Consider the following 72089-nt stretch of genomic DNA (forward strand, 5'->3'; position numbering starts at 1 on the left):
AGGTTCAGTCTGAACACAGGTCCGGACCAAACATTGGCTCTTTGGACATTCAGACAAATACTCAAAAATGTACCTGCTATTGTATATAACAGTGTTGCCTTATGAGTTAATGTGAAATCTCCATCAATAGTTGTAAAATATTGTAATTAGGAATATATTTCATTTAACTTGTATCTATGCAGGCCAGAACATATTAATCTTCCCATATATCTCTGAGAAGACCAGACAAGTCGGTGCCCAGGATTTTGTGTAACAAACAATGGGATTCCAACCTGATTGTTTTACACATACTCACATCAAAGGATCCCATGCTGGGATATGCAATGAAGGGAGGCCAACCCATGATCAATACTTAAATTCCTGGGAAAATTCAAGTCAATCTCCTGCTCAGAATCATCACACAGATTTGCATTAAAGGAGGCTGACTTACGCAAAGTATAGGGATTGGAGATGTAGCCAATTCTTAACCAGCAATAGGGAAGCTCACCAATCAGAGCCACGCTATGCCAACCAATGAGACATCAGCCTGTATTGATATACACAGACTAGACGGGAAAGATCTTTCTCTTTATGGGAGAGCAGACATCAAAATGGAACTTTGGTGAAACGGGTAATTATGGGCAAGGTTTGCCCTTTACTTGTAACTAAATATATTTGTAGATTCATGTTTTAAGGAATATACTCTGTATTCCTTCATGTAATTCTCTTATTTTTACCTAATATTTTCTTCCTTGGTGTAGACTATAGATAGATGGTTGTGTATTAGACTTTCAACTACTTACCAATAAATGTTGTTATTGTGTTAAAGCTTTCACTCATGGTCAAATAACTCTCATTTAACCTGCATCATATCTTTGAAATATTAAATCTTAAATATAATAAACGGGTAACAACAGCTTCCCGGTGAGAATGGCTGTTAAGGATGCCAGCGTGCTGCCTTCATCCTAAACCATACCAAGTGACTCCAATATATGGGGGTACCTTGCCAGGGGTGTCCCTTTGCAATGTTGATGAGGACAAGGGCTTCTTCCCCACAACCATAGCCCAGTAAATGTGGGGGTCTGTGGGTATCAGAATCTGGAATCCACCAATTACTAATAAGAGGGCACCCAGATACTAGTGGGTTAAAAATAACCCTTCTCATCCACAAAAAAACAAATAGTGGAAAAAAGAATGCAAAACACAGTGGAAACACATTGTGAGACTTTTTTTATTAAAGGGCTTGTTAAAACCTTTGTTTGTGTTTTTCACTGTGTTGATCCTTTTTGAATCATTAGGAGTCTTTTGTTCTCCCTACTTATTCAGGTGAAAGTGGCCAGTGACAGGGTGCTCATTATTTGTTAAAAGGGGCTTCCGGATTCTGATAAGCCCCTCCCACCCAAATAAAAGCACAAAGACCCCACAGAAACTCCCTCCTCTGTGTCCTTTTTTATTTCTAAAAAGAAGCCGGTGATGATATGCCATTTGCCAACAATTTAAAACGCTTTTTAAAGTGATCGTTGTGAAATGAAAATAAAGTTCCTGATCACTGCCAGCACACAGTAAAATAATAAAAGTGTAATCCTACCAGAAACTAATGTTGAGTTCAGGCCGAACATTTGCCTGTTCAACTGTTCGCCGAAACACCCAAATTTGCAGGGTGTTTGCTGGTTGTTCATCCCACCAAACAACCTACAATGCATTGCGTGCTGCACATAAGCTTCCCCTGCATGTAAGCACATAAGCGGGTTGTTAAGGCATGTGGCATCAGCTGTCAATGGGTTTCCCGGCTGACAGCTGATTAGAAAAAAAAAAAGTACAGGTTAAAAAAATAAAACAGCTAGATTCCATCAGGCCACATGCCCTCAACAAGGGTTTCTTCCCAACAACCCTGGGCTGTGGTTGTCGGGGCCTGCAGATGGGGGGTTTATCAGAGTCTGAAAGCCCCCTTTCAAGGATTCAAGGAGGCACCCGAATCCTGGCCATTTCCTATGTGAATGGGACAAAAAAAAAACAGGAGACAAGTTTTTGACAAATCCTTCATTAAAAAATAAAAAAAAATGTCTATCAATGTAAATCTATTGTTAATCATGCTGCTCGAAAAAAAAATGCACCACCTTCTAGGATGGTCACCCACTGAATGCCTCCTACACACTTTGGCAGTTCTTATAAAGGTAAGGGCCCTGTGTAAAATCACAAACCGGTGCATGCTGGGCTGGTGATATCACAAAGGGGTGGGTCATCAGTTGATGTTGCCAGGTGGCCCTGCCCTTAACTAAATAAGAACTGTCAAAGTGCAGAGGAGGCATTAAGCAGACGGCCATCATAGAAGGCGCCACATTTTTTTTTCGGGTTGGCAGGTGGCATGATTGATGAAGGATTTACATTAACTGCTTGCCGACGGCTGGCTGTCAAATGACGGCCAGGTGGCGTGGCTCTTGTGGCGGGAGGCCTTCATATGACATCCTCCCATTTAACCAGGGAATGTGCACGATCGTGCACGTGCATTCCTTTTCCTTCAGTGGCGGTGTGTCACGGAGACACCATTTGCCACCGAGGGGGGTGAACAGCCATTGGGTATGGCTGTTTACCACGTGATCGGCTGTGATCACAGATGGTTACACCCCCACTGGGTGCGGTGCGTGCACGTCAGTGGTGGTGTGTTCCCGGGAACACTGCTCATCACTGACGCTGGTAAACAGCCATTGGCCGGCTGTTTACCCATGTGATCAGCTGTGATCGTTTCACAGCCGATCACTAAATGTAAACAAACCACGGTAACGAGATGTTACCGAGTTCTCCTCCTCACACACCGATCGTGTGTGAGGAGGAGATTGCAGTAACATCTCGTTACCGCTTACAGTGCACACCAATCACTCTGATTTCCCCCCCAATAAAGAGGACCTGTCACCACCCATCATAGTACCTGTCACTCACAGGCCATCAGAATACCTGTCACAGTCCATCCGAGTACCCAAGTACCCGTCACAGTCCATCTGAGTACCGAGTACTTGTCACTAGTGATGGCCGAACGTTTCGCCCGGCGGCCGTTTCGCAGCGAATTTCGGCTGTTCGCCGTCCGCCCGATCGGCGGACTATTGCCGCCGTTCGCCTGGCGGACTTCCGTGTTTTCTGTGTAAAAGAACTTTGACCTATGATGACACATCCATCATGGGGTACAGGACAGCCAATTGAGACATTACAGCACATGGACACTTGGATATTCCCCCTAACTTACAAATACACCCGATCCGGCGGCCATTTTACATTCTTTCTTCTGTCACTATAGGGAGAGATTGCTGTGTGGAGCAGGGACAGATTGCAGTGACCCAAATCGCTAGCTATTTGGTATACAAAAGTTCTTTTCAGGACTGGTATAGGTGTTAGGTGTAGTTCAGGATATAGGTTTGAGGCAGTGCTGTGCTAGTGAGTGATTGTTGCAGCAGCCTGTTGCAGCAGCCTGAGTGTCTTTTGTCAGTTTAGAGAAAGGGACAGGACGGTGTGTGCTGCAGAGACAGTCAGTTTAGTCATTAGCTGTTACTATCAGGTCCACAAAAGTGCTATTCCAGTTATTGTTCCAGCAGCCTCTGTTTTGTCAGTTTATATAGGGACAGGCAGGTAGCTGTGTGTGAGGCAGTGAGGGTCAGTTTAATCAGTAGCTGTTACTATATTAGGTCCACAAAGGTTCTTTTCAGGGCTGGTATCAGTGGTATGGAAATAGGCTTGTACACCTATAATATTCTTTCTTCCAAATATAGAAAGAATATTATACTTGACTGCTGCCCTTCTGCTGCAGTCTGCTAATCAGTCACAACCTACTTGTTCCACAAAGGTCCTTATAAGGACTGGTAAGGTCTAGGGTGCTACAGTACATGGGGTTGAGTGAGGTATAGTCTGCTATTCTATAAGGACTGGTATAGGTCCACAATACATAGGGTTGAGGTGCACTACTGCTGACCGCTGCCCTATACTGCAGCAGTCCTTCATCAGCATAGGGACTGACGTACAGTCTGCTAATCAGTCCCACACAACCTACTTGTTCCACAAAGGTCCTTATAAGGACTGGTAACCTGCTGTAGGGTGCTACAATACATAGGGTTGAGTGAGGTACAGTCTGCTATTCCGTAAGGACTGGTATAGGTCCACAATACATAGGGTTGAGGTGCACTACTGCTGACCGCTGCCCTATACTGCAGCAGTCCTTCATCAGTATAGGGACTGACGTACAGTCTGCTAATCAGTCACACACAACCTACTTGTTCCACAAAGGACCTTATAAGGACTGGTAACCTGCTGTAGGGTGCTACAGTACATAGGGTTGAGTGAGGTAGAGTCTGCCATTCTATAAGGACTGGGATAGGTCCACAATACATAGGGTTGAGGTGCACTACTGCTGACCGCTGCTCTATACTGCAGCAGTCCTTCATCAGTATAGGGACTGACGTACAGTCTGCTAATCAGTCACGCACAACCTACTTGTTCCACAAAGGTTCTTATAAGGACTGGTAAGGTATAGGGTACTACAGTACATAGGGTTGATTGAGGTACAGTCTGCTATTCTTTAAGGACTGGTATAAGTCCACAATACATAGGGTTGAGGTGCACTACTGCTGACCGCTGCCCTATACTGCAGCAGTCCTTCATCAGTATAGGGACTGACGTACAGTCTGCTAATCAGTCACGCACAACCTACTTGTTCCACAAAGGTTCTTATAAGGACTGGTAAGGTATAGGGTACTACAGTACATAGGGTTGAGTGAGGTACAGTCTGCTATTCTGTAAGGACTGGTATAGGTCCACAATACATAGGGTTGAGGTGCACTACTGCTGACCGCTGCCCTATACTGCAGCAGTCCTTCATCAGTATAGGGACTGACATGCAGTCTGCTAATCAGTCACACACAACCTACTTGTTCCACAAAGGTCCTTATAAGGACTGGTAAGGTATAGGGTACTACAGTACATAGGGTTGAGTGAGGTGCAGTCTGCTATTCTGTAAGGACTGGTATAGGTCCACAATACATAGGGTTGAGGTGCACTACTGCTGACCGCTGCCCTATACTGCAGCAGTCCTTTATCAGTATAGGGACTGACGTACAGTCTGCTAATCAGTCACACACAACCTACTTGTTCTACAAAGGTCCTTATAAGGACTGGTAAGGTATAGGGTACTACAGTACATAGGGTTGAGTGAGGTACAGTCTGCTATTCTATAAGGACTGGTATAGGTCCACAATACATAGGGTTGAGGTGCACTACTGCTGACCGCTGCCCTATACTGCAGCAGTCCTTCATCAGTATAGGGACTGAGATTTTTGTCACAGGGTCATTTAAAAAATGACAGGCAGAGGAAGAGGCAGGCCCTTCCGCAGGGGTGGTAGGGGTAGGGCAGGAGCAACAGGCTTGAGCCAAAGTGGGAAGTTGCAGAAGGTGCGTTAAATTACTTCAAAGGACGCAGCAGACTTGGTTGAGTGGCTCACTCAGCCTTACTCTTCTGCACCCTCCTCATCCTCTCGATCTGCACCCTCTTCTTCACTCTCTGCTATGTGCACCCCCAAAGACACTACCACCAACAACACCACCACCACCACATACCTTCCGCTTGAGTCACAGGAATTATTTTCCGATCCATATCAAGACATTTCTGATGCGCAGCCACTCTTGGTATTGGATCAGGAAGAGGAGGTAGCAACAACCGCCACTCAGCAGTCTGACGACAGTACCCAGATCAGCCCAAGGAGGAGGTTGGTCCCCGGTGTTGCTGCCTACTCCAAGATCTCTACTTATAATGGTGGGGAAGGTGACGTCGATGATGACGTGTCTAGTGATGTCACATGGGTGCCCACAAGAGAGGAAGAGGAGGGGAGTTCAGAGGGAGATATGGACCAGCAGATAGGGAGGAGAAGCAGGAATAACTTACATTGCACAGGAGGGACAAAGCAGACTGCAAATGTATCAGGAGCGAGTCATCGACCATGTACGGTCACATCTGGTGCTCCCAGGACACCGGCACATGGCTCCGCAGTGTGGGCTTTTTTAACGTGTCCGCTGCTGACAATAGCGTTGCTATCTGCAATCTTTGCAGTCAACGCATTAGTCGCGGTAAGCCCAACACTCACCTAGGGATGACCGCCTTAAGAAGGCACATGAGCAGCCATCACCGAGCCCAGTGGGAGCAACGTAACACACAAAGCCACACTCCAGGCTATCACCGTCCAGCCTCATCTTCTACTTCTCCTTCTCCTCTCTCCTCACAATTGTCCTCCACTCCACCTTCCATCACGCCAAGCTCACGTTTTTCTGCAAAAAGGCAGGCTTCCGTGGGCCTAATGTTCGAGCGTAAAAAAATGATGACGCCGCATAACCCTCTTGCCCAACGGTTGACGGCTGGCTTGTCAGAACTGATAGCCCGCCAACTACTGCCATATAAACTGGCGTACTCAGAGGCCTTTTGAAAATTTGTGGCCATTGGAACACCACAATGGAAGGTCCCAGGAAGGAAGTATTTCTCACAGAAGGGCATCCCAGAGCTATATGGCCATGTTCAGCGGCAAGTGAATGTATCTCTGGCACACAGTGTCGGTGCCAAGATACATCTGACCACAGACACGTGGTCTAGCAAACACGGGCAGGGAATGTATATCACTTTTACTGCCCACTGGGTGAACCTTCTGACGGCCATCAAGCATGTAACCCGTGGCACCCGTGTAGATTTGGTTTTACCGCCACGGATTGCATGCAGGCCTGGCTCTTCTTCTCCTCCTCCTCCTCCTACTCCATCCTCCTCCCTCTCCTCCTCGGCTGACTCCTCCTTTTCCGCTGCTAGCGTCTCTTCTGCTGCGCCGCCCAAGCTCCCCAGAACCTATTCGACATGCCAGGTGAGACGTTGCCATGCCGTGCTGCGTCTGTTGTGCCTGGAAGCCAAGAGCCACACTGGCCAGGCACTCCTTTCAGCTTTGCGTTCACAGGCAGATCAGTGACTAACACCGCTCAATTTGACAGTTGGTAAAGTGGTGTGTGACAACGGTGCCAATCTGCTTAGCGCATTGAAACAGGGCAAGATCACGCACGTGCCATGCATGGCACACGTCTTAAACTTGGTCGTGCAGCAATTCATTGTCAAATACCCTGGGGTCCAGGACATCTTGCGGCAGGCAAGGAAAATCTCGGCCAATTTCAGAAGATCTTACACGGCCATGGCTCGCCTTGCTGACATTCAGTGGCGACACAATCTGCCGGTCAGACGTCTTATTTGCGATTGCCCGACGCAATGGAACTCAACCTTCTATATGCTGCTCCAGCAGAAATGTGCAGTTAACGTCTACCTGTATGAACTCTGCGGCAGAACAGGTTCTGGGGAGCTGGGGTTTTTTTCACCGCGCCAGTGGCTGCTCATGCGCGACGCATGCAGACTTCTGCGGCCATTTGAGGAGATCACCAAACTGGTCAGTCGCAAGCCATGGCGCCATCAGTGACATGGTACCTTATGCCTTCTTTATGGAGCGTGCATTGCGGCGTGTCATTGATCAAGCTGTGGAGGAGCAGGAGCGGGAAGATGAGGAAGTCGCAATGCTGGATGAATTCCCAGGGGGGCTACTCTATCTGAGACAAGTCAACAACAGGAGTCTGAAGATGAGTCAGAGGAGGACGGTTCCGGGGCGGATGAGGAGGAGCAAGAAGAGCATGCTTCAAACCTTTCTGGGACCCCTGTTGTTGTGCGTGGATGGGGAGAGGAGAATGTAGAGGACGACATTATCCTGGATGATGAGCAGAAGCCAGGCCACCACACCGCTTCCAGTTTAGTGCAAATGGGGGCCTTCATGCTCCAGTGTTTTAATAGGGACCCCCGTATAAAAAGCATAAGGGTCAAGGACCAGTACTGGTTGGCAACGTACTTAGACCCCCGGTACAAACACAAAATGGTGGAAATGCTATCGCCGTTACAGAGGGCTGTCAGAATGCAGCACTTCCAGGCCTTGCTGCGAGAAATGCTGCATTCTGCTTTTGCGTGCGCTGGCAGAGGAGCAATTCTCACTCCCACTTCCCACAGGAGTTGTGAGTACCAATCCAACAGCGCCTGCAAGAAGAGGCCGGTTTGAAGATGTGTTGGTGACTTCGGATATGAGGTCATTCTTTCAGCCGACCCATCAACAGGTGTCATCCGGATCCAGCATCAGGGAACGCCTAGACCACCAGGTGTCTGACTACATCGGGTTAACGGCCAATGTGGACGCTCTGAGGAGTGATGAACCCCTGGACTACTGGGTGGGCAGGCTTGACCTCTGGCCAGAGCTTGCCCAATTTGCAATCGAACTGTTGGCTTGCCCCTCGTCCATTGTCGTGTCAGAAATGACGTTCAGCGCAGCAGGCGGGATCGTGACCGATAAGCGTACTCGCCTAGCTCACGACAGTGTTAACTACCTCACATTTCTAAAAATGAATGAGGCATGGATCTCGGAGGAAATCAACACATGTGACCAGTAGACCATGTATATGTCTATAAACAATTTTTTAAATAGAGCACACAGACCTTCTTTCTTCATTTGGCTCACTTGTCCAAAAAAAGCACACCATACTATATGCCCGTACCCTCCTGTTTGAAGAGGTTGAGCGGTGTCATATTTCTACTGGGGCTGCTTATTATGAGGGGCTCCCACCATCCCTGTGCTGTGCTGACTTCCTCCTGGGGCTGCTTATTATGAGGGGCTCCCACCATCCCTGTGCTGTGCTGACTTCCTCCTGGGGCTGTACCTCTGCTGTGCATATGAGGGACTCCCACCATCCCTGTGCTATGCTTATTATGAGGGGCTCCCACCATCCCTGTGCTGTGCTGACTTCCTCCTGGGGCTGCTTATTATGAGGGGCTCCCACCATCCCTGTGCTATGCTGACATCCTCCTGGGGCTGCTTAATATGAGGGGCTCCCACCATCCCTGTGCTGTGCTGACTTCTTCCTGGGGCTGTACCTCTGCTGTGCATATTTTGAGGGGCTCCCACCATCCCTGCGCTATGCTCATTATGAGGGGCTCCCACCATCCCTGTGCTATGCTCATTATGAGGGGCTCCCACCATCCCTGTGCTATGCTCATTATGATGGGCTCCCACCATCCCTGTGCTATGCTGGCTTCCTCCTGGGGCTGCTTACGGTGCTGGTGTCAGTGCTGTATATCACGGTGCTGATGTCAGTACTCTCTATCACGGTGCTGCTGTCAGTGCTGTATATCACGGTGCTGGCGTTAGTGCTTTATGTCACACTGCTGATGTCAGTGCTCTCTATCACGGTGCTGGTGTCAGATGACTCTATCACAGTGCAGGTGTCATTGCTGTATGTCACGCTGCTGATGTCAGTGCTCTCTATCACGGTGCTGCTGTCAGTGCTGTATATCACTGTGCTGGTGTTAGTGCTTTATGTCACGCTGCTGATGTCAGTGCTCTCTATCACGGTGCTGGTGTCAGATCACTCTATCACGGTGCAGGTGTCATTGCTGTATGTCACGCTGCTGATGTCAGTGCTCTCTATCATGGTGCTGTTGTCAGATCACTCTATCACGGTGCAGGTGTCATTGCTGTATGTCACGCTGCTGATGTCAGTGCTCTCTATCACGGTGCTGGTGTCAGATGACTCTATCACGGTGCAGGTGTCATTGCTGTATGTCACACTGCTGGTGATCATCTCCTGCACCCTCTTCTTTGCCTACCCTGGTCCCTGACCTTCCCTCTCCTCCATTGCCTTCATGCGCTCCACAGTCCTGAATTGTCACAACAATTTCCCATATAAAAAAAGAATGCTTGTAGTTGTCGATCCCAGATTCACCTCATACATGTGTTATGTTATTGGCCATGTGGTGGGACTATGTTTGCACAGCTATTAATTATTTTGTGGCTGCAAATTTGACCTGTTGGTTTACAAAGTTCGCCTCCCATTGAAGTCAATGGGGCCCGCCACGAACGTTCCGGTTCCCGAACTATCGGCCGCGTTCGCGGTCCGCGTTCGTGAAACGTCCCGTCGGAAGTTCATCCATCACTACTTGTCACAGCCCATCATAGTACTTGAGTACCTGTTAAACCCCATCAGAGTACCTGAGTACCTGTCACAGCCCATCAGAGTACCCGAGTACCTGTCACAGCCCATCAGAGTACCCGAGCACCTTTCACAGTCCATCAGAGTACCCGAGTACCTGTCACAGTCCATCTGAGTACCCGATTACCTGTTACAGTCCATATGAGTACCCGAGCACCTGTCCCAGTGCATCAGAGTACCCAAATACCTGTCACAGCCCATCAGAGTACCCTAGTACCTGTCACAGTCCATCTGAGTACCCGAGTACCTGTCCCAGTCCATCTGAGTACCTGAGTACCTGTCAGTTCATCTGAGTACCTGAGTACCTGTCACAGTCCATATGAGTACCTGAGTACCTATCAGAGTTAATCTGAGTACCCGAGTACCTGTCACAGTCCATATGAGTACCTGAGTACCTATCACCCCCTTCAGAGTACCCGAATACCAGTCACCAGGCCATCAGAGAACCTGTCACCAGGCCATCAGAGTACCCGAGTACCTGTCAACAGCCCATCAGAGTACCCGAGTACCTATCTGCAGCCCATCAGAGTACCCGAGTACCTATTTGCAGCCCATGCCTCATAGAATATACGTTGGGGTGTTTGCTTTCCAAAATGGGCTCATTTTGTGCGTAATTTCACTGTCCTGGTGGTCCAGGACCTTCAAAATTGTGATGGGTAGGAATGAAATGAGATGTGTCATTTGTGCTCCTAGAATGCCTGAAGGTACTATTTCAATGTTCGACCTCTCTATGTGACCAGGCTGTGTAAAAGTCCTACACATGTGGTATTGCCATACTCTGGAGGAGTAGCAGAATGTGGTTTGGGGTGTAATTTTTGCTATACACATGCTATGTGTTAGAAATATCTTATAAATTTACAACTTTGTGTAAAAAAAAATGCGTTTTCATTTTTTTCCACATTTTCCAAAGACTTCTGGAAAAAAATGAACCGTTAAAAAGACTCATTCTGCTTCATAGATTATACATTGGGGTGTTTCCAATTCCAAACAATTTCATTGTCCTGGTACTTCAGGGCCTTCAAAAGTGTAATAGGTGTCATTTTTGCTCATAGAACGTCTGAAGGTGCCACTTCAATGTTGGTGCTCTGTATGTGGCCAGGCTGTGTAAAAGTCTCACACATGTGATATCACCATACTCAAGAAGAGTAGCAGAATGTATTTTGGGGTGTAATTTGTTGTATGCATATGCTGTGTGTGAGAAATAACCTGATAATATGACAATTTTGCAAAAAAAACTAAAAAAATCAAAAAAATCTTCATTTTGCAAAGAATTGTGGGAAAAAATGACAACTTAAAAAAACTCACCGTGCTACCTACTTAATACCGTGGAATGTCTACCTTTCTAAAAAGGGGTCATTTGGGGGGTATTTGTATTTTCCTGACTTGTTAGTGTCTCAAGAAATGAGATACACCTGATGTACTGAAGGCCTGATCAGATGTGATCAATTTTCAGTAATTGGCACCATGGTTTGTAGACTCTATAACTTTCACAAAGACCAAATAATATACACTAATGTGGGTTATTTTTACCAAAGATATGTAGCAGCAAAATTTTATGACAGAAACAAAGAAAAATGCATTTTTTTCACAAAATTAAAGTTTTTTTTATTTATAGCACAAAAAATAAAAAACCCACTAGTGATTAAATACCACTAAAAGAAAGCTCTTTTTGTGTGGAAAAAAAGGTCGCAAGTTTAATATGTGTACAGTGTTGCATGACTGAGTAATTGTCATTCAAACTGTGAGAGCACTGAAAGCTGAAAATTGGTCTGGTCAGGAAGGGGGTGTAAGTGCATTGTATTGAGGTGGTTAAGGGACACTGTTTTTTTATTTTTTAATAAAGGATTTGCCAAACACTGTCTTTTGTTTTTATTTTTTTGTGTGTCTGTTTACACTTTTTTGGTGAACTACCCATTCACATGGGGGGTGGGATTTGGGGCCCCTTTGTTAAAGGGGGCTTCCAGATTCCAAAAATCCCCTCGCCTGCATATCCTCACAACAACAATCCAGGGTTGTTGGGAAGAGACCCTTGTCCCCATCAACATGGGAACAAGGTGCTTTGTGGTGGGGGGGCAGAGCCCTCCCTGCCCCATAGCACCCTCAAGTTGAGGGCATGTGGCCTTGTATGGTTTAGGAGGGGGTGCCACATGCTTACCCCCCCCCCCCCTTTCCTGACCTGCAGGCTGCATGCCTGGATAAGGGTCTAGTATGGATTTCGGAGGGACCCAACGCCATTTTAAAAAAAATGGCATTGGGTTTCCCTTAAAAGCCATACCAGACCCGAAGGGCCAGGTATGGACTGGGGGAACCCCACAACTTTTTTTCTTACATTTTTTTTATAGCCAGGTTCCAGCAACCGGAAGCCATTTTGAATGTGATTTGACAGGTTTTTCTTTTTCTTTTTTTGCTGTAGCATGTTCTATGCATGCTACAGATGTGCCACTTTACCAAGCTAAAAGGACCCCCAGACACTATATTTAAAGGAATTTTTGACAATTATACAGTGATCAGTGCTATTAAAATGCACTGATTATAAATATCTCTGGCAGGGAAGGGGTTAACACTAGGGGGCGATCAAGGGGTTAGCTGTGTTCTCTATGTTTGTTTTAACTGTAGGAGGATGGGACTGTCTAGGAGGTGAGAGATATCAGTGTTTACCCCCCTAAAAGAACCGGGATTTGTGTGTTTACACACACAGATGCTGGTTCTTGCTCTGTCATGAGCAATCGCGGGAATCGGCAGTCATCGCTCCTGCCAGGCAATCTAAACGGCACATGGCGTGCGCGTACCCTTAGTCGCCAAAAGGTGAAGCAACGTAAGTTAACGTAATTTCCCCCAGCCATGCCATTCTGCCAACGTTAAACTGCAGCGGCTGGTCGGCAAGCGGTTAAGCATCATTAAAAGCCTGGGACTATCATCAGACTTACAGATGTCCACATTAATACATATTGTAAGCTATTTGACTGTTATAGGTGAACACAATGGTGTGGACTTGGTGTAAATAGCAGAGCCTGCTGTGACGTCATCACACCACCGGATGTTTTCATGCAGCCATTTTGCAGACCGGCCAGAGTATTTTTATTAATGCTATTTCAATTCATGCTAAATGTGATTGTTACTCTTTTTAACCACTTCAGCCCCTGAGCATTTGGCTGGCCAAAGACCAGAGCACTTTTTTGTGATTCGGCATTGCGTTGATTTAACTGACAATTGTGCAGTCATGCGACATGGCTCCAGAACAAATTTGCTGACCTTTTTTTCCCCATAAATAGATCTTTCTTTTAAAAACCAAAAATAACAAGTTGTACCAGCGCTCTACCTCCCCCTTGCTGTGCTTAAGGGTCCGCTGCAATCCCAGATCTTTCTTTTGGTGGTATTTGATAATCTCTGTGGTTTTTATTTTTTGTGCTATATCCAAAAAAAGAGCGACAGTTTTGAAAAAAACGCATTATTTTTTACTTTTTGCTATAATAAATATCCCCAAAACATATAAAAAAAACATGTTTTTCCTCAGTTTAGGCCGATACATATTCTTCTACATATTTTTGGTAAAGAAAATCACAATAAGCATTTATTGATTGGTTTGCGCAAAAGTTATTGCGTCTACAATTTAGGGGATAGTTTTATGGCATTTATATTAATATTTTTTTTACTAGAAATGGCGGTGCTCAGTGATTTTTATCATGACTGTGACATTATAGCGGACACATTGGACGCTTTTGGCACTATTTTGGGACCATTCACATTTATAAAGCGATCAGTGCGATTAAAAATGCATTGATTACTGTGAAAATGTGACTGGCGGTGAAGGGGTTAACCACTAGGTGGCGCTGCAGGGGTTAAGTGTGTCCTAGGGAGTTATTCTAACTGTGGGGGGGAGGGGCTGTGTGTGACACATCACTGATCACCACTCCTGATTACAGGGAGCTGTGATCAGTGTCAGTGTCACTATGCAGAATGGGGAAATGCTTGTTTAGATCAGCATTTCCCCGTTCTTCCTCTCCGTGAGACGATCGCGGGATCAGGAACATGTTACATAGGGATGAGCTGAACACCCCCCGGTCCGGTTCACACCAGAACATCCAAACATGCAAAAAAGTTTGTTCGAATACCCAAACACCGTTAAAGTCTATAGGACACAAACTTGAAAAATCAAAAGTGCTCATTTTAAAGGCTTATATGCAAGTTATTGTCATAAAAATTGTTTGGGGACCTGGGTCCTGCCCCAGGGGACATGTATCAATGCCAAAAAAAGTTTTAAAAACTGCAGTTTTTCTCGGGAGCAGTGATTTTAAGAATGCTTAAAGTGAAACAATAAAAATGAAATATTCATTTAAATATTGTGCCTTGGGGTGTCTATAGTATGCCTGTAAAGTGGCATAGTTTTCCCGGGTTTAGAAAAGTACCATAGCAAAATGACATTTCTAAAGGAAAAAAGGTCATTTAAAACTGCTTGCGGCTCTAATGTATTGGCTGGTCCCGATGAACAGAAGTATATATAGTATATGGCCTGCCCTATATACGTTGCATAAAATTGGGCCTTAGGTGTTGGTGGTGCCAGAACACTGTAACCCCTCACAGTTACTCTTGTTGAGCGCAGGAACAGGCCCTTCTGTTAAATATTATTTCAAAAATTGTAATTACATGCCCCTGTTAAACAGGGGCAGAATTATTGGGCCTTAGGCAGTGGTGGTAGTGCCACAACACTGTAAGCCCTCACAGTTATGCTTGTTGGGCACAGGAACGGGCCCTGCTATTAAATATTATATCAAGAATTGCTAAACAGGGGCAGAAAAATTGGGCCTTTGGTGGTGGTGGTGGTGGTAGTGGCGGTGGTGCCACAATGCTGTAAGCCCTCACAGTTACTCTTGGTGGGTGCAGGAATGGCCCTTCTGTTAAATATTTGATAAAAAAATGTAATTACATGACTCTGTTAACCACTTCAATACAGGGCACTTTCGCCCCCTTCCTTCCCAGCCCAATTTTCAGCTTTCATCGCTCTAGCGCTTTCAGTGACAATTGCGCGGTCATGCTACACTGTACCCAAATTAAATTTTTATCATTTTGTTCGCACAAATAGAGCTTTATTTTGGTGGTATTTATTCACGACTCCGTTTTTTATTTTTTGCGATATAAGCGCAAAAAAAGCGGAAATTTGGAAAAAAAACAATATTTTCTTTTTTCTATTTTAAAAGAAATCCAATAAAATCAAATTTTGTCAAAACTTTAAGCCAAAATGTATTCTGCTACATGTTTTTGGTAAAAAAAATTCCGTTAGTGTATAATAATTGGTTTGTGTGATCACGGACATATGTACGCAAATGATCATGTACATATGTGTGCAGATAATCATTGGGACATGTAAATTTTGGTGGAACATATGTGGGGGACATGTTTTTATTATTAGGGACATGTGTTTTTATTATTTGGGGACATGTATATTTTGGGGACATGTGTGTTTTGGGGACATATGTGGGGACTGTGTTTATACTGTGTGGTGTGTTGTGTGTTTACACTAGACTGGTGATCAGTGAGTAAAAAGCTGTAAAAAACAGCTCATACTCACTGATCATCAGCCGGCTGCAGCGATCTGCTCTCCTCTCCTCAGCGATGACTTCTGTGTGAGGAGAGGAGGAGCCGATTTCCTAGCAACCGGCTGTTTGTTTACATCACATGACCGCCGTGATTGGACACGGCCGTCATGTGATCAGGAGGGCCAATCACAGAGCCCTCCTGCCGATCTGAGATGCGCGGTGTCCGGGTGGCACGAGCACATCGGGATCGCGCCCCGCTGCGCAGGCACGCTAGCGATCCCGCTCCTTCTGAAGGACGTTCCTGAATGTCCTATCAGAAGTAGATGGCTCCCACCCGGCCAATGCACATATATGGCCGGGTGGGAGCCGTCTACTTCTGATAGGACGTTCAGGAACGTCCTTCAGAAGGAGCGGGATCGCGTGCGTGCCTGCGCAGCGGCGCGATCCCGATGTGCTCGTGCCACCCGGACACCGCGCATCTCAGATCGGCAGGAGGGCTCTGTGATTGGCCCTCCTGATCACATGACGGCCGTGTCCAATCACGGCGGTCATGTGATGTAAACAAACAGTGCTTAAATAATTTAGGTTCTCTGACAAACGGACCAGCTAAGATTGACTGTCTTCTGAAATGATTCAGTGTGTGTGTCTCTCTCTGCTAGCAATTGTAAGTAAGTTGGCTGTACGTGTGTACTTAGTTCTAGCTATTTTACTGCTCCTCCTCTTTGGTTACAATCAGCCAATAACATTCATCATCATCATTATTTTTATTTTACTTCCCCCACCCAATTCCAGCAGCAATCTTTTCTCTCTCTGTCGAATCTTTTCTCTCTCTGTCAAATCTTTTCTCTCTGTCAAATCTTTTCTTTCTATGTGGAATCTTTTCTCCGTGTCAAATCTTTTCTCTGTATGTCAAATCTTTTCTCTCTATATAGAATAATCCTGGACTAATAGAGTTAAGGTTAAGCACATTCGACCACAGGTTAGATAGACACAGATTGTTATTGTCAGTGTCACGTTGAATCTCCTATCTATATCAAACTGTTGTCACAACGAAAACAAAATTAAAGCATTTATTTATGTTGGATCTTTTGTTTTTTGGATTCTGCACTTTTGTTATCGTTTGTTAAACCGATAACGAAAATACCTGAAATTCGGACGAAAATGCATTCAAATGAAAACTAATGCACATATCTACTCAGCATAGGCAGTCTTCAAGGGATTCCACATCAATAGAAAAACCAATCAGTTACATCAGCATCAGGTGCTTGATAGCTGCTGCTGATCCAAGACTGATTCATTTTTATGAATGTGATCCTAACAATGGAGTCTGTGGACAGGCTCACTCTATGAACTATTACAAACCCTCCAGCAGCGCTGAATGTGCATTCAGAAAGAACGCTGGATGCAGGACAAGCCACTAGCTCAATTGCATATCCAGCAAGTTCTGGCCAGTGGTCCATCCTCAAGACCCAGTAACCCAGTGGATGGTCTGTTGGAAAGGTCTCCAAGTCTGCTCTTGCCCCAAGATATTCATGCACCGTGTAATGCAGACACTGGCGATGGTTGATTGAACCGATCAGACCTTGGCACTGAAGACTGAAAATTTGTCTAAAGACATCGGTCAGCCGGCCACCTTCTCCACCGCTCTTTCTCTGACTGAATGAAGCCTCAGCAACATGTTGTCCAGCGTCAGGAAATTGTAACCTCCCAGGGTCCGGAAATGCATTGCACAAACCTTTCTTCATGGCCTCCTGAAGACGTTTCAACCTTTGCTCGTTCTGCGAAGGTAGAATGAGTTCTGCAACCTTACCCTTGTAGCGTGGATCAAGAGGGTTGCCAGAAAGTAATGATCCCTCTCCTTGATACCACGAATCCTAGGGTCCTTTCACAGGCTTTGCAGAATCAGGGAGGCCATGCAGCATAAGTTTGCAGACACATTTAATTGTGAATCCTCTGGGTCACTGAGGATGACGTTGTCAGGGACTACCTCCTCCCAACCACGAACAACTCCTTGGGTTTCTGGGGACTTAAAACCATCCCTTGAAGACTGCTGTGAGTGTCATCCTCTACATCCAAGGAGGACTGGGGGTTGGGACTTTAAATGAAGCAGGCAGGTCTAAAAAGTTTAAATTTATTGGACGTCAGTGATAAGTTACATGAGGGTAATCATGAGTACACCAAGAAAACCAATATATTTTGTTCAAAGGATAAACATACAGCAATGACAATTAACCATTAATGATAAAAATCACATATTACAGGTGATCATTAAGTAAATAAAACATATAGTTGGCAAAAAAACATGGCATATAATAGCTCTATGCATTTTGTGGATTCATCCACTCTTCAGGAGCATGCACATGGAAAACTGAATGCTGTAGTACAATAGTAACAAGAATATCTGTAAGGTCTGGCCCTGTCACGGAAGGAGATTAAAATAAAGTAATTAGAGGTAATCTTGCCTAGGATAAACTTCTCAAAAGTACTTACATTGTCTGTGTCTATGCAGTAGCAATGTGCCAACATGGATCAGAAAACCCCTAGGGGTATCATCCTCTACATCCACGCTGACACAATCCTCCTCCTCTTCTTCTTCCTGTGTGTTTGATGGGCCCACAGGAATGCTATCTGGATAAAAGGGGCCTTGAGATGTAAGGAAGTCCTCCTCTTTCTCCTGCTGTTCTGCCTCAAGTGCCCTGTCCATTATTCCACGAAGTGTGTGCTCCAACAGGAAGACAATAGGGACAGTCTCACTGATGCATGCATTGTCGCTGCTCACCATCCTCGTGGCTGCCTCAAATGGTGACAGGACAGTGCATGCAGCCTTGATCAGTAGCCACTGGCGTGGCAAAAAAAGCCAAGCTGCCCTGACACGGTCATGGTGCCATACTCACACAGGTACTCATTGATGGCCCTCTGCTGCTACTGCAGCTGCTGCAGCATTGCAAACATTGAGTTCCACCTGGTGGGCATGTCACAAATGAGGCGGTTGGTGGGCAGGTGGCATTCCCTTTGAATGTCAGCCAGCCGAGCACTGGCATTGTATGACCAGCAAAAATTACCACAGACTTTTCTGGCCTGCCTCAGCAGATCCTGTAAGCCTGCGTACCTGCTCGAGAACCACTGCACCACCAAATTCAGGATGTGTGCCAAACATGGGATATGGGTCAAGTGTCCCTGTTAGAGAGCGGAAAGAAGGTTAGTGCCATTGTCACATACAAGCATTCCTGGGTAAAGCTGGCGTGACACCAACTACCTCTGTGCTTGCCCCTGCAGAGCTGACAGAATCTCTGTCCCGTGAAAAGAAATGGTGTTTTGGAACCTGCCACTGAGGTACAGCACATTCCATAAATTCACGAAAGGGGGCAGAGTCTACCAGCTGAAAAGGCAGTAGTTGCAGTGCTAACAATTTGGGCAAGCTAGCATTCAGACAATGAGCATGTGGATGGCTGGGACCACATTTCTTTTTATGGTTTAGCAACTGGGGTAGGAAAATTTTCCTGCTTAAATCAGATGGAGGTGTACTGATAGCAGATTGGCTGCAAGTATTTGGGACACCTATTGCTATAGCTTTGTTGCTCTCAGTGCAGGTTTTTGAGAGGACTGGAGGTATAGTGGGGTTGGAGATCCCAGATGAGGAGCATGGAGAAGTCTGTCTTTTTCTTTGATGTGGGTCTTTCAAGTGCTGTTGCCAACGGACTGCATGGGAGGTCATCATATGTCTGGTCAAGCATGTGGTGCCCAAGCGGCTGCTGTCCTGGCCATGCTTCAGACATAGGTTGCAAACAGCAACAGTGCGATCTGCTGCTGCGCACATTTTCAAAATCAGCTGGGAGTCAGCAGCGCCCTGCACCTGTGGAGCTCTGTGGTGTGATGCAGTAGGGTGGCTGCCCTTAAGCTGCCCCCCTACAGGACATCCTGCCTCATTGGAGTTGTGCCTCCTCCTCTCTTCTATCAGGCACCCAAGTAGAGTCAATGACCTCATTATCCCTCTCCCTCCTCATCACTAGAGAAAACTTGAAAGTATGCTGTGGCTGGGGGAACATGACTGCCAGTTTCTTGTCCTTCTTGGGCACCCCCTCTCTCTAGGCTCATGTTACTATCTTCCTAAACCTGGGAATCAACATCAGATCTTTCCAATCACTGTGCATCCGCCATCAGCATGTACCCAACACTATGGTCAAAGATTTCGGGGGACTCCGCTGTGCATGATGGTGGGGTACTGAAAGGATGAATGAATGACTTGTATAGTGCTACCTATATGAACTGAATCACTTAGGGTGCTTTTCTTGCCACCGGTGTCCATCTCCAGCTATTTATGCGGTCCTTTAACCTGTAGAGTCCTAACACACTTACAACATTGACATACACATACACATATTACGGCCAATTCTTTTTTTTTTTAGACAGGGTCTAATTAACCTACCAGCATGTCTTTGGAGTGTGGGAGGAAACTGGAGTACGCGGAGGAAACCCACGCAGGTACAGGGAGAACATGCAAACTCCAGGCAGTTAGTGTCATGGTTGGGATTTGAACCAGCAACCCTATTGCTGCTAGGTGAAAGTGCTTACCACTACACTACTGTGCTGCCCTTACTCCTTGACCAAGGAGCCAGTGGAATAGGCCACTTTGTCAGCTGCATTGGAAGGCAAACTATCCACCCCGGCAACTCTTCTGCATGCTCTGGCTCAATAACACGACCAGCAGCAGAAAAAAGGACAAGCGTGCCCCACGGCCACCTGCAGAGGATGCACCATGTCCATGACCAGTACTGTTGACTGTAGACACAGAGCCTGCTTGCCCTCTTTTAGTGGCCTCTGAGCATCTGCCTCTCTTTGGTGGCCTTCCGAAAATGATGTATATTTTGTTTTGCAACACCACACTGCACTGTATTGTGTACTGTGTACACCACCAGAAAAGTAGAAGCAACTGCACTATGGCTGAACTGTATTGTGTACTGTGTACACCACCAGAAGTATAGTAGCAACTGCACTACGGCTGGACTGTATTGTGTAATGTGTACACCACCAGAAAAGTATCAGCAACTGCACTATGGCTGCATCCCCATGAAGAAGTCACATGACGTAACGCGTAGGGATTGGCCAGAGGACGAACCGGAAGTAGAGTAAGGCGGGAGGAAGTTGTCATTATACCCTCTTCCTGATTGTGCTTGTTTTTGCAATTAAAATGTGAGAGTCTTTACTGCTTTTTAATAAATCTACCTGCCGTTTTTTAAACTACTACACTATGGAAGTCTCCTGTTTCTCTCTCTCCCCCTCCTCTCTCTTATTTTGAGCCATACACTGTGAAATAGAAGTGAAGATCCATTTCACCTGTTCTGGAAGCTGGGACTGGCCCTCTAGTGGCGGAATTGTATCATTGCATCCCTCCTTTGGATTTCCTGATGGCTATTATTTATTATTTATGAATGAAATAAGAGAATCCTGGAGTTTGTTTGATTTGCTTATTCACTTCGTTTAAAGGTGAGAGTTCTGGGAGCCTTGAGTAGCGGACATTTTATTATTGTTCTATCATTAAACCTTTTTTCCATTTTTTTATATATTTTTTATATATTTTTATGCGTGCTGTTTTTTGGACTATATTTTTTTTCACGGCATTGTATGTATGCACATATTTATATTATTTTGAATTTGTGTATTTTATTTGAGTGGCACGATTTGCGCAGGACCCACCCCTTTATATTTCTTACCACTACACTACTGTGCTGCCCTTACTCCTTGACCAAGGAGCCAGTGGAATAGGCCACTTTGTCAGCTGCATTGGAAGGCAAACTATCCACCCCGGCAACTCTTCTGCATGCTCTGGCTCAATAACACGACCAGCAGCAGAAAAAAGGACAAGCGTGCCCCACGGCCACCTGCAGAGGATGCACCATGTCCATGACCAGTACTGTTGACTGTAGACACAGAGCCTGCTTGCCCTCTTTTAGTGGCCTCTGAGCATCTGCCTCTCTTTGGTGGCCTTCCGAAAATGATGTATATTTTGTTTTGCAACACCACACTGCACTGTATTGTGTACTGTGTACACCACCAGAAAAGTAGAAGCAACTGCACTATGGCTGAACTGTATTGTGTACTGTGTACACCACCAGAAGTATAGTAGCAACTGCACTACGGCTGGACTGTATTGTGTAATGTGTACACCACCAGAAAAGTATCAGCAACTGCACTATGGCTGCACTGTATTGTGTACGGTGTACACCACCAGAAAAGTAGTGGCAACTGCACTATGGTTGCACTGTATTGTGTAATGTGTGGCTCTACCAGTCGGAGGGGGGGGGGGGGTCTGTGCTGATAACCAGCACATTGATTATCAGCACAGCCCCCATCAGATGTGCCCATCAGCTGCCAATCAGTACGCATCAGCTGCCAGTCTGTGCCCCATCAAGAACGCATGTCAGTGCCAGAAGTGACAATCGGTGCCCATAACAGTGCCTATATATGTGCCAATCAGTGCCCCATCATTAACGCCTGTCAGTGCCCTTTAGATGCCAATCAGTAATGCCTGTCAGTAGCTCCTCATCAGTGCTGCCTATCCAGTGCCACCTATCAGTGTCCATCAGTGCCGCCTATCAGTGCCCATCAGTTGTGCATATCAGTGTAGCCTATCAGTGCCCATAAGTGCTGCATATCAGTGCCCAAAAATTCCACATATCAGTGCCTATCATTGCCAGTTTATTAGTGCCCATTAGTGCTGTCTCATCAGTGCCCATTATTGCGGCCTCATCAGTGCCCGTCAGTGAAGGAGAAAACCAAAATTTATAACAGAAACAAAGAAAAACATTTTTTAGTTTTTTTTTAGCAAAAAATAAAAAACCCCAGTGGTGATCAAATACCACCAAAAGAAAGCTCTATTTGCGGGAAGAAAATCATAAAAATTTAGTTTGGGTACAGTGTTGTATGTCTGCGCAATTGTCATTCAAAATGTGACAGTGCTGAAAGCTGCAAATTGTCCTGGGCAGGAAGGGGCGAAAGTGGCCTGTATTGAAGTGCTTTAAAAAAAAAAAATCTGATCACTTTTATTGCTGTCACAAGGAATGCTATATGCTGTATGCTTTATTGCTGTCACAAATCCCTTGTGACAGTAATAGGCAGTGACAGGCACTCTTTATGGAGAGATCAGGGGTCTAAAAGACCCAAAATCCCTCCTTTGCACCTAAAAATATTCCAAGTGGCGATTATGAATACAGTCATTTTTTTTTTAAATCTGTGCCATTAGCAGCCGAATAAACTGGAAGTGACGTTGTGACATCGCTTCTGGGATTTTACATTGGAGACCCGATTGGAGCCGAATCCGGCTTCATATGGGTCTCAGCCTAGCCGGCGGACACATCAGCTGGTGGCTCGGGTCTTCCTGGTGGGATGGGAGACCCAGAAAGAGTGGTGGAATGCATCAGGGGGGCACATCCCTCCCACTCCTTTAGGATAACAGTTGAGCGGCTTTTAGCCCGATCAGTTGTTATCACTAAAGAGCCAACCGCCTACTCTAAAAAACGGTTCTGGGGTGCATCATCCCGGTTTAACCCATACATGCCATGAACGCAAATTTGCATACGGTCGGCATGAAGGGGTTAATAATGCTTTGATGTGAAATTTTATTTAAAATATAATTTTATTTTCTTAATAGCATTTTTAAAGTCCTTGTTCCTATATGTGTATATAACTGGATTAAGCAGTGGAGTCATCACAGTGTAAGAGAGAGAGAGGACCTTGCTTAGAATATCTAGTTGTCCATTTGTTGGAAACAGATACACAATGATTAAAGAGCCATAGAAAATGCACACTGTGGTCAGGTGGGAGCTGCAGGTCCTGAAGGCTTTCTGTCTTCCCCTTATTGATTTAATTTTGAGGATGGTTAAAACAATATAGATATATGATATAACAATTATTACAAAAGGAATTATGACACAGAAAAAAACAATTACAATAGCCTGAATTTGAATCCATGAAGTATCAGAGCAGGAAAGCTCAAGTATAGGTTGAAAGTCACAGAAGAAGTGATCAATGATGTTTGGTCCACAATAGTATAGACTACCCAAAGATATGGAATCAAGCAACATAATTTTGAATCCCAATAACCAAACTATGATCACTGATTTTATGCAAAATGCTTGGTTTATTGTACAGTTGTAATGCAAGGGTTTGCAGATGGCCAAATACCGGTCATAGGACATCACAGTCAGGAGAAAACACTCTGAGACCTCGGCATTTGCAAATAAGGAGAACTGGATGATACATCCAGCAAGAGATATGGTACATCCATCATGTAATATGATATAAAGGAGGTTGGGAAGAATATCTGTGGTAAGAATTATGTCAAACAATGAGAGTTGGGTGATGAAGAAGTACATGGGAGACTGAAGTGTTGTATTCAGAAGAAATAAAACCATGATGAAAAGATTCCCAGAAAAAGTAGCACAGAATATGAAGAACAGTGCCACAAAAAATGGAATTTTGATTCCTTTAAGATCTGGAAATCCTGTTAGTATAAAATATGTTACATTACTTTGATAGACCACCTGATAAGGGAATAGGAAGCTACATAGTTATTTAAATTTAAACCTATCCGTCCATCATACATAGCAGCCAAGTTGTTTAATTTGTCGAAGTGCTAGACAGAACTAAAAAAATGTCACTTTCCATTCATCCAACCAAGATTCCATATTGCCAGGAAAATTTTAGAGTAAGTTACTATGCAGTAGGAGTATTGTATATGTGACAGACCTAGCCAGGACAGAGACTTTTGGAGGGCACTGAATGCTAGCCTCTTGCCGAGCGATCATGGGCCCTGGCATTTGGGGGAACTGTGCTCTTTGTGAGCTGTATGCCTGGGGACCTTTGAGATGGTGTTACTTTGGATTCAGGGCCATATACCCCCAACAGACACAGACTCTGGGAACCCTGTATATGCCATATTACAAACAGTGACTGATTCATACTGTTGGGACACATACTGTTAGATGCTAATGTCATCAACTCCAGCCACTTGTCTGTTGTCTTCTATAATGTAAATGAGTCTAGTCTGGCTTGCCACAGCTTCTAAGAGTCTTTCACCTATTGTTGTTTGTTCTAATTAACTATTGCTATTGTATGAAGGAGTTCTGTGTTGATTGATGATAATGTTGATTGTGTCTTCTGAGCTAAAAGACGGCAAGTGTGTCCTAAAGGTCATGTCTCTTAGTCATCTAGGCTGTCTAAACGATTAAATAATTAGCTCATGTTAATTCTGTTTCTGGTTACAGGTGTATTGTTAGAGTAATGTGAGCAGGAGGGAGAACCCTCTCTTCTACTGTATATAACACTGTATCCTGGTTGTAATAAAAGAGTCTGATTCCTGTTTGACCCTCCGTTCATAGCCTCGTCTCGTACTTAGGAGGAAGAATTATTCATATTGGTTTCTTGTTTGGCTGATTGGAATGTTCGGTAGCTGCCATTGTGTTCAGAAATGGAATGTCAAAAATGGCTTTAACCCCTTTCATACTTGAGGTGTTGTTACACTATAATAGTAGGAGTAATGCCCTGTACACACGGTAGGAAATTCCGATGGAAAAAGTCTGATCGGATTATGTTGTCAGAAAATCTGATCGTGTGTGGGCTCTATCAGACTTTTTCTGACAGATTTTCCGACACACAAAGTTTGAGAGCAGGATCTAAAATTTTCCGACAACAAAATCCAATTGCATAAATTCCAATCGTGTGTAGACAATTCCAACGGACAAAGTGCCACGCATGCTCAGAATAAACTAAGAGACTAAAGCTATTGGCTACTGGCCTGTTTATAGCCCCGACGTACATGTTTGATGTCACCTCATTCAGAACAATCGGATTTTCCGACAACTTTGTGCGACCGTGTGTATGCAACACAAGTTTCGGACAAAATCCGTCAGAAAAAATCTGACTGATTTTGTGGTCGGAATGTCCGACCGTGTGTACAGGGCATAAGAGTTCTGTATAATTCTGTGATATTAATAAAAATGGTAGCAATACTCTCCAGCACAACCTTTCTCAACCAGAGTTCCATGGAACCCATGGGTTCTTCCAGAGTTTGTTAGGGGTTACTTGAGCAACGAACAATTTCTTCCTCTCTGATATGCTACCACTGCCACCAATGATAACAAAATGAGGGCATTCTTTCCACTGACCACTAGTGTACGGTATAAGGTGAAGACTTTTTCTCTTACAATAAATGTGAGGGAGCATGCATTTTGTAAGGGAGCACTGCAATTGTTTTCTTGTCTGCATTTCCTTTTTGGCCATCATTAATATTTGGTTTAATTTTATTGTCATTACTATTATTATCATTAACAATTTTGTCAAATACATCAGCCCAAGGTGTCTTAATCTTTTATTTATTGTTATATCTACAGCTTAATGTTTATACTAAGGTCTCTTGAGCTGTAGTTATAATAGTTATTAAAAGGCCCTGGCAAATGGGCTTGTGTAGTCTCGTGTTTTTTTGGTGTTTTTTTGTGTATTCGGTACCAGTATAGAGGCATTGTGACCCCTCCTTCTGCACTTTGTGCAATTTCATTATGTTCTATACTAAGTTATTGTACATTTGATAAACTTTCAATAAAAATTTATTGAACCAGAAGGGACTCCCTGAGACCTGAAAATTATTTAAATAATTCCTCAAGGACCCAAGGTACCATTGGCCCCAGCTGTCCAAAAAAAAATGCTGCAGTGGAGGCACGCCTCTCACTGCAGTGTTATAGAAGGGGGCATGTGTCCAAAAGGCATACTCCCTTCTAGCCGAGCCCTCTTAACTACAAGGAAAAAACATGGGTTTATAGATATAAGATTTAGTTAAGAGAATGAGAATCTTCTGCTGCTTAAAAGGTACTGTTTTAATCAAGCTAAATTATATATTATTATTCTATATATTATAAACATAATAATTTATTATTATTATAATAATTTATTATTTATCTATTTACTGTGAAATGACTGATTTAAAGTTATAATGTTAAACTTCAGTAATTTGTCCATTAAGCCACCTGCTTGAGTTTTTGAAAATATAGTAAATTACCTTAAAAACAATATATAATCATTATTTGTATATTACTTACATATGGTAATTCTGACACTTCTCTCCTACATGTAAAAAATAATGATTTTTTTGCTAGAAAATTACTCACAACCCCCAAACATTATATATATATATTGTTTTACCAGATGCCCTAGGGCAGTGATGGAGAACCTTGGCACCCCCAGATGTTTTAGAACTACATTTCCCATGATGCTCAACTAAACTGCAGAGTGCATGAGCATCATGGGAAATGTAGTTCCAAAACATCTGGGATGCCAAGGTTCGCCATCACTGCCCTAGGTGATAAAATGGTGGTTGTTGCAACTTTTTATGTTACACTGTATTTTTCTACCCCCTTTTTTCTTGGAAAGAAACTGTTTCATGAATAAAAAAAAATTAAAAACACTAAAGTTAGCCTGATTTTTTGTATACTATGAAAAATGATGTTATGCTGAGATACCTAACGTGCCACACTTTAAAATTGTGCATTCTTGTAGAATGGTGACAAACTTCATTACTTAAAAATCTCCATAGGCGACACTTTCATTTTTTTCACTGGTTACCAGTTTAGAGGTCTAATTTTTGCTTTCACTCTAACGATTGCAGTGTATATAACCTGTGTGTATCTACAGTAGCTCCGATACTAGCCAGTGCCTCACCAACCACTGACCTCACCACATGTCCCTGCTGCCTCATCTCTTCTGTTACTGGGATCTTGACTCTCTCATCTACCCCAGCCCTAACCATTCTAAATTTAGGCAGTGAAAACTTCACTCCCAACTATTGTTCGATAGTTGCTCACATACTACTGGCCTCTAAGTCAGTTATAAACAGACACCGGAGGATAGACTTAGCACCTAATCTGACCCAGTTAGTGGCCTTTATTAAAATTACTGTGAAAATTTTTCATCTCTCTGATCAGGACTCAAAAAGTTTGACTACATGTGGAAACCATGGATATCATGGGTTAACTCCTAAACGCCAGTTTATTTTCCCTGTTCATATTTTGTTTGTTCATATTCCTGGATACTCTTTCATAGACCTTTGCGGCTGTGTAATGCATACCAGACATTTATCTGTATCTGTTGTACACTTATATTATTATATTCTGTTTTTATACCTTGTCTATCTGTTTTCTTGTTTGTGAAAACTCCAATAAATTTTTTTTGGAAAAAAACAACAAAAAAAAAAAAACTTTGATGTACCAGTAATATGGTGTCAACCCTGCCTATTTTATGTCTTATTAATTACAAACAATTCAAACATGTTCTCTTGTGTTTCCTCACCCCTCATCTTCATAACCCATCATTGTGCACAGCAAAGAGCGCAGACATTTTTATGCTTTTTTGATAAAATCAACCTTTATTTTTGCACTTTTAAAACAAGTATAGCAAAACTCTTTCAATGGTACATTTAGCAGTCCAAAAGGGAGAAAATAAGAAAAGTTAATTGATATGGTTTACATACACTTCAACTTCTGTATATCTATGCTCAACTGTATTGTTGCAAATGTAGTAATGCGGCCACAATCATCTTATGTAAAAGGAAGTACTCCTTATACTTGTACAGTTCTTATCTAAGTGGAAACACAAAACAGAAAATCTACTCTATATCTTGCCATCAGCTGTACATTTTCACTCATCTCCAAGCAATTGTTACATACTGTACCTCAATTCCATGTGTGTTGTTAGTGATGATGTCTGGATGTAATAATTTACTTTTAAAATCCCCGGCAAACATGGCCAGATCCACCAAAATAATTTCAATGAGAAGAATACACCACTGAGATTGTTAGACTGTTATTTCATTAATCTGAAGTCATTTTATATACTTGCTGCTCTGTTTTCCCCATTGCTAATTAAGCCATAGAGAAATCTTTCAGGAATATTTTTTTTTCACAATAGATTTCTCCTGATACAAACAATTTATTAAACTAAGATGTTGCCACTTAAGGACAATGCCCGGTAGGAAATACTCCCTAAAAAGCTTTAAAAAAGTTTTTAAAGCATATCTTCAACAGGCTGCACATCTCTCTCTACTGCTCCCCCTGCCAAATGCTTTCAATTCCTGGCTGTCAAAATGACAGTTGGAATTTGCTATGCATCTCAAGTACATAACATATAGATGGTCTGCAAGTAAATACAATGTATCAGTTGTGAGATGTGACCTTGATCTGCATGTGACATCAGTTAAGACATCAAATTATTGATAAGAAATAGCAAACATCTGAAAAATAAGAGGAAAAAAGTAGAGAAGAGAGGAAGGAGTAAATTCAAGCTCATTGTAGTTGAGTAAGGATTATTAAGAGTTTAAATAGAAAGATTAGATTAGATAGATTCAGGACCTCGTTCAGATAGGAAGCTACCAACAACTCGAATCCCCATTTTGTGGGGGATTGAGTTGTATAGAGCCTCCACATCTATTGCAATGAGCCAAGCCCCCTCCGGGATGGATAAGCCATCTAGTGAGCGCAGAAGATCTACTGTGTCCTGAATATAGTAACTTAGGGAGTTTACATGTGGCCTTAGATATTCATCAATTAATTGACTGGCTGGTTCAGTTAAACAGCCATTACTCGATATTATAGGATGCCCAGGTGGAAACTGCCCGTTCTTATGTATCTTAGGTAAGGCATACAAAGTTGGCAATCTTGGGGTTTTTACAGACAGGAATCCACATTAGATTGTCAAAAAAGGCTTGGATAATCAAAGTATGGTATTTAGTTTCAGCATATTGGACTTGAGCAAATGGAATAGGTCGATACCAATGCCGACTCTTCAGACTGTCCATAACCTTCGTCTTATAATTGTTTAAATCCATTACAACTATGTTACCTCCTTTATCAGAAGGTTTGATGATCAATTGATCATTATTTTTCATATGCGGGCACTGCACACATATACGTTCGCTTCTGTGCACAAGCTCGACAGGACAAAAAGTTCTTATTTATTTCTTCACTGTTTTTTTTTAAGAATTGGGTCACTTTTATTCCTATTACAAAGAATGTAAACATCCCTTGTAATAGAAAAAAGCATGACAGGTCCTCCTAATATAAGATCTGGGGTCAAAAAGTCCTCAGATCTCATATTTGGACTAAAATGCAATAAAAAAGTTGTCATTTGAAAAAAATGACATTTAAAAAATGATCATTTAAGATGTATGAGCAGAAGTGACGTTATGACATTGACTCTGCCCTGCTATAGTATGGAAACAGGTGGGGGCCATCTTCCCCTCACTTGTCTCCATACACAGCCACCGACAGGTCTCGATCACCTCTGCCACTGCCGACGACTGCGGTAAGTGGTAGAGGGCACGGCAGAGCAGTGGGAGGGGGGCCCTCTCCCGTCGCTGATAATGGTGATCTCACGGTGAATCTGCCACAGAGACCACCATTATCATAAACACAACCGACTCCTGAAGATATGGATATGGATATCTTGGTTGTGGCAGCAGCTGCTGCCGTTACCGAGGTTTCCATCTTTTAATCAATAGTTTTTATTAAAGTTTCAATTTTTATCAAGACAAATGACAGAAATTATGACTAAATAACAGATCAGTTACAGTAATTAGATACATAGATAATAGTATCCAAAAATACAAAAAATATAATATAAAGAAAACCATATTAATTATCTCAATTATAATCGGGATAATAAAGATAACGATCGGAAGGTTATTAATACTTCCATTGTGGAGACAATACACAAAAGTAATATCAATATTATCTTCATATATTTATATACTGCCAATTTAAGTAATTCAAAGATGATGAACCTAAATATATTCCCAAACACCCCTATGGGTGCTAAACTGTGTTCGGGACAGTAATAGTAACCTGTCATTTAATAGATACAAAACAAAGATTAAAATATTGGAGCGGGGTAAGTAATTTTTTTAATTCAAGTTATCTAGGAACAAAGAATTTGTGCAATGTTTTGGCCCATTTTAACCATGGCTGCCATATTTTATGAGTATGTTCTTTTTTGTGAGGCCGAAGAGCTAGAATTGATTCATAAATGAAATGAGTTTGAGTCGATTCTATCACTTCTTTTATGGAAGGAGGATCAGGATTTTTCCAGTTCCTCGTTATACTGATCCTGGCTGACAGCAAAATATGTGTAAACACATTTCTAAACTGGATAGGATATCGATCAAGATTAATGGATAATAGAGCCAGTGAGGGATTTGGAGGAATGACTGTTTGGTAATTTCAGACATAACTTGAAAGATTTGTTCCCAATACTTCCCAAGTTTAGGGCATGTCCAAAATGTATGCAACATATCACCTTTTTTGTCTCCAACATTTGTCGTCAAATGTGCCGTTGAATTTAGATATTTTCTCAGGAGTAAGATACCAGCGTTGAGTCAATTTAATGGATACTTCCCATAATGAAGAGCAGCATGTGGCTTTATATGTGGTGTTACAAGCTTTTTCCCATTGGTCAACTGTATAGGTGTATCCTAAGTCTTCTTCCCATCTAATTAAAGGGATAGTCTTTGTAAACACACTTTTTTGTTGCAGAAGATTATAGAAAAGAGAGATCCCTTTTTGTTGATGTATGGGGATCTTAAGGAAGGACCAAGCCGATTGGGGAACATTATAGGTCCATGATGGGAGGTTGGAAATGCAATTCTTAGTTCGGATGTAGAGGAATAAATCTGAATTTGGCAATTGAAATTTCTTTTGAAGTGTAGGAAATGGTTTGATCACCCCATTATCAAGTAGATCAGATAGATATTTAATTCCCTTCTCTATCCATGGTGTAAATGAGGTTGTCTTTATGAAATTATGTAAGGTATTTAGCGGAATTTGGACTTTGGTAGGAAGAGGGTGTGAGGAAGTTAGATGCAGAAATCGAACCCAGGATTTAAGTGTCGCTAATATTGTTGGGGAGATGCGAGAAGGTATCTTGGCTCCAAGTTCCATGGAAGGAATCCATATTGATAGATTATTTCCTGGGATTTTAGCAGTTTCCATCTTCCCCCAAATTGTAGATGGAGGAGATAGAAACCATTCCTTAGACTGTGTAAGAACCGAGGCTAAATAATAATCTTGAAAATTCACATACCCTGTTCCCCCAGCTTGACGTTTCTTCACTAAGTTTGAATGAGCACATGCAGATTTTTTACCTTGCCAGATGAATCTAGAAAACAGAGTCTGAAGGGATTGGAAATATTTTAATGGAATTGGAATCGGGAGAGTTCTAAAAAAGTATAAAATTTGTGGAAGGTGAAGCATTTTAAATGCTGCCAAACATCCCATCCATGAAAATTCATGGGATGCTAGTTTAGTGAGATTTTCTTGTAATGCATTACGAAGTGGAATATAATTATATTGGAACAGTGTTTTACATGAATTTGATAATTGAATACCCAAATATTTAATTGTACTTTCAGTCCATGTATAAGGGAATTTTAATTTAAGATGTTTAGTAGTATTTTCATCTATCCCCAAGTTCAATATACAAGATTTATTCGCGTTAAGCCTGTAATAAGAAACTTTGCTGAACATATTTAGTGTTTCATCTTTCAACATATTTCCATCTTCAAAGTGCCGACATATATGTACAGGAGCCGGTCGGCAAGTGGTTAAGGTTGTGTAATCTTATGCACTAGGGAAAAATATTAATGTTTTAAAAGGTGTTCGAAGGGAAAATATGAAAACATGGAGAGTGAATTGATTGGCCAAATGAATGTAGAATGAGAAACTACTTGTATTGTGTTTAATGAATGCACAGGGTATAATTTTGATTAGTAAAGTATTTTAAGTGTGTGTTTAAAATGTACACAATGAGTTGTCTCATATTGTGTTTAAGCCTATGTTCCTGATAATATATATTTCCCTAAAAAATTTAAACTGATAAAGGGATTTTGGTAACAGAAGGGTGAAATTTGGGAAAAATGTTTGAAGAGTTACTGAAATTAAGTAACTGGGATCAAAATACATTGCTGTATATTGAGTCCATGAGGTACTAAAATGTGATGGGAAGGATTTGTTTGAAATAAGCAATCAGAATGACTATTTTGGATATTTACTTTTTAAATTCCCAGAGTGTCAATCATGAAGTGTTAATGGTGTAATGTTGTTTATTCATCAATGTTCTGTTTGTTGTTGATGATCAGACATATTTGCAAAGTTGGGAGACTTCCATGTCAGAATATGTGTTTGGGTAAAATGTTCTGTTCTAAGTCCCTTGGGTCCACTTGGGTCCTGGGAATAGAAGAAACTAAAGGGGTTTAAGTTTTGTTGAAGTTCTGCTGTAATACTGTATTTGGAAAAATGTTTAGTTAAAAATATTGAATATATATAATGAAAACCCTGGCTGAGAAACATTTTCATTCCTGCATGCTTTACATATGTTTGAGTCAATGAAGAATATTATTTTTAATACCTCCAATGGTTTAGGCCTGAATTGATCAGGTAGATTCTGTGATTACTCATGTTGGATGAGGCGTATCTGCCCCAGCCAACCAGCATTCACCCACAGCCCCCATACACATGAAGAGATGCCCACCCCAGTCATACCCTACACCCCATTCATACCCTGCCCTATACTCTATCCGGATGAAGAGATGACTACAACTTTTACATGGAAAACTTTGTTGTTCATCTTTGTTGTTCAAATACTATAGGAGGTGCTTAGATGACTAAAGGTGGACTCCTGCTGGAAAATGTTCCTGGGAATGACACCTTGAGGGGGAGCCAAATGACGCAAACCCAAGGTACAAAATTCTAGTGAGGACCACATGAGAGAGATCAAGGTGCCAGCCCGAAGACCCAAGTCTAGTTCCAGTTTGTCTGTGGATATCGAGTTCTGTCCTTACATAGAGGCAGTGTTTTGGGGTAGAGAATTCATGTCTGTACATATGGATGATCACAGAATTGAACCAAAAGTTTTGGGCAAATTTGAGAACGAGAGTTATAATGTGGACATTTAATTTTCCTTCCTTTTTTCTAATTTAATGGGCATTCAGAAACCATCCAAGAGACTTTTCCTTTTGTGCATTTCTTTTGGATTATTTTTATTTAGCCTAAAAGCCGTCTTGCCCCTCCCACTTGTTTTTATGGACTGTCACGTCCCTTCCTTCCTTTGCATTCCATGGACAATTGCTTTGCAGCTGAGATTACATGTATATTGTTTGCTATTTTTGCATGTTGTAGGAAGGTGGTCCGGGTGAGGGTTGAAGGCATATTGGGATTGTTGTTGTAGTATGCTTGGGACGTGCTCGTCCACTTCAGTGTGTAGGATTGCTTGAATCTGCAGCTGTTGGATCATGTTTCAAGCAATGCTGGAATGAGCACTGTACTATATATGTATTGGTTCACATGTCATCTGCCAGCTTCTGTGTTCTGGCGAGGCCCTAAGGTTATATGTGGCCCATCCAATAACACCACTAATAACACACACATTAGGCATAGAGGGGATGTGTATTCAAAGTCTGAGGGAACTCCACAGTGTTTTAAACCTCAGATCATGCCCTAAATCACACTATATATACCATCATGCATACCTTTGACCCCCATATTGAGATGGCTAGGCTACTCTCACAGCTTGCCCTTGCTGGATTCTCTGAAGGTACCCAACGGGTCCTTAGCAGACGGCCACTAGCCTTGGGCTATGGCACATACATTTGTTATGGAAGGACATGCCATCCATGGATTCTGAGTGATCCCAAGGGTTGGTGTTACTTCACCTCATTGGTTCCGATAATGGGAATTCTCAGGGACAGTGAGGAACATCCCTTTCTCAAGGCTGGTGTTCATTCTAAATGCTCCCTCAAACACTGTTATGGTCATTGTTTTTGGAAAAGGAACCAAAGGGGGTATTGACATGATGAAAAGGCTAAATAATTACTTGGGAACCCCCTGGGTAACATGGGATGGCTTTGGTTTCAATGGAGTATTTTCCTGGATCAAGGATATTTCTGTGTGTATTATAGTGACTTTGCCTCTGGCATTATTTCTGTGTGCCTGCTTTGAGTTTGTTATGTGTGTGTCACAATGCAAAGAAATCAGTCACCTTTGTCACTTTAATGACCTTAGTATCTGAAAGAGGGGATTGTATAAAGTCATATAAATTCATATATCTTAACTTGTATCAGACTCAAGTTAAGTCAACTAGTACTGTTTTTCAGCTTGATAACAGGTTCTCTATAAAGCACACATATAAGAAAATATAGCTTACATAAGCAGTTTTATTCTGTACCGTCTAAATAAAGAATTGTGGCTCAATATGTCTGGGCCACCTTTCTTGTGTAATGAGACATGAAACAGGGAAGCAGGACTCATGACTATGAGTAATGATATGTAATGATATGGAATGTATACCCCTGTATTAATCACTCCCATCTTCCATTGGTTAATGATAACCTTATATAAATTGTATACACCCCAGAATTAAATCAGATAGCTTTGAACATTTTGGACTCTGCATCATCTCTTTTTGTGTTCACCAAGAAGCTATCAGTACTGAGCGGGTCTTGTATGTGGTAATTGCTGTGATTATACCTAGATAGTCTTGTCAGGTATAGGGAAATACCTTTTAATTCCCTTCACTGATGAAACAAGCTCCAATGGTCTTATGTCCCAAATACCACAGAATCCAGGCTGAAAAAAACTGCTACTCACAAAAGTACCTTCATATATTGACCCACAGGGCCACTGTCTGAAAACCCCCACAACCACCAAGCAAAAGTTGCTGGAAAAAGGCCCTAGTTCTCATTGAGAAATATGGTACAAAATAGACTGCCAAAGGCACCAACATCCAGTTAATATAGTCACAATTGGAGGAAGTGGCAAAATTAACTTTCGAGGTACCAATGCAACATATATATATATATATACATACATATTTTTATTGTAACAAAATTTATAAAAGTTTTAGAAAGACCATTTTGACACACATTATACATCGTGGACCTACCTTACAGTAAATGTGTCCAATGGCCACCAACTCGTGATTTTACTTAGAAATATACAGTAGCTCACAAAAGTGAGTAAACCCCTCACATTTTTGCAAATATTTTATTATATCTTTTCATGTAACAACACTGACAAAATGACACTTTGTTACAATGTAAAGTAGTGAGTGTAAGCTTGTATAACAGTGTAAATTTGCTGTCCCCTTAAAATAACTCAACACACAGCCATTAACGTCTAAATCACTGGCAACAAAAATGAGTACACCCCTAAGTGAAAATGTCCAAATTGGGTCCAATTAGCCATTTTTTGCCTCTCCGCTTGTCATGTGACTCACAAGGTCTTCGTTGTGATTGGGGAGCAGGTATGTTAAATTTGGTGTTATCACTCTCACTCTGGTACTGGTCACTGGAAGTTCAACATGGTACTTCATGGTTCAATGTCCAAATTGGGCCCAAAGTGCCAATATTTTGTGTGGCCACCATTATTTTCCAGCACTGCCTTAACCCTCTTAAGCATGGAGTTCACCAGAGCTTCACAGATTGCCACTGGAGTCCTCTTAAACTCCTCCATGATGACATCACGGAGCTGGTGAATGTAAGCCCTTGTACACACGGTCAGAGATTCCGATGGAATGTGTCCTATCGGACCATTTTGTCGTATAATCCGACTGTGTGTGGTCTCCATCGGACTGTTTCCTTCGGAGTATCCGACGGACCAAGTTTTACAACTTGTCCGTAAAAAGTTTCTGACAAAATGCTCCGATCGGACATACTCCGATCATGTGTAGCCTACTCCGACAGACAAAGTGGCATGCATGCTCAGATGAAATTCTTAGACCAAAGCTATTGGCTACTAGCCTGAATGTAGTCCCATCGTAATGAAATACCATCATCATGTTATGTACAATCGGATTTTCTGACAACTTTATCCGACCGTGTGTATGCAACAGTTTTGGACAAAATCCGTCGGACAAAATCCGTCGGACAAAATTCAATGGATTTGGTTGTCAGAATGTCCGACCATGTGTACAAATGCTTAGAGACCTTGCACTCCTCCATCTTCCATTTGAGGATGCCCCACAGATGCTCAATAGGGTTTAGATCTGAAGACATGCTTGGCCAGTCCATCACCTTTACCCTCAGCTTCTTTAGCAAGGCACTGGTCATCTTGGAGGTGTGTTTGGTGTCCTTATCATGTTGGAATACTGCCCTGCAGTCCAATCTCTGAAGGGAAGGGATCAAGCTCTGCTTCAGTATGTCACAGTGCATTCATGGTGGTTCCCTCAATGAAGTGTAGCTCCCCAATGCCGGCAGCACTCATGCAGCCCCAGACCATGACACTCCCACCACCATGCTTGACTGTAGGCAACACACACTTGACACCATCTGGACCAAATACGTTTATCTTGGTTTCATCAGACCACAGGACATGGAACCAGTAATCCATGTCCTTAGTCTGCTTGTCTTCAGCAAACTGTTTGCCGGATTTCTTGTGCCTCATCTTTAGAAGAGACTTCCTTCTGGGACGACAGCCATGCAGACCAGTTTAATGCAGTGTGTGGCGTATGGTCTGACCACTGACAGGCTGATCCTCCACCCCTTCAACTTCTGAAGCAATGCTGGCAGAACTCATATGTATATTTTCCAAAGACAACCTCTGGATATGAGTCTGTGTATTAAAGATGGAGGCATGTGAACCAACCCATTAATTGCCTCATATAAAGTCCCAATTTCTCCTCCTTTTTTTGATGCTTGATAAAACTGTTGACAAGTATTGTTCTCACCTATGTCGTAAACTCGACTATTATTTACCTGTATTGTTAAGGAAAATTAATAATTATTTTCAATAAAAATATTGAAGCATAAAAATCATAAATGTATTTCCTTAATAGCTTTTTATGTTTGTAAACATATTGAATGAATATTTAGTAAATCAGTCATGGGTGCATTTACATCCTATGCGAATGTACATTGCATTTTTTTCTAGGCTTTAAATTAGAGATTTTATTAGAAAATATCATAATTTTATTTTCTCAATAGCTTTCTTAAAGTCCTTGTTCCTATATGTGTATATGATTGGATTAAGTAGTGGAGTCATCACAGTGTAAAAGAGAGAGAGGACCTTGCTTAAAATATCTAGTTGTCCTTTTGTTGGAAACAAATACACAATGATTAAAGATCCATAAAAAACGCACACTGTGGTCAAATGAGAGCTGCAGGTCCTGAAGGCTTTCTGTCTTCCTGTTATTGATTTAATTTTGAGGATGGTTAAAACAATATGAATATATGATATAACAATTATTACAAAAGGAATTATGACACCAAAGAAAACCACTACACTAGCCAGAATTTGAATCCATGAAGTATCGGAGCAGGAAAGCTCAAGTATAGGTTTAAAGTCACAAAAGAAGTGATCAATGATGTTTGGTCCACAATAGTATAGACTACCCAAAGATATGGAATCAAGCAACATAATTTTGAATCCTAATAACCAAACTATGATCACTGATTTTATGCAAAATGCTTGGTTTATTGTACAGTTGTAATGCAAGGGTTTGCAGATGGCCAAATATCGGTCATAGGACATCACAGTCAGGAGAAAACACTCTGAGGCCTCTGCATTTACAAAGAAGGAGAACTGGATGATACATCCGGCAAGAGATATGGTACATCCATCATGTAATATGATATAAAGGAGGTTGGGAAGAATATCTGTGGTAAGAATTATGTCAAGCAATGATAGTTGGGTGATGAAGAAGTACATTGGAGACTGAAGTGTTTTACTCAGAAGAAATAAAACCACAATGAAAAGATTTCCAGAAAAAGTAGCACAAAATATGAAGAACAGTGCCACAAAAAATGGAAATTTGATTCCTTTAAGATTTGGAAACCCTGTTAGTATAAAATAGGTTATATTACTTTGATAGACCACCTGATAAGGGAATAGGAAGCTACATAGTTATTGAAAATTAAACCGATCCATCCATCATACATACATACATACATACCTTTTAAAATATACATTAGGGATGGAGGCAGATGAACCTACTTACTCATTGCCTCATATAAAGTCCAAACCCCTTGTCCCCTAGTCTTGTCTATTAATATACACATACATACCAGACAAGTGGGTTTAGTCTGTTGAAAGCCTAGATAGAACAATCAAAATTTCACTTTCTATTTATCCAACCATGATTCAATTTTCCAGGATCATTTTGTAATAAGTTACTATGCAGTAGGAGTATCGCAGGTCTGTATAATTCTGTAATAATCATAAAAATGGTAGCAGTACTCTCCAGCACAACCCTTCTCAACCAGAGTTCCATGGAACCCATGGGTTCTTCCAGAGTTTGTTAGGCGTTACTTGAGCATTGAACAATTTCTTCCTCTCTGATATGCTACCACTGCCACCAATAATGGCCTAATAGGGGAAATGTTTCCACTGACCACCAGTGCTAGAAGCATTTTTTCCACTGACTACCAGTGTACTAGGGTCCTTCACTGGTCACTATTGTATGGGGAGACTTTTTCTCTGAAGATTAATGTGAGAGAGCACTACTTTTTTTTTTCCTTGTCTGCCTTTCTTTTATGGCCACCATTATTATTTGGTTCCATTTCATTGTCATTACTATTATTCTCCTTAACAATTTTGTCAAATACACCAGGCCTAGGGTGTGAAATACGCTATGTACACCACATCCTCTATTTTTTCTTTTTATTGTATTTCTTTTATCTACAGCTTACTTCTTATACTAAAGTCTCTTGAGCTGTAGATATACCGTATATACTCGAGTATAGGCCGATCCGAATATAAGGTGATGCACCTAATTTTACTACAAAAAAATGGGAAAACGTATTGACTTGAATATAAGCCTAGGGTGGTAAATGCAGCAGATACTGGGTAAACAAAGCCCATCTGCATCTTCACTGTGCCCATTTGCAGCCTCACTGTGCCCATCTACAGCCTCACTGTGCCCACCTGTATAATCAGTGCTCATCTGCAGCCTCACTGTGCCCACATGTAGCCTCACTGTGCCCATTTGTAGCCTCACTGTGCCCATCTGCAGTCTCATTGGGCCCATCTGCAGCCTCACTGTGCTCATCTGCAGCTATACCTTTGATAACTAAACCAGCATGTGTCTTCTGCTGTGTCATGCAGTCTGTTTGGCGGCTGTCCATTGTAACAAAGCCCCGCCTCCTCCTTGTCTGTAATATATGGAACACTGATACATTTTCCCAGCATTGTATCAGTGTTCTGTCTATCACGGATGAGGAGGAGGCGGGACATTGTTACAATGGATGGCCACCAAACAGGCTGCATGACACAGCGGGAGACACACGCTGTTTTAGGTACAGCTGCAGATGGGCACAGTGAGGCTGCAGATGGGCACAATGAGGCTGCACCCTCCCTTGAGACCCTCACTTGAGTATAAGCTGAGGGGGGGTTTTCAGCCTAAAAAATGTGCTGAAAAACTTGGCTTATACTCGAGTATATACGGCAATAGTTATTAAAAAGTGTTCCCTGAGGCCTGAAAGTTATTTAAACAATTCGTCTATGTTAAAAGTGCTGAAAAAGACTGCTTTAGTATATCCAACAAGAAAAAAAGGAGACCTCCACCCTGTCAGATGAAGAGTATGGTGGTCCCATCCCTGGTACAATAGAACAAAGAGAAATACCCCCTAAATGGTACATTGAAAGACCACCAACTCTGATGATGTTACAAAAAATTGCTTTTAATTTAATAAATGTAGATCAAGACAATGCGATCATTGATAAAAAAACGTATAACGTCTAACAATGTATACATACATCAAACAAAACACACAAAAAAATGATAAAATGCAAGATGACATTGGTACTCTCCGATGGGTAATGTACCCTGATACCCTATCAATGTCATCTTGTATTTTATTTTTATTTTTTTCGTGTTTTGTTTTTTGTTTGATGTATGGTGGTCTTTCAAAGGCCCATTTAGGGGGTATTTCTCTTTGTTCTAGTATATCCACTATGCCATGTAGGCATTTTTTTTTTGTGTTTTCAATACAGTGGTTGGGGGTTAAATCCCATGATTTTTTGTTTTCTTCTTTAAGCTGTCTGTGAACCTTGGAAGCTTTTACCTCTACTTTTACCTATTTAAAATGACCTATTTACCTAGTCTTCAAATACAAAAAAAAAAGAAACTAATGTACCAGAAATAAAGGGGTTGGTTTACTAAAACTGGGGAGTGCAAAATGTGGTGCAGCTCTGCATGGTAGCCAATCGGCTTCTAACTTCAGCTTGTTCAATTAAGCTTTGAAGTAAAAAAAAACAGAAGCTGATTGGTTTCTATGCGCAGCTGCACCAAATTTTTCACTCTCCAGTTTTAGTAAATCAATCCTATGGTGTCAACCCTGCTTACTGCATTTCTGATGGATTACAAAAAAATAAGACCTCTCATTTTCTCTTTCCCCACACCTCATCTTCATAACTCGTCCTTGTGTACAGGCAAAGAGCACAGAAATTTATGAACTTTCTGGCAAAGTCAACAAAACTATTGTAATAGCATACTTAGAAGACCAAAGGGAGCAAATATATAAAGTTAATTGTTAAGGTTTACATACACTTTAACTTCTGTATATCAGTGCTCAACTGTGTTTTTATAAATGTAGTAATGCATAATGTATAATTGCCCATTTTTTATCTAAAGCCTCGTACACGTGATCGGATTGTTCGCCAACAAAACTGTGAAATGCTGTCCAAAGGGCATTGGCCCAAACTTGTCTTGCATACACATGGCCACACAATTGTCGGCCAACAAATACGAACGTAGTGACGTACTATTTTTTTTTCAGCTCTTTAGCACCACCCTTTGGGCTCCTCCTGCTAATTCTGTGTTAGTAGAAGTTTGGTCAGTGTTGATTCACGCTTTTCATTTTGCGTTTTTTATTTTGCTTTTTCAGTTAGTTTCTGAATGGTCGTCCGTCAACCAGACATGTTGTGGAATCGGAGGAGATAACGTGTTATTTATTATTGGCCTTGGAGTTATTGCTTTGACAAATTTTTGGGTTGAATAATGATTTGATTTGTTTTGATTTGGTATATTTTCTATATTTACGTTCTATTGGCAGATAGCATGTCTAATTTTATTTGTTTTCTTTTTTTAATGCACAATAAAAGAATTGTGGAGAATAATACTTGGCTATGTGTTTTACTTCAAATGACAGTTTGGGAGTAGGCAGTTATATTTTAAAAAATACAATGTAAAATTGACAAGGGACACCAACATAGTTGTATATTTGTTCTTAAAAACTACAGGATAATGGTGTTGTGGTAACTTGCCCAAAAAAAAAAAAAAAAAAGGCATAATAATATTATTCTTGAAAAAAAAAGCCTTTGAAACTTTGTTTGCAATAACTCCATCAGTATCACCAGCAAAGTAGCTTCATTATTATCCCATTAAAAAAGAAGAGAATTGTGCACTGCATTTGTAGATTTTATAATTTGCCACGTGACAAATGTTAATTCTCCATTACGAACGCTAGTTTACAAGACCGACCGCTTCCGGCTCGTCTTTGCTCCCGAGCATGTGTGTTTTTGCTTTGAATTTTTGCCCAATGGACTTGTGTACACGCGATCGAAAAATCTGACAACATACATTTGTCCTTCAAAAATTTTAAAACCTGCCATCCAACATTTGTCTGCGTAAAGTCCGACAACAATTTTCTGATGGAGCGTACAAATGGTCAGATTTTCCGCCAACAGCTTGACATGGAATATTTGCCATCAGGAAGTCTGATCGTATGTACGAGGTTTAAGTGGAAACACAAAACAGCAAGTCTACTCTGCATCGTGCCATGAGCTCTACGTTTTCACAGAGCTCCAAGCAATCGTTACATATTGTACCTCAATTCCATGTGTTTTGTTAGTGATGACGTCTGGATGTAATAATTCACTTTTTAAATCCCCGGCAAACATGGCCAGATCCACCAAAATAATTTAAATGGAAATACACCACTGAGAATGTTACATTGCTCTGAAATCCTTTTATACATTTGCTTCTCTGTTTTCTACGTTGATAATTAAGCCTTAGAGAAATCTTTCAGGGATTCTTTTTTTTCCACACTAGATTTCTCCTAACGCATGCAATTTATTAAACTAAGATGTTACCACCTGAGGACGATGCCCGGTAGGAAATATTCCCTAGGCCCGGTTCACACCTATGTATTTTCTTAGTGTATTTTCAGTTTTGCAGAAACACACTACAGTCCATTTACCATGGTTTCCTATGGATGTAGTTCACATCTATGGTCCATGGACTTTTTTCTAGTTTTTTGGTTCCATAGACTTCAATGGATCAAAACTGTGTATTGAAAAACGCAAAATGCACCTGGAATATGCAAACTGCAGCCTGCATAGGTGTGAACCAGGACTAAAAAGCTTAAAAAAAAAAAAAGAAAGTTTATATAGTTAGTAGAGGCTGTGCCTCTCCCTCTGCTGCTACATCACATATAGAACAAATAGTGTGCAAGTATTATTAACCACTTCAATACCGGGCACTTTCAATCCTTTCTTGCCCAGGCCAATTTTTCAGCTTGCAGCGCTGTCACACCTTAAATGACAATTGAGCCGTCTTTATTTTGGTGGTATTTATTCACCACTGTTTTTTATTCTTTTTTTTGCTAAACAAATTCAAAAAGACAGAACATTGTGAAAAAAATAAAACTTTATTTTCTGTTTCTGTTATACAATTTAACAAATAAGTAATTTTTCTTCTTCATTTATGGGCACTGATGAGGCTACACTGATGGGCACTGATAAGATGCACTGATGAGCACTGATAGACAGCACTGACAGGCACTGATGAGGCTGCACTATTGAGGCTGTACTGAAGAGCACCGATGAGGGGGCACTAATGAGCACTGTTAAGCTGCACTGATGAGGCTGCACTGATGGACACAGATAGGCGGCACTGATAGGTGGCACTGATATGCTGCACTTATGGACACTGATATGCTGCACTGATGGACACTGATATGCTGCACTGATGGGTACTGATATGCTGCACTGATGGGTATGGATATGCTCCACTGATGGGTATGTTTATGCTGCACTGATGGGTACTGCTATGCTTCACTGATGGGGCTGCACTGATGATCATTACCCTAATTATCTGTGTAACTGTCCCCTGCAACTGGAAAATCAATTACCAACCTTCCTTTCCTCAGACACCGGCAGTGAAAGGAAATGCCGATAGCCTTAGGACACAGTGCACCACTGATCAAAGTGATGCGCACCCCCCAGAGGGTGTGCACGTGCGGCACAATGTGCAGGATGTAGTATGATGTCCTGTTAGGATGGTAATGTAAAGGGAAAGGTGCTAAGTAGGTGTTAAGCAGAGTTTAAACTAAAAAAAAAAAATAGTTAAAAGTCAGCAGCTACAAATACTGCAGCTGCTGATTTTTAATAACCAGATCCTTACCTGTACCAGGGTCCAGCGATGCCCCTCTTGTCTCCCCCTCCTATCTGCGGCACTGGCATTGTCACTGTGGGCGCCCAGCTGGGGCTTCACAGCCGGGCACGGACTGCACATGCGTGAGCCACGCTGAACGCTGTGAGTGGCCAAGCAATCATCTGGGAGTTGTGATGTGTCCCAGATGATTTCCGAGAGGGAGGGGGAGAGGAGAACTTACTTCCGGTGCCGCAGTGCCCGGGAGGAAGTGGGAGCTGGAACCCTCTAAAAAGAGGGTTTCCGCTCCTCCCCCCCAAAAAAATGACATGCCAAATGTGGCATGTCAGGGAAGTTCCATTTTTGGGTGGAACTCCACTTTAAGTAAAAAAAATATATATATACTTTTTTTTCCTTTGTTTGTTAAAACATTTTTTTATATTTAATCCCTTTTAACCCTTAGTTAACTACAGTGAGTTTTCATTCACTCCTTCCTCCCTTCTACACTTTTTCTATTTTTTATCAATAACAATTAAACTTTTTTCGTTTTTTTTCAGTTTGTCATGTTTTTCAGTGACATCTTTTTAACCAATTCCAGACCGCCCACCATACATATATTGCGGCAGGGCAGCCCGCCTGCATAAAATCTTGTACCTGTATGTGATTTTGTGCACGTGGTGTAAGTGGCATGCGTGCGCCTCTGGAGCGTCCGCTTCCGCCGTGGACACAGGAGGAGCCAATCAGCGGGTTTGGCGGCTGCAATGGCAGCAGTGACCCACCGACCAGTCACAGGAGACACAGAGCAACGGTGTGCCTATGTACACAAAGGCACATCGCTGATCTGTCAGTGAAGAAAAGAGAGATCTTCTGTTTCAGCTAAGCTGAAACTTGATCTCTGTTTTCCTCCAGTGTAACACTCCCACTCCCCCACAGTTAGAAAGCACCTCCCTATGACACACTTAACCCCTTGATCGCCGCTAGTGTTAACCCCTTTCCTGCCAGTGTCATTTATACATTATGCATTTTGTTAGCACAGATCACTTTATTGGTGTCACTGGTCCCCAAAAAGTGCCAGTTGGGGTCAGATTTGATTTTTCTTTTTAAAAAATAAAAATTGCATAAATCTAACCCATCTTTTGTAGACGCGATAACTTTTGCACACTTACTGGGATTTTTTTAACCAAAAATATGTAGCACTGCCTTTTTTTTGTTTATAGGACACAAAAACACAGAGGTGATCAAATACCACCAAAAGAAAGCTCTATTTGTGGGAAAAAAGGACCTACATTTTATTTGGGTACAGTGTTGCATGGCCATGCAATTGCAAGTTAAAGCGACGCAGTACCGTATCGCAAAAAAATGGTCTGGTCAGGAAGTGGGTAAAACCTTCCAGGGCTGAAGTGCTTAAAAAAAAACAAAAGAAAAAAAAAGATAAATGAAAGGATCCTTTTCAAATAACTTTGCTTAGCCTGAAATGTCATTTACATGTTCTTAGAAATGGACAAATTACACAATAAAAAGTATACTTTTTGTCTACAGTAAAACCATTTTAAAATACATTTTAAAATTTGCTTTTTTATTTTATTTCATTGAAAATTTTATTATTTTTGCAAGACAATATCAATCAAAGAAATCCTTGCTTGTCCCCAAAAAACAATACATGTATGACCTTTATTCTATATTATGACCAGTGTTAATTTTGGCAGCAAATTTTGATTTAGTTTTAGTCAGAATAAACTCTGACGGTTTTTCCACTGAAACACACGATCACACCAAAGTCTGATCGTTAAGAGCACGGTGACGTACAACATGTACGACGGGACTAGAGAAAGGAAGTTCAATAGCCAGTAGCAAAGGACAAGACACATACCCACAAGGGTTAAAGAGCGCTGCTCACCCCGAAATAAATAAAAAAAATAGGGAGAAAACTCCCCCAGGTTGGGTTTTTAGGCCGCAAACACAAAGGAATAAGGTAAACAATCTATATAAATGTAATTATTTATTAAAGATGAGAAACGCTTCATAATATAGTAGTTAAAACATGAGCTCCAGTGGGAATTAAAACAATAAAAAGAAATGAGCGGATACAATGTAACAGTCAATAATGTCCTACCAACACTGTACCATACATATCTAGGATGCACAGTTTTGGGAACCGCTAGCGCGTTTCAACCCCAACTGGGGTTTTCTTCAGAGGAAATGTCTGTAGGGGAAGTATGTAACAATTATTCATCATGCACACTATAAACATGTTGAATAACATAGGGTACATATAATTAGTATAATTACCCCGTCCACTGTATCCACAAAGATAGGCAGTTTAACTATTGTTTATTGTTTTAATTCCCACTGGAGCTCATGTTTTAACTACTATGTTATGAAGCTTTTCTCATCTTTAATAAATAATTACATTTATATAGATTGTTTACCTTATTCCTTTGTCTTTGCTGCATAAAAACCCCACCTGGGGGAGTTTTCAGCCTTTTTTTTTTCGTTCAATAGCCAGTAGCCAATAGCCTCCGTCTCGTACTTGCTTCAGAGCATGCAACGTCGGAACAGCATACAGACGAGCAGTTTTCCCGATAGGAATTGGTTCTGTCGGAAATATGTAAAACATGTTCTATTTCTAGGTCAGTCAGAATTTTCGTTAAAAAAAAAAAAGTGCGATGGGGCATACACAAGATCGAAATATACGATGAAAAGCTTCCGTCTGACTTTTTCTGTCAGACATTCCGCTCGTGTGTACGGGACATTAGTCTTATGACTAAAATCGCATTTTAGTTTTAGTCTTATTTTAGTCTTCTGCAAGTGTTTTCATTTTAGTCGTATTTAGTCAACTAAATCTCCAGTTCAGTCTTGTCAACTTTTAGTTGACTAAAAGTAATTTTAGTCGACTAAAACTCATTTTAGTTGTCTAAAATCGAATGGGTGTAGTTAAATTATAGTGTATTATTTAAACATTTCTCTAAAATTTCCAAACTCATTATATACTACTACTGAAGTGAAAAATCAAATATGTTGTTTTTAATGGTTAGGTTTGAACATGCACTACAGACACAGATTTAGTCGTTACAGGCATACCCCACTTGGAAAATGCAAAATCAGGCTCACTCCTGCATAGAAACCAATGAGATTCTAACCCCAGCTTGTTTAATTAAGCTTTGGTAATAAAAACTGAAAGCTCATTGGTTTCTATGCAGAAGTGAGCCTGATTTTGCACTTTCCAGCTTTAGTAATTAAACCCAATTTCATACTTAAAAGTGGGGTATGCCTGTATAACGTCTTTATTTAAGTAAAAACCGCTTTGTCAAAAATATTGCTGTTTTCAGAAAAGAGTAATGAAAAAATACCAACCCCCCCCCCCCCAAAAAAAAAAGCATCTTGAGACCATTTATGTGTGCGGTTGGCTGCTTCTCAGCCAAGGGAGTAGTGGGCCCACTCACAATTTTGCCTAATGCTCTGTACACGCGATAGGATTTTCCGGCAACAAAATCCATGTTTTTTTTCCAATGGATGTTGACTCAAACTTGTCTTATACACTGCATACACACAAATCTTGTCGGAAATCCGAACATCATGAACGCGGTGACGTACAACACGTAGGCAAGCTGAGAAAAATGAAGTTCAATAGTCAGTGCTATTCAATAGCCTCTTTGATTCTGAGCATGCATTGTACTTTTGTGAGTCGGAAATTGTATACACACGATCGGAATTTACGAGAAAGGATTTTGTTATTGGAAAATTTGAGATCCAGATCTCAAATTTTGTGTGTCGGAAATTCCAATGGAAAATGTCCGATGGAGCCTACTAGGGATGGGCTTTATGTTCGAGTCAAACATGAGTTCAACTCAAATATTGGCTGTTCGCCAGTTCGCCGAACAGCAAACAATTTTGGGTGTTCGTGGCAGCTTCCTTGACTGAAAACGATAGAAGGGTTTACTTCCACTTTAAGTCTTGTTCCTGCAGCAGCTTTTCCTGAACTTCCTTAAGCTAATATCAAACTGATGTCATCACCACAAGCCCAATGCTCATTGGCACAGCCTCTTATTGTGCTATATTTTCCAACAAAACCACGTAAGAGCAACATTTACAATAAAACATTGATTTGCTTTTATATTTAAAAGTTGTTTAGTAATGCAAATGTTACTCTATGTCAAAGGTATGACACAATTGATTGCTAGTTTTTGACAAAGGCCAATCTATGTGTTTCAATGGTGCCTGTTAGACCAAAGACCATGTTGGTGTTATATAAAAAAAAATAAAAAATTTAAAATAAATAATATTGTTTTGTATTTATGGTAAATAGTAATGGAAAGTGGGTTATGGTGCCCCTTTGCAAAGATACTGTAACTTTGGTTGCAGCCATTTTAACTGTGGGCAGCTGAAGCTGCTGCCTGTTCACTTCCTGGATTTACACAGACACACAAAGGCAGGCATCCAGCTCTGCAGCCCTGCAGCTTTAATTGGCCCTCTTATGACCCACCCCCTTCCTGGCAAACTCTCACGGGAGTGAGAGAGAGAGAGCTTTACATAATGTCTAGGCTAATGATCAGACAAGAAACACGAAGTGGGCTGTCTAACCACTTCAGCCCCGGAAGATTTGGCTGCTGAATGACCAGGTCATTTTTTGCGATTCAATGCCACACCCAAACAAAATTGAGGTCCTTTTTTTCCTATAATTAGAGCTTTCTTTTGGTGGCATTTGATCACCCTCTGCAGTTTTTATTTTTTGCGCTACAAACAAAAAAACTGCTAAAATTTTGAAAAAAACACAATATTTTGTACATTTTGATATAAAAAATATCCCCATTTTTTTTTAAAAAAAGCTAATTTGTTCCTCAGTTTAGGCAGATATGTATTCTTCTACATATTTTTGGTTAAAAAAATCGCAATAAGTGTATATTGATTGGTTTGCGCAAAAGTTATAGCGTCTACAAAATAGGGGATAGATTTATAGCATTTTTATTATTATTTTTGTTTTACTAGTAATAGCGGTGATCTACTATTTTTATCATGACTGCGACATTATGGCGGACACATCAGACAATTTTGACACATTTGTGGGACCACTGGCATTACTGTAATACAGCAAACAGGGTTATAAAAATGCATTGATTACTGTAAAAATGTCACTGGCAGGGAAGGGGTTAACATTAGGGGGTGATAAAGAGGTTAACTGTGTTCCCTGGGAGGTGATTATAATTGTAGGGGGAGGGGACTGACTATAGGAGATGACAGATCATGGTTCCTAGCTAATAGGAACACGCAATCTGTCACTCCTCTCAGAACCCAACACGAATTTGTGTTTGCACACACACATACTTCCGTGTTCTGTCCCTTGTGCTCGTGATCGCTCGTGGCTGGTGGTCATTGCAACCGTCGGCCACGAGCATTGGCACCCCCGCAGTGCAGTGGACGCGCACGCACCTGCTATCCTGATCTCGCGAGCTGACGTATAGTTATGACGGTTTGCGGGTTAGCGCCGACTTGCCCCAGTAAAGATGGCGGCGGCTGGTCTGCAAGCGGATAAGGTATTTACTGGCAGAAAAAAAAATGTTTTACTATCTGAAGTTGTTAAAACAACAAGTGCAGAAGATTTAATATATGGAAAGGTGAAATTACCAAATTGAAATATTTAAAGGGCCAGTCAAAGCACACCATATCCATCACTACACACTGACGATTGTGCTGACCACAAAAATCTGTTATTTCCATGGGGAAATCATAACATAACATAAAATGCATTAGCATTACATGCTGTGCTCAGAATGCTATACAAGCATGTACAGACAGTCAATGCTCCTAAATACTGTAACGATCAATACCCCAAGAGAGAAAAAAATCTTATTGCAAAGTTAAAGCATATTTTTATCCCTCTCCTATTTTTTTTTAAACTCCTACTTACCTGGTGGTGAGTTTGGCACACTTCAGATGCTCACTCACCCAGCAAATCCAGTGATGTCCAGCTGAGGTCCTCTTCTCCTCTGTCAAAGCTCAGTCCCATAGCACCATGTTTTGGTACCACAAAAAAGAAAGAGAGTTCACCGACCTAGTGCGTTATCCTAAAACTAAAACTGAACTCTGAACAGCTGGAAGCCTCTCAATGATGTCACACCAAAACATAGTGCTTACACAAATAGTCACAAACACACAAATCTCCTGCACTTGGGAGTAGGCCCACACAATGCAATTAGGCTAAACTTCCATCCTGGCTTGTATGGACTCTGGTCTTGCTGCTCTCATAAGACTGGGGAAGTCTGGGACAACTGGAACCACAAAAAAGAAAGAGAGGACGCACGACCTAGTGCATTATCCTAAAACCATCACTTTATTGATATACAAAGTGGTAGGTTTTCTACTCACAAAATGGCAATAGAATCAAGCTCATCACATAGCACAGCATAATCCAATCCACAGTACATCCTGCAATGTGACAGGAGGAGGTGAAGATCCAATAGGCTAACATATTTTGTTCCTTCCTTAAAGCCTATTGAATTTTCATCTTCATCTTACAGTTGTTTCAAACCTCCCCAGTCTTATGAGGGCAGCAAGACGAGAGTCCCTACAAGCCAGGATGAAAGTTTAGCCTACGTGTATTGTGTGGACCTACTCCCAAGTGCAGGAGATTTGTGTGTTTGTGAATATTTGTAAGGGCAGTGTTTAGGTGCGACATCATTGAGAGGCTTCCAGCTGTTCAGAGTTCAGCTGGCTTGCCTGCTGATGATATCCTGCTAGGCCACCCCCTCTATCATTACTAAATGAAAGTATTTGTCTTCTGAGATACGTGACATGCATATTCCAGGAGGCAAAAAAAAAGGTAAATTAAGGAAAAAAAGAGCACAATTGGTGCAGAGAACTGGAGGAGGGGAGGGGGGGGAGGGGAGGGGAGAGGAGCTATTGTGGGGTGAAGATCTGCTTTAACTGCTTGCCGACCAGCCACCACAGTTGTACTGTGGTAACATGGCTCGGCTGAGAGAATTACCATCATGTTACGTCAGTTCGTATTTTATCCGCTAGGGGTGCCTAGTGTGACACCCCCTGCTCGCCCATGGAGCCAATGCAAGTGCTCGGTGCTCGCGATCACCGCCGGGCTCCCGCGATCGCTCGAGGCACACAGAGAACTGGGAGCTGTGTGTGTAAACACAGTTTCCGGTTCTCTGAGGGGAGAAGTGACAGATTGTCTGTTCATACAGAGTATGAACAGTGATATATCTCTTCTCCTACACTATCCCCCCCCCCCCCTTTAGTTAGAAAACACACTAGGGAACACATTAACCCCTTGATCGCCCCTTAGTAATTAACCTCTTCCCTGCCAGTGACATTTTTACAGTAATTATTGCATTTTTATAGCACCGATCACTGTATAAATGCCAATGGTCTAAAAAATATGTCAAAATTGACAGATGTGTCTGCCATAATGTCGCAGTCCCAATAAAAATCGCTGATCGCCGCCATTACTAGTAAAAAAAAAATATTAATAATAAAAATGCCACAAAACTATCCCACTATATTTTTTGCGCAAACCAATCAATATACACTTATTGCAATATTTTTTAACAAAAATATGTAGAAGAATACATATCAACCTAAACTGAGGGAAAAAATATTTTTTTATATATATTTTTGGGGGATATTTATTATAGCTAAAAAGTAAAAAATATTGTGTTTTTTCAAAATTTACGCTTTTTTTATAGCGCAAAAAATAAAAACGCAGAGGTGATCAAATACCACCAAAAGAAAGCCATCAATTTTGTTTGGGTGCAGCGCCGCATGACCACGCAATTTTGGTCAAAGCAATGCAGTTACGAATCACAAAAAGTGCTCTAGTCCGGAAGCGGGTAAAATCTTCCGAGACTGAAGCGCTTAAAGTGCCATTATACTTCCCCAAAGGATGCAGTAACTTTACAGGGGTGTGTGGTGGCAGTTTAAATCAGTGTACTTGTAAAAGGGCAAGACGAAGGTAGAAATGCATATGTTAATGTTCTGCTAAAGTGCCATGGTGCATATGTCCTCCTGCTCTCTAGCTCCCTCATCACCTCCTCCCCTTTCCGCCTCCAGGACTTTTCCCAAGCCTGGCCCATCCTCTGGAATTCACTACCCCAATCTGTCAGACTGTTTTCAAATTTTGTGTCATGGTTATGCAGTGATCTTCCTCTGTTTGCTTACCTCCCCTCATGTGTTCAGACTAAGAGGCCAGCCACTTCCACCTGGTGGTTTTTATAACCTCTCCTCTAAGCATGGCTCCACCCCAGGCCCTATCAGGGAACCCTATATTAACCTGTGCACTGCAAGCCAGCGGTGCTAATCAACCATTGTGTATTCATTGTGTGTTTGGCTTCCTGTTTCCTACCTGCTGTGTGCTCTTCTGTTGTTCTGTTACCGACTTTGGTGTGTCCCTGACTATCCCTGTTTGCCTGTGATCCTGACCTTTTGGCGTGTCCTCAACGATTCCTGTCTGCTTGTGACCTTGACCTTTTGGCATGTCCCCAACCATCCTTGTCTGCCCGTGAACCTGAACCTTTGGCGTGTACTCTGTTGTTCCTGTTTGCTAGTTGCCCTGACCTCTGCCTTATCCCTTTACTATCCTTTTTGTTCCAGCCTGCTGCTTCTTTCTCCTGTAGTCTACTGTGAGCGTGAGCTCTGAGACCCTAGGGGCCGCGACCTGGAGCCAGACTGCAGCGAAGTCCATCTTCACCACTGGAGGCTCTGGTGAACACCCGCTGGCTCTTAGACTCCGAGCCCTGGGGAATCTATGCTCCAGCTCCCATTGGGATCTGTGTTAGTGATCCTGTAGACCTGTGTCCTGAATCTCCCTGGGTACAATTCGCAGCAGTCAGTCCTAAGGTCCACTACCTAACGGTTCACTTCCGACTCCTACGGAGTGCATCTGTCACCTGGTCCTAGAGGCAATTCAGTTCGCATTGTGCGCTATACAAGTATTTCATTCATTCATTCATTCATTCATTCACCTGACATTTAGGCACTTTTAGGTGATCCCTGAAAACTTTCCTCTTCAGAGAAGCCTATCCTGCCTCCATCTAACAACTGCACTATTTTCTCCATTAGCTCATCCCCCACAGCTATTATCCTTTTGTATAACTTGACCCTCCCTCCTAGATTGTTTCCGGTCGATTTGGTCCAGTTGGGTGAGTGGGTTTTCCTACCTCAACATTGACTGTAATATTTTGTTAAAGTTGAATTTGCTCTGTAAATATATTTTGTCTTATTGTATTATTTGTTCCATAGACCACTCTTCCTGAAGAAGCGGTTTATACTTCGAAACTGGTAGAGGAAATATACTCCACTTCAATAGACACTCTACAGGGAAACCCATTAGTTGTTAGTTTTTTGTGGTGTATTATTTTTAATAATTAATAATTTGTATGTTTTATATGTATTAAAATTTTGACTTTTACCACATGTATTTGTCATTGTATCAGTACCGAGACAGTCCATTAAACCACTTTAGGTGGTAATATATGTTGGTCAGCATCAGCAACTGCCCACATACTTCCACCTTCCCAATTTCTGGTAAAATTCCCCTACAGACTGACTTGTTTACTGATTCAGTGCTGCCCCTCTTATAGGTTGAACATTATTATTACAGGACGTCAATGATCTGTTTTCAAACATGCAGTTATAGAAGAATTCTGCAGAGAGCACTGGCATGGCATTATGTGGCTCTGCTTACTGCAGCATATACAGTATATACTGTAGGCTACTTCACCTCAACGCTGGAGGAAGTAGAGGGTGAAGAGTACTTGTGAAGGCACCATGAAATACGTTAAGCGTGAGAATTTTTTTAACTTCTTCCCATCACTTGTACACATACAGTATATGCAGTATATTTGTTTCATTCTTTCATTTTTGTTTGTTTGTTTTTTGAATTTTTTGGGTCATTCATTATGATCGCAATTTTTAAATTCGAGAATTTGTACATTCGTAAATTTGAAAATTGGGAAATTCATAAATTCGTCAATTTGAAAATGTGAAAATCCAATAATAAGAAAGAAAATCCCAAAATTCAAAAGAATAACTAACTAATAATAACTAACTATTAAATTATAGGTATTGGAATTTCCTTTCAAATGTGGCTGTTAGTGAATGTAACGAATGCAAATTTATCCGAAGTTACGAATTATCCGAAATAATGAATGCTGCATCTAATAAAATGGAACGGAATGAATTAATAATAAATAATAATAATAATAATAATAATGATGCTTATTATTACAACTACTTACAACTACTTACAAAGCCATCCACAAATTAGCCCCCAGCTACATCACTAACCTAGTCTCTAAGACCCCTTTCACACTGGGGTCATTTTGAAGGTCGTTAGAGCGTTAAAAATAGAATCTGCAAACCTCCCTAAAACATCTGCTCCATTCACTCCAGTGTGAAAGCCCTCGCGCTGTCATACGCAGCAGGGTTTTGCGGGTGGATTTTCCCCCTTTTCATCTGCTAGCAGGGGTTAAAACGTCCTTGCTAGTGGCCGAATAGCACCGCTAAAACAATGGTAAAGCAGTGCTAAAAATAGCGCCGCTTTAGAAGCTGATATGGACACTTCTAACCCTAGCCAAGGCTCCAACAAACGGCCCACTCCTAACAGCCCACAATCCCCGTTGTGGACCTCCGGAAGAGCCAAGAAGGTCAAGGATAATGCACCCACCTGAGCAACATTCAGACCCCTTTTCAGACTCTCCATTCTGTGACTGACCGTCCGAGGTCCTGGAGAGGGCCGGAGGACTGCTCCCCAAACATTGAAAGTTTGGCCCTCCACCCTTTTTGCCCTCCCCTTGCCTAGGACTTGTGCTACCCTTTTCCCCATTGCCTTCAATATCCCGGGACGCTATGCAGTACTTCGTCCATCTACTGGACTGCCCGTAACCCCTCATATTTTTTGCGTCCCCTCGAAATGGGCCCTAAGGCTGCTTTGAGGACTCTTCAGGGGGCTGCATTCCCCAGCACCCTCCCTGGATATACCATCCTACCTTTTGCCTAAAGAACAGCATTCATTGTTTAGCCCCAGTGTCTTCTAATCATTATGTTTAGCCGTGCCTCAAGTTTTTTTTTCTTATTGCTGCTTATCTTCTATTGTTATTTAATGTTGATTTCACAGTTCGGGTAGTTACCCGACTAGGGGTCCCCAGTTCCGCGAGGGACCACATGTGTAACTCTCCCTCCCTCGGCCTTTCCCAGGCGTCTGAGGGTCGGGACTTCTGACCTTATGGGTCGGTTGTCTACATTGTTCTTTCTTGGGATTTCGGGGGGTGTCTCCTGCCCTGATCTCCTCTTTCTCTTCTCAGGAACGCTTTCTTTCCTTGCCCTTTCTCCTCCTCTCTCCCCCCTTGATGGTAAGCTACCCCCGTTGAATGTTTACATGACACTACTTTTTTTCTCCTCAGGTCGGGCTGAGCTAACCCAGTCGGCATGGTATCCTGGGAGACAACCACGGGCCACCGATCCCAATGCCCTTACCGAGAACCCCGCTATGGATTGGGTAAGTGAGGTCGCTTTCAGATGCTGGGCTCCCCCTCTGCTCCATGGCTGATCCACAGACTGCTAGGCTTAAGATAGCCACCCATAACATTCAGGGTCTTAATTCCCCCATCAAACGGAGAAAAGCCCTTGATTACTACAAATCCCTGAAACTAGATATAATTCTACTTCAGGAAACGCACCTTCCTATCCGGTTTAGTCCCAAGTTCCTACATGCCCACTTCCCTCAGTTCTACTTAGCCAACGCGGAATCCAAGACCAGGGGGGTGGCCATTTTGATTGCCAAAACATGCAAATTCAATAAAAGTTTTGAAAAAGCGGATCCGGAGGGCAGGTATTTACTTGTAAAGGGCACTGTGGGGGACCAACTTTACTCCTTGGTCTCCTACTACGCCCCGAACACGGGTCAGGCCAAATTCTTCGAATCCCTGCTGCGCACCTTAGCACCTCTTTTAGAGGGAACGGTTATTGTCGGAGGGGACTCTAACGTCGCCTTTGATCAAGGACTTGATAAATCCTCCCCCTCACATTCCCGCTTAACCAGGCCCACGAAGGCAAGCCTACGGATCGCCAAATTGCTTCACGCTCATGGGTTATCCGATGTCTGGCGGGAATTAAACCCCACAAAGAGAGACTACACTCACTTCTCAGCGCCACACCAATCATATGCACGGATAGACCACATACTTGTCCCCTCCTCGCTCCTTCCCAGGATGCTCAAAGCCTCCATCACTGACACAGTGATCTCGGATCACTCGCTGGTAATTGTGACGGCCCTAGGGGGTTCGAGTGGGAGACACCCCAGGCATTGGAGGTTAAATGAATCTCTCCTTTCGGAGCCATCACGAGTTATGGATCTCGACAAAGCACTGCAGGAATATTTCTCTATTAATGCGACTTCTGATGTCTCCCCCGAAACCCTGTGGGCGGCGCACAAAGCGTTTATTAGGGGAAAACTCATGCAATTAGGTTCTCAAATAAAACAGGAAAGGCAATCAACCATCCTGAAGCTAGAAGAGGAATACTCTAAACTCAGAGCTCTTCACAAAAAGGACCCCCTCCGCACCCCCACCTCCATACTAGACAAGACTCGCTTAGAACTCAATCTCGCCCTCACCACGAAAGCAGAAAAATCGGTTAGGTGGTCTGGCCACAAGTTTTACTCACAGGCGGACAAAATAGGCACACTCCTGGCTAATAGACTCTCCCCTAGAACCAAGCTAAGCACCCTCCCTCGGATCAGAAGCGCAGGACACCCGCCCACGTCTAATCCGGTCACAGTTCTGAATGCCTTTCAGAACTTTTACACCTCTCTCTACAGTAGCCCCCCATCTCCCAAAGATAACCTCCTTCCAAAGTTTTTGGAGGGACTCCCCATCCCTGCCTTATCGGACGTTCACAAACAAGTCATGGAAGCCCCCTTCCAGGTAGAGGAGATACTGGGAGTCATAAAGGATCTTAAAAAAAGCTCCGCCCCTGGACCCGACGGTCTTTCGATCCCTTACTATAAAGCCTTTGCCAACACGCTAGCCCCTCACCTGACCAATCTCGGTAATCATAAAGCTAATGGAGGCCCCCTGGATCCCCACCTTAACACGGCATATATCACGGTCATCCCCAAACCTGGCAAGAACTTGGAAGATGTCAGCAACTACAGACCGATTTCCCTTATTAATAATGATCTCAAAATTCTCACGAAAGTTATGGCCAATAGGCTAGCCTCCTTCATCGGACGCTACGTCCACAAGGACCAAGTTGGTTTTATCCCCGGCAGACAGGGACCTGATCAAATTTGGAGGGCGATCGATATTATCTCCATCTTACAGTCTAATTGGGAAGGGGGACCCAAACAATCTGGCTTCCTCCTTTCCTTAGATATTCAGAAGGCTTTCGACTCGGTCTCATGGCAGTACATCTTCCAGCTCTTTGACAGGTGGGGATTTGGGTCTCGTTTCCTGGGCTTATTACGGGCCTTATACTCCCAGCCGAGGGCCCAAATTCGAATGCAGGGATACCTCTCCGCTCCAATTCCCATCACCAGGGGGACCAGACAGGGGTGCCCCCTATCCCCCCTCATATTTGCAATAGCCATTGAAACACTGGCGATCGCAATCCACCACAACATAGACATTGGAGGTGTCCAGTGCGGTAGTCAAACGCACAAATGCGGACTCTTCGCGGACGACATACTTTTATTCCTCACTTCCCCCCTCACAACCCTGCCCAACTTATCCCGGGTACTAGACGACTTTGCCAAGGTCTCAGGCTTGCGGGTTAATTACTCCAAGTCTGTGGCTTTGAATGTTTCTCTCCCCACCCACCAAGTCCTCTCACTCAAACAATCCTTTCCGTTCCAATGGAGTGACACTGCCATCCAATACTTGGGTATCTCCCTTACACCTAAAATAGAGATGTTGTATGCCCACAATTACCCCAAATTATACAGACAGCTGGAAACTGATCTCTCCTCATGGTCTAAACATGAACTATCCTGGCTTGGCCGGATTAACTCCATAAAAATGACCCTTCTCCCCAAAATCCTCTACTATTTTCGAGCCCTTCCAATACCAGTTCGGAAGGACCACCTTTGCTCTCTGCAAAGCAAAATACTGAAATATATTTGGGGTAATAAGGGGTACCGTCTACCGCAAAACACGCTCTTCCTGCACAGACGCAGGGGGGGGCTGGGCTTACCTAACCTTCACAAATACTACCTTGCAGCTCGCCTAGCCCAACTCTCCTCGATCTACTCCAAATACGAGAAACCGGATTGGCAGTCCATAGAACGCTGTTCCGTACCCTCTTTTACACTAGATTTTCTATTGTGGTGCCCGCCCAAAGCCAGGCCGCCCATCATGTCCCCATCCCTATCTCACTCCTGCGCCCTATGGGACGGTCTTCGCAAAGAGCCTTCCCTAGTCTCCACTTTAAGACCCCTTGCTCACATGTTCCGTAATCACGACTTCCCCCCTGGTCTGGACATTGAGGCCTTCAGATGGTGGTTGGACAAGGGACTATACCGGATAGGTCACTTTTTCAATTCAAGGGGTCCGATTTCCCTGGCTTATTGTATTGAACACTTAGAGCTACCAGACTCAGAGAGGTTCCGCTTCCAACAAATATCTCACTTCTTGAACTCACTTTGGAAAAACAAACCCCTTCCTCCTCCCTTTACTGAATATGAAGCCTGGTGTGGTAGGATCGGGGAGCAGAGGGGTGGTATTTCAGTGATCTATGCGGCTCTCACTTCCCCAACGGGCAAATCCCCCTATATGACGGCATGGGAATCTGATCTCCAGACCTCTGGCAGTCTCGAAACCTGGCAGCTGGCCCTAGCCAGATCCTTTCGTGGGATCCAAAACACCTCTCTAATGGAGGCTAGCATTAAATTGATAACCAGGTGGTACCTCACTCCAGTCAGGCTAGCCAAAATATACCCCACGGCTAACCCCTTATGTTTTAGGGGGTGCCAACTTCGTGGCTCCATGATCCACATCTGGTGGGAATGCCCTAGGCTTCGATCGTTCTGGACTAAAATCTTTAACTTGATTTATTTAGTCACAGGCTGCCGGGTTCCGAGAACTCCAGAGGTTGCGTTACTCAATGCCCCTGTTCCTTTGCTGTCTGGTATCACTCAGAAACTAACTTATTTTATCCTATTAGGAGCCAAAATTGCGATTGCCTCCGCATGGAAGCAACCCAGACCCTCCTTCCTCGCAGTTAAGAGGAAGATATCGTGGATAATGTCCCAAGAAAAACTGTCAGGTATTCTGTCAGATACCACACCTAAATTCCGAAAGGTGTGGGACCCTTGGGCCCGTTACATGGGAATCTCTCTGCTGCCTGGGGTGCCCCCAGGCTCTCCTCTAGTGACCAGACCTCACCCCTAAAGCGCCCCCTCTTACATTGCATGCTAAACATTCTCCCGCTATAACCTTCCACCCTTTTAGGACATAGCTTACATCCCCTTACCCCTCTGTCCTCCTCTTCTCCTCCTCTCTTCTTTCCTCTGTCCTTCTAGACGTTCTAAGTTTTTGGTTTGCTCAACAGAGCTGCAATTGACAGGTTCACCGTACAGTCCAAGTCAATGTTACGGGGCCCACTGCGGACGGTCCATCAACTTCTTTATCCCTCTGAGAGGAGGGGGCCTGGGAGGATACTCCCCCATCCTGGCACAGCAAGTTCCCTATTAGGGGTGTCGGGATGGGGGCTCCTGGGTGCTACCCCTAACGGTTCTATTGGGTGGGCTCTCCCCGGGGGGTCACCCTTTGTTTACCTCTCTTTTGTTTAACCCCTCGCTGAGGAGGGGCATGCCGACTGTACCCCTTTGATATTGTCTGTCTTTCACTAATGTCTCCTGTTTTCATTACTTACATTGTGTCAGCGGGCCCTCCCTGCTGCAGATTGTTTATATTCTGGTATATGTATGTAAGTGCCTTTATCGTAAAAAATAAAATCTTTTGAAAGCAAAAATAGCGCCGCTTTACCGCTGACGCCGGTGGTGGCTCAGTGTGAAAGGGGTCTAAATACCAAACTATTCGTTCTCTTCGTTCCTCTCAAGACCTCCTGCTCTCTAGCTCCTTCATCATCTTCTCCTTTTCTCACCGCCAGGACTTTTCCAAAGCCTCTCCAATCCTATGGAATGCCTTACCCCAATCTATCTGATTATCTCCTACTCTATTAGCTTTTACACGATCCCTGAAAACCCTTCTCTTCAGAGAAGCCTACCCTACACACACCTAACAACTTTATTCTAATTTTCTCCATCAGCTCATCCCCACCAGTTATTACCCTTTGTCCCACTTTACCCTCCCTTCTATATTGTAAGCAGGACTTTCTGATCCCTCCTGTATTGAATTGTATTGTAACGGTACTGTCTGCCCCCATGTTGTAAAGCACTGCGCAAACTGTTGGCGCTATATAAATCCTGTATAATAATAATAATTATTATTATTATTAATTTGTTACATTCCATTCTTTTAGATATGGCATGCGTTATTTTGGATAATTTGTAACTTTGGATAAATTTGTATTTGTTACATTCACTAACAGCCAAATTTAAAAAGGAAATGCCAATACCTAAAATGTAATAGTTAGTTATTATTAGTTAGCTACTATTTCAGATTTGTACCTTTTTGGATTTTTGGATTTTTGAATCTCAAATTCACGAATTTTCAAATTTTCGAATATTCGACTTTACGAGTATTCTGAAAAATTTGTTAAAGGGGTTTTCGGTAATTCGGCTTTTCTGAATTAACAAGTTTGTCGAAATTTGTTAAAAAACTAATTTGGAACAAAATGAATTGCACATGTCTATACCAGTGTTTGTGCTAGCAGTGCTCTGCACAGTGCACTCCCAACACAGAGACGAGGCCAGTGATGGTGAACCTTGGCTCAGATATTTTGGAACTACATTTCCCATGATGCTCATGCACTCTGCAGTGTAGTTGAGTATCATGGAAAATATAGTTCCAAAACATCTGGGGTGCAAAGATTCACCATCACTGGAGTAGGCTCTCACTAAGAGCCCGAGTCTCGTACTAATAATCACCGAATTGCTGTGATAGCCTCTTATTGGCTATCACAGTGATCAGTCACTGAGTAGCCTGTTCATGTGTTTTTTTCTCTCCTCTGAACGGAGAGAAAGATGAATTGTATCTTCCGCTCCTTGCCAGGGGAGAAAATGTAAACAAACAAAAGTGTGAACAAAAAAAGGGTCAAAAGGTCAGTTTTGAGGTTAAAAAAATCCTATTTTGAGTAGAGCCGCACGTGGCGGACTGTCTGGCCAACTTAGTCCGTCAGACAATCCGACGGACAGTCCGTCATACTTTCGAATGAACGGACTTGCCCACACACGGCACTTTTTGAGCGGACTAATACGGCGGACTAAGTCCGCCATACTATCCGCCCTACTTTTGAAATGAACGGACTCGCCCACACACGCGGAGGAAAGTCCGCTCATTTCGAGCACGTCTCCAGGTAGGTGGGGCCCACGAAGGAGACGTCGCTGACCCCGCCGCCTGGTATGGACTTAAAGGGGAACCCCAACACCGAAAAAAATCGGCGTGGGGGTCCCCCCCAAGTCCACAACAGACCCTTGTCCGAGCACGCTACCCGGCCGGCCAGGAAAGGGGGGCGAGCGAGTGCCCCCCCTCCTGAGCCATACCAGGCCGCGTGCCCTCAACATGGGGGGGTGCCTTGGGGAAGGGGGGGCGCGTGGCCCCCCCACCCCAAAGCACCTTGTCCCCATGTTGATGAGGACAAGGGCCTCTTCCCGACAACCCTGGCCGTTGGTTGTCGGGGTCTGCGGGCGGGGGGCTTATCGGAATCCGGGAGCCCCCTTTAATAAGGGGGCCCCCGGATACCGGCCCCCCACCCTATGTGAATGCGTATGGGGTACAATGTACCCCTACCCATTCACCTGTGAAAAAAAGTACAAAAAAAACACAACACAGGGTTAAAATATTTTATTGCTCAGCTCCAGGGATCTTCCGTCTTCGGGGGTCTTCTCGCCGGACTCCTCCGCTATCTTCTTGTAGCTCTTTTGCTAGCGGAGGAGTCCGGCTTTCTTCCTCGCCGCCGGCCTCTTCTCCCGACTTCGGGGGTCTTGTCCCCCTCTTCGGTTCTTCTGCCGGGCCACCGCGCCTTCTTATAGCTCTTTTACAGGCGGTGGCCCGGTCTTCTGTCGCCGCCATCGCCGCCGCCTTCCGTTCTTCTTCTTCTTCTTCTTCTCCAGGAGATGTTGCCTCGACGATCTCTCCGGCCGGAATGCCAGGGACGCGCTCCGCTGCCATTTATATAGGGACAATGGGGCGGTGTCACATGGCTTTATGTCACATGGGTTGGTCACATGGGTTGATGTCACATGGGGACTATGACATGGTAAGGGGGCGGGGTCACCATGTGACCAACCCATGTGACATAAAGCCATGTGACACCGCCCCATTGTCCCTATATAAGTGGCAGCGAAGCGCGTCCCTGGCATACCGGCCGGAGAGATCGTCGAGGCAACATCTCCTGGAGAAGAAGAAGAAGAAGAAGAACGGAAGGCGGTGGTGACGGCGGCGACAGAAGACCGGGCCACCGCCTGTAAAAGAGCTATAAGAAGGCGCGGTGGCCCGGCAGAAGAACCGAAGAGGGGGACAAGACCCCCGAAGTCGGGAGAAGAGGCCGGCGGCTAGGAAGAAAGCCGGACTCCTCCGCTAGCAAAAGAGCTGCAAGAATATAGCGGAGGAGTTCGGCGAGAAGACCCCCGAAGACGGAAGACCCCCGGAGCTGTGCAATAAAATATTTTAACCCTGTGTTGTGTTTTTTTTTACTTTTTTTCACAGGTGAATGGGTAGGGGTACATTGTACCCCATACTCATTCACATAGGGTGGGGGGCCGGTATCCGGGGGCCCCCTTATTAAAGGGGGCTCCCGGATTCCGATAAGCCCCCCGCCCGCAGACCCCGACAACCAACGGCCAGGGTTGTCGGGAAGAGGCCCTTGTCCTCATCAACATGGGGACAAGCTGCTTTGGGGTGGGGGGCAGCGCGTCCCCCCCTTCCCCAAGGCACCCCCCATGTTGAGGGCACGCGGCCTGGTACGGCTCAGGAGGGGGGGCACTCGCTCGCCCCCCTTTCCTGGCCGGCCGGGTAGCGTGCTCGGACAAGGGTCTGTTGTGGACTTGGGGGGGACCCCCACGCCGATTTTTTTCGGTGTTGGGGTTCCCCTTTAAGTCCATACCAGGCGGCGGGGCCAGCGACGTCTCCGTCGCGGGCCCCGCCTACCTGGATACCCGCTCGAAATGAGCGGACTTTTCTCCGGGTGGGAAAAGTCCGCTCATTTCAAAAGTACGGCGGACTGGCACACACACGGGCGGATTGTCCGCCGAAATGCGAGTCCAGCGGACAGTATTTCCAACATTCCGAAATACTTAGTCCGCCAGACTGCACGCTGAAAAAGTCAGCTGAAGCCCACACACGAGCGGACTGTCCACTGAAATGTGTTTCAGCGGACTAAGTAGGCCAGACAGTCCGCCCGTGTGTACGTGGCTTAGGTTTTTTTAACCTCTGGAAGATTTATGGGTTATTCGCAGAAAATTTGAGCACCCCATAATGCACTACTATACAGCAGTGCATTGCTGTATGATGATTGGCCAAAGCATACACCTGACCTGCATGCTTTGGCCAATAACAGCACGCTCCTCAGCGAAAGCCATAATTAACCAAAGGCAGTGTGCCTTTGGACAATCATGGCTCGGGAGGACTAAGTCCATGCCCCACACTATATAAGGCTGCTTACAAAGCACCTGTATAGTGTGTTATAGTGGACAGTAGAGATGGCCTTGCGGTTCACCCGGCGGTCGGTTTACAGCAAATTTTGCGTGTTCGCGATTCGCCAAACCGGCGGACTTCTGGCGCTGTTCGCCCGGCGTATATAGGGTTCTGGTGCACTGCTGTGCTGGTGATTGCTGAGTGCTCAGTGTCAGTGTAGGGACAGGATGCTGTGTGGAGCAGGAACAGTCAGTTTAATCACTAGCTATTACTATTAGGTCCACAAAGGTCCTTTTAAGGACTGGTATAGGTGTACAGTATATAGGGTGCTGGTGATTGCTGAGTGCCCTGCTGCCCGATTCTGCAGCTGTCTTTTGTCAGTGTAGGGACTGAGGGACAGTCTGTAAATCACTAGCTACTAGGTCCACAAAGGTCCTTGTAAGGACTGGTATAGGTGTACAGTATATAGGGTTGTACACGTATAATCTACTTTCTTTCAAATATAAAAAGAATATTATACTTGACTGCTGCCCGATTCTGCAGCTGTCTTTTATCAGTGTAGGGACTGAGGGACAGTCTGCAAATCACTAGCTACTAGGTCCACAAAGGTCCTTTTAAGGACTGATATAGGTGTACCGTATATAGGGTTCTGGTGCACTGCTGTGCTGGTGATTGCTGAGTGCACTGCTGACTGATTCTGCAGCTGTCTTGTGTCAGTGTAGGGAAAGGATGCTGTGTGGAGCAGGGACAGTCAGTTTAATCACTAGCTATTACTATTAGGTCCACAAAGGTCCTTTTAAGGACTGGTATAGGTGTACAGTATATAGGGTGCTGGTGATTGCTGAGTGCACTGCTGCCCAATTCTGCAGCTGTCTTTTGTCAGTGTAGGGACTGAGGGACAGTCTGCAAATCACTAGCTACTAGGTCCACAAAGGTCCTTGTAAGGACTGGTATAGGTGTACAGTATATAGGGTTGTACACGTATAATCTACTTTATTTCAAATATAGAAAGAATATTATACTTGACTGCTGTCTGATTCTGCAGCTGTCTTTTATCAGTGTAGGGACTGAGGGACAGTCTGCAAATCTCTAGCTACTAGGTCCACAAAGGTCCTTTTAAGGACTGGTATAGGTGTGCAGTATATAGGGTTGTACACGTATAATCCACTTTCTTTCAAATATAGAAAGAATATTATACTTGACTGCTGCCCGATTCTGCAGCTGTCTTTTATCAGTGTAGGGACTGAGGGACAGTCTGAAAATCACTAGATACTAGGTCCACAAAGGTCCTTTTAAGGACTGGTATAGGTGCACAATATATAGGGTTGTACACGTATAATCTACTTTCTTTCAAATATAAAAAGAATATTATACTTGACTGCTGACCGATTCTGCAGCTGTCTTTTATCAGTGTAGGGACTGAGGGACAGTCTGCAAATCACTAGCTACTAGGTCCACAAAGGTCCTTTTAAGGACTGGTATAGGTGTACTATTTGTTGTGCAGTATATAGGTGTGTAATACACGTGTAAAATACTTGCACATATAGAAAGCATAGTATAGTGCATTTCCACTGTGCAGCATTGTGACTGCTGAGTGGTTCTGCAGTGATACTACAAAGAGTGACAAACCCAATAAAAAAAACGTATTATAACTGGTGTGATAGACCAGTGGCCCCCAAAAACGACAGATTGAAGTGGGTGTAATATACCTTCTTTCACATACATACTGCACTTCTCGCAGGGTCATTTAAAAAATGACACCCAGAGGAAGAGGCAGGTCCTTCCGCAGGGGTGGTAGGGGTAGGGCAGGAGCAACAGACTTGAGCCAAAGTGGCAAATTGTGCGTGCAATTACGTCAAAGGATGCACCATACTTGGTTGAGTGGCTCACTCAGCCTTACTCTTCTGCACCCTCCACCAACACCACCACCATATACCTTCCGCTTAAGTCACAGGAATTATTTTCCGATCCATCACAAGACATTGCCGATGCACAGCCACTCTTGGCATTGGATCAGGAAGAGAAGGTAGCAACAACCGCCACTCAGCAGTCTGATGACAGTAGCCAGATCAGCCCAAGGAGGAGGTTGGTGCCTGGTGTTGCTGTCTACTCCGAGATCTCTAATAATAGTGGTGGGGAAGGTGACGTCGATGATGACGTGTCTAGTGATGTCATGTGGGTTCCCACAAGAGAAGAAGAGGAGGGGAGTTCAGGGGAAGATATGGACCAGCAGATAGGGAGGAGAAGCAGGCGGAACTTACATTGCACAGGAGGGACAAAGGAGACTGCTAATGTATCAGGAGCAAGGCATCAACCATGTCCGGTCACATCTGGCTCTCCCAGGAAGCTGGCACATGGCTCCGCAGTGTGGGCTTTTTTTTTGTTGCCATCTGAAATCATTGCAGTCAACGCATAAGTCGCAGTAAGCCCAACACTCACTTAGGGACGACCGCCTTAAGAAGGCACATGAGCAGCCATCACCGAGCCCAGTGGGAGCAATGGAACCCACAAAGCCACACTCCAGGCTCTCACCGTCCAGCCTCGTCTTCTACTTCTCCTTCTCCTCTCTCCTCACAATTGTCCTCCACTCCACCTTCCATCATGCCATCCTCACGTTTTTCTGGAAAAAGGCAGGCTTCCGTGGGCAAAATGTCCGAGCGTAAAAAAAATTATGACGCCGGATAACCCTCTTGCCCAATGGTTGACGGCTGGCTTGTCAGAACTGATAGCCCGCCAACTACTGCCATATAAACTGGAGGACTCGTAGGCCTTTCGAAAATTTGTGGCCATTGGAACACCACAATGGAAGGTCCCAGGAAGGAAGTATTTCTCACAGAAGGGCATCCCAGAGCTATATGGACATGTTCAGTGGTAAGTGAATGTATCTCTGGCACACAGTGTCGGTGCCAAGATACATTGATTTTGGTAGACCACAGACACGTGGTCTACCAAACACGGGCAGGGAGGGTATATCACTTTTACTGCCCACTGGGTGAACCTTCTGACGGCCGTCAAGCATGTAACCCATGGCAACCGTGTAGATTTGGTTTTACCGCCACAGATTGCATGCAGGCCTGGCTCTTCTTCTCCTCCTCCGACTCATCCTCCTCCTTCTCCTCCTCGGCTGACTCCTCCTTTTCCGCTGCTAGCGTCTCTTCCGCTGAGCCGCCCAAGCTCCCCAGAACCTATTCAACATGCCAGGTGAGACGTTGCCATGCTGTGCTGCGTCTGTTGTGCCTGGAAACCAAGAGCCACACTGGCCCTGCACTCCTTTCAGCTTTGCATTCACAGGCAAATCAGTGGCTAACACTGCTTAATTTTACAGTTGGTAAAGTGGTGTGTAACAACGGTGCCAATCTGCTTAGCGCATTGAAACAGGGCAAAATTACCCACGTGCCATGCATGGCACACGTCTTAAACTTGGTCGTGCAGCGATTGGTTGTCCACTACCCTAGGGTCCAGGACATCTTGCGGCAGGCAAGGAAAATCTCGGCCCATTTCAGAAGATCTTACATGGCCATGGCTCGCCTTGTTGACATTCAGTGGCGACACAATCTGCCGGTCAGATGTCTTATTTGCGATTGCCCGACACGATGGAACTCAACCTTCTATATGCTTGATAGGCTGCTCCAGCAGAAACGTGCAGTTAACAACTACCTGTACGAATTCTGCGGCAGAACAGGTTCTGGGAGCTTGGTTTTTTTCACTGCGCCAGTGGCTGCTCAAGCGTGACACATGCAGACTTCTGCGGCCATTTGATGAGATCACCAAACTGGTCAGTCACAGCCATGGCGCCATCAGTGACATGGTACCTTATGCCTTCTTTCTGGATCGTGCATTGCGTTGTGTCATTGATCAAGCTGTGGAGGAGCAGGAAGATGAGGAAGTCACAATGCTGGATGAATTCAAAGGGGGGGCTATTGTATCTGAGACAAGTCAACAACAGGAGTCTGAAGAGGAGGATGGTGCCGAGGCGGATGAGGAGGAGCAAGAAGAGCATGCTTTAAACATTTCTGGGATCCCGGTTGTTGTGCGTGGATGGGGAGAAGAGAACGAGGAGGACGACATTATCCTGGATGATGAGCAGGAGCCAGCCCCCTACACCGCTTCCAGTTTAGTGCAAATGGGGGCCTTCATGCTCCAGTGTTTTAACAGGGACCCCCCGTATAAAAAGCATAAGGATCAAGGACCAGTACTGGGTGGCAACGTACTTAGACCCCCGGTACAAACACAAAATGGCAGAAATGTTACCACCGTCACAGAGGGCTGTCAGAATGGAGCACTTACAGACCTTGCTTTAACAACTGCTGCATTCTGCTTTTGCGTGCGCTGGAAGAGGAGGAATTCCCACTCCCAGAGAAAGAGTTGCGGGTACCAATCCAACAGCGCCTGCAAGAAGAGGGCGGTTTGAAGATGTGTTTGTGACTTCTGATATGAGGTCATTCTTTCAACCGACCATTGACAGGTGTCATCTGGATCCAGCAACAGGGAATGCCTAGACCAACAGGTGTCCAACTACATCGGGTTAAAGGCCGATGTGGACGCTCTGAGGAGTGATGAACCCCTAGACTACTGGGTGGGCAGGCTTGACCTCTGGCTAGAGCTTGCCCAATTTGCAATGGAACTGTTGGCTTGCCCCTCATCCACTTCTAATCCCAAAACCAGAACCAACTGTGCACTTAGAAATTTTTTGAATAAAAGCGATCTCTATGATGTATGGAGATGCCATCATCCTGGAGAATGTGAATACACATATCATTCCCTGGTACATAATACCTATACTCGTATCGATTATATTTTTACGGATAAGTGGTTATTGCAGCGGGTGAGGGAGTCTGACATTGCACCCATCACTTGGACTGATCATGCCCCAATTAGTATGACTATTCTACCTAAACACTCTCAAATGACCCATTTTCTATGGAAAACAAATGCATATCTTATCAAAATGCCTACCTATGCTACAGCTATACAAAACCAGATAACTGAATTCTTTAAATATAATGTGGGATCGGTGTCAGACTCCGCCACCCTATGGGGTGCTCATAAAGCATTTAGTAGGGGAATCCTAATGCAACTGAATGCTCAATTCAGGAAAAATAAAACGAAACTCATTGAGAAACTTACTGCTGACATTAAAACATTAGATTCCCAAAACCAATCTCACCCATCACAACAACTGAAAACTAAACTACAAATATTACGACAGGAACTCAGAACGACTTTATTGGATACATTTGAAAAACATACTAGAAAACTTAAAGCTAAATATTACCATACTAGCAACAAAGCAGGAAAAAACATGGCACTTCGGATCAAAGGCAGATATTCCAAATCAAAGATTCCATATCTATACCACCCTATTACTAGAGAAAAATTGCAAGACCCCCAAGACATAGCGAATGCATTTAGCTGTTATTATAGCTCCCTTTACAATCTTAAAGATGATTCTCAAACTCCCACACCTACCCCAAAGATAATAAGTGATTTCTTAGATACTATTAGTCTCCCATCATTAACTACTGATCAAATCTCTGATCTTAACGTCCCATTTTCAGTGGAAGAAATTGCTAGAACTATAGACTCCCTGCCCAACAATAAATCTCCGGGCCCAGTCGGAATGATAGGAGAATACTATAAATTACTTTGAGATATACTGGCTCCCCACTTATGCTCACTTTTTAACGAAGCGGCATCCAAATCAGAATTTCCGGCTGAGATGCTTCAGGCCTTGATCATAACACTGCCGAAACCAGGCAAAGATCCCAATGCTCCCCAAAATTTCAGACCGATTTCATTATTGAACATTGACATCAAAATATACGCCAAAGCAATAGCGAATCGACTGATGAACTACATACCAGACCTCATTCACAAAGATAAATCTGGCTTTACTAAAGGTCGACAATCTTCAGATGCAACAAGACGTCTGATTGATATTATACACTTCACTGAGAGACATTAAACGCCTTCTCTGCTCCTTTCTTTGGATGCAGAGAAGGCGTTTGATAGGGTCCATTGGGGCTATTTACAGTCAGTGCTTTTAAAATTCGGCTTTCATGGAAATATTTTATCGGCAATTTTTGCACTGTATAAGGGCCCCTCAGCGAGAGTATACACAAATTATATGATGTCTAGGCCCTTTGGCATCTCAAATGGAACATGACAAGGTTGCCCCTTTAATATTTAATTTAGCCATCAAACCTCTAGCAGAACGTATACGATCTGACACAAAACTATCTGGTATAAAAATTGGGCAAATAGATAATAAAATAAGTCTGTTTGCAGATGACATAGTGCTTATAGTGTCTGATCCTATTTCATCTCTCCCGAATCTCCAAAATATACTAACGACATTTGGAGCAGCATCATATTATAAAATCAATGAAACTAAGTCCAATATTTTAGACCTAGGATTAGATAACACAACCAGGCAGTTATTGTCTAATAAATACCCCTACCACTGGAAAGACGAGGGGATTTCTTAATTAGGAATCACTCTCACTAACAAAACAAAACAGTTATTTAAAACAAACTTTTTACCGTTTAAGAAACATTTTGAAACAGATCTGACAACACTTAGTAAATTCGAATTTACATGGGCTGGTCGACTGGCAGCTTTCAAAATGATGACCTTACCAAAATTATTATATCAACTCAGGTCCCTTCCAATATGTATCCCTAAATACTACTTTAAATCCTTACAAAGCAGTTTGGGAAAATATCTATGGAATGGCAAAAAATACCGTTGCGCATACCATATACTAATTAAACATAGAAATATAGGTGGTGCAACCGTACCTGATCTACAGGATTATTATGACGCAACTCTTTTGACCCAATTGCAAGAATGGTTCTTGCCTACTCCTAAAACTTTATGGGGACAAATTGAGAAAGACATCACACGACAGCCTAATATGCAATTCTGGTTACTTAGTAGGAAAATTAAGTCCACAATTACAGCTCAATACCCACCAACGGTGAAAGCGACGCTACACTCTTGGCAGAGAATCATCACATACACATGGGATAAAACTCCAATCACGGTGTTAAACCCTCCTCTAACAATTATACCAACATTAATTCCTGGCGTACAAGTACACGACTGGAATTTGGGTCGGGATATCAAACTTGGTTCCTTCTTCCAACAGGGCTCATTAAAGTATTTTTCTCAGTTAAGTAATGAATTACAGCTTCCGAATTCTGAGCGATCTACATATATTCAAATAGAAAAGTGTCTGCTACACAATCCACAACTCAGAGCTTCAATCCTGGTTAAAATATGGTCTTTCCTCAATAACCATGCCACCTCACAGAAAGGAGTAGCTACAATATACCCAATTCTAGGGGAAAAAAAACATACCCAGCAAACTACCTTCCTTCCTTAAATGGGAACAAGATTTGGGGCAAGACTTTTCAATTAAACAATGGATGGCTTCCCTACGAAGCATATATAGGGCCACTGCATGTGTTACACTATGGGAACTGGCACAAAAAATTGTTCAAAGACAATACCTGACTCCACATATCCTAGCAAAATTCAAGGGGAACTCGTCACCTAATTGCTGGAGAAATTGTACCCAATTGGGGACCCTATTTCATATTATGTGGGACTGCCCAAGCTTACATAACTACTGGTAGGCAATCTCCCATTTACTCACTTCCGTAACAGGTATTGTCCTTCAACTTTCACCAGAACTAGCCATTCTGAATATGAATTTACATACGATTCCCAAACAATATCGTAAAGTAGTAACACATATACTTTTAGCTGCGAGACTATCCATAACTAGAAAATGGAAAACTGACTCTCTTACTACTATGACAGAAGTTATAGAATTAACCCAACTCCACCACTCCTACGAATTGTTATTTCCTAATGACAAATCCCTATATATTAAGGAACAACAACTATGGGAACCTTGGAGTACATGGTACAAAAATTATACTTCCACAATTTAGATAATGCTGATTCTTTAATCATATAGAAGAAAGAACTCCTGTGCGTTTTAATATTTTTTTTTGGATGGCTTTAAAAATAATTTCATAACAAAGTGACAAATATATCACGTTTGTTTATCTGAATTGAGCTGCGGAGTAAGAATAGATCTTTATTTTCCTTCATAAAAGATAACTACTGTGTTTGAATTTCCTTTAGGATGTTGGCCTAGGTACTCCAAGACACAGATAGATCCCTGTGAGGGGTGTCTTGGGGTCCAGAAGTGGCCATTATCCATATCGCTATTTATAAATCTTACAATAATTATATTACGGACTTTATTATACAAATTCTAAGAGACTTACTCTTGTTCGAGTCCCTTTATGACTATGAATATTA

At 43.1% G+C, this 72089-nt stretch overlaps 2 protein-coding genes across 2 annotated transcripts; both read right to left on the reverse strand.

Annotated features, from left to right (window-relative positions):
- Positions 1-22619: 22619 nt before the first annotated feature.
- On the reverse strand, positions 22620-28424 carry LOC143963985 (olfactory receptor 11A1-like). Its single transcript, XM_077473711.1, has 2 exons — positions 28312-28424; positions 22620-24133 (listed from the first exon to the last, which is right to left on the reverse strand). The coding sequence occupies exons 1-2, from the start codon at positions 28381-28383 to the stop codon at positions 23210-23212; spliced, it is 996 nt and encodes a 331-aa protein (XP_077329837.1). The 5' UTR covers positions 28384-28424; the 3' UTR covers positions 22620-23209.
- Positions 28425-37052: 8628 nt separating this feature from the next.
- Positions 37053-42644, reverse strand: LOC143963986 (olfactory receptor 11A1-like). Its single transcript, XM_077473712.1, has 2 exons — positions 42449-42644; positions 37053-38497 (listed from the first exon to the last, which is right to left on the reverse strand). The coding sequence occupies exons 1-2, from the start codon at positions 42518-42520 to the stop codon at positions 37583-37585; spliced, it is 987 nt and encodes a 328-aa protein (XP_077329838.1). The 5' UTR covers positions 42521-42644; the 3' UTR covers positions 37053-37582.
- Between the last annotated feature and the right edge of the window lie 29445 nt (positions 42645-72089).

This window comes from Lithobates pipiens, unplaced genomic scaffold, assembly GCF_037356315.1.
Source record: "Lithobates pipiens isolate NorthernLeopardFrog02 unplaced genomic scaffold, aLitPip1_a1.2 Scaffold_8, whole genome shotgun sequence".
NCBI classification, from domain to species: domain Eukaryota; kingdom Metazoa; phylum Chordata; class Amphibia; order Anura; family Ranidae; genus Lithobates; species Lithobates pipiens.

What these genes read in the sequence shown, in the direction of transcription:
- LOC143963986 (XM_077473712.1), bottom strand. Translation starts at nt 42,520, where the DNA reads ATGTTTGCCGGGGATTTAAAAAGTGAATTATTACATCCAGACGTCATC. An exon ending in ACAAAACACATGGAATTGAG is followed by an intron (nt 38,498 to 42,448) that starts GTACAATATGTA and finishes TTCCCTTATCAG; the next exon opens with GTGGTCTATCAAAGTAATAT.
- LOC143963985 (XM_077473711.1), bottom strand. Translation starts at nt 28,383, where the DNA reads ATGTTTGCCGGGGATTTTAAAAGTAAATTATTACATCCAGACATCATC. An exon ending in ACAACACACATGGAATTGAG is followed by an intron (nt 24,134 to 28,311) that starts GTACAGTATGTA and finishes TTCCCTTATCAG; the next exon opens with GTGGTCTATCAAAGTAATGT.